Genomic DNA, 67,858 nt, shown 5'->3' on the forward strand with positions numbered 1-67,858 from the left:
ATTGATTGGTTCACCATTTTCGTAATCTGGAACCAAACCGCAACTTGTTCTAAACTGAACCAAACCACCCCAAAACTATCGTCTTGGTTCGATTCTAGGTTTGAATCGGACCAAGTTGCACCCCTAGTGTAAATCCCTATTAGTTAAATTTTATATAGGTTATACAAATAACTTTACATTGTATTAAATGACAACGCTCTACAAAATTAGTCCATATATTGAATTTTTTTAAAACAACCTCTTAAATTAGTTATTGTGAAGGTTCCAACTTTTTAGATTTATGTACAAAATTTCATAGATGTTCTTCATGGTCGTGCTTTCACTCAGATATTTAAAGATTTTGTTAAGACCATCGATTGGGTCTACTACCTCCACTCAGCCAAACCCATCTGAAAAAACAAGGTTTAGGACTTTGATTCTTTACAAAGATTAGTAAGGCTAAATTTTTTTCCAATATCTTAAATCAAGGCTGGGCTAGGAGCCTAGGACCTAAAAATGCGCAATTGGCTTTGACTTTATTTTATATATATACATATACATGAATATTAAGTAGATAAAAATTATATTTTCTTGAAAAAAAGGGGAAAGAAAGGGGGGAAGAGATGAAAGATAATAAAGTTGAAGGGATGAAGAGAGAAGACAATATAGTGGAGCCCACACAAAGGGATGGATAAAACGTTCATCCCCCATAATTGTAGTAAAGGTGGAGACAAGACAGACACTTATCAAAGTCAAGAATAGTGTTCAGATCGAGCCCCTTCAGAATAGAAAAAACCTGACCCCATCCCCACTTGAGGAGGGTCCTCAGTGAGCATAGCCAAAACCAAGCACATACGACCAAAATCTTCAGCACTATTCTGAAGAGAGACATGCCAAATGGGTAAAACGACCGTCCTTGAACCAAGGTAGACCAATGGAACGTGGATATCAATTCTTAGATCGGTATCTTCACAAGTTTGGTTTCAAGGTTTCAGACACAAGAGAAAAAACATTAAACTCGAGGGATATATGCTAGTAATTATCAAATCTAATTGAAAATTGACATCTTTAGACTCACCCACCCAAAACAGTGAAATCATATCAATTCAACATTTAATATGCTTAAATACTACTAATCAAATTCGAGGGAATACATTAATGAGGTGTAGGCACAACCCCCAATAAAAGTCAGTAACCACCGTCCAGCTTACATCTAATGCGACGTTTTACCTAGACCAGTTATGTGGTGACGCATGCCCATGAATTTCAGTTATAAAATCCCCTTTCGAGGATTGGGGGGTTCAGAACTTTGATTTTCTCTTTACAAAAAATATTATCTCATCTCTACAACTATATTGTTCATCATTTTCTCAAAATTTTCAATTCCATTCCCACCATTACTAATTTAAACTTTAGAGGATCTTTGACAGGCATCACACTGAGGTCTCATCCTTATCTCATTTGGCCCTTCAACCATTTCAGAATCAGGCACATTGCAGTGGTTTAAAAAACTATCGACATCTCAAGAGGAAATCAATTGGATAAGATCAAGCTTCCCACCTAAGAACATATAAATCTCGAGGAATGGAAAATAGAAAAAGTTCTCCATACATTCCATCATGTTGCTCCTACTTTCCTTCCCCCAAATTTCCCCATTCCACCTTCCCTTCCAATTTTTCTTCCCTCCCCTAATTTTGATGAATTTTTGCGATGTCCCTCGTGTTTTCAAAATGATGACATAACCTTCTTACTTCTTAGCCCATCTATTTTTTGGGGGTAATTTTGGCACTCCAATTTGGTGGATATTTGAAATACCCCTATTTTTTCAAACTTATGGTAATGCTCACTTTGACCTTACTCTTCTTTTTCTAGTGTAACGATACTAAATACTCTTTTTTCAAATTCTAACAAAAAAATACCCAACTTTTTTTCCTAAAACCGATTATATATCTTCAAGCTCAAGTAAATTAATGTTAATCTCATTTTCAATCCATGTTTTTGAATATTAGCTTAATCCCTTTTAGAGAATTCTCTAATTTTTACAAAAAAATCTTATCATCTTCTACTTCCAAAATCATTTATTTTTCTTTAGGTTTAAAGGTTAAAGTCGATTAATCTTAAAGTTGAAGACAAAGGTAAATTTTTTTACTTGAGTACGAAGATAATTGACGGTTTTGGAAAGAGAAATCAAAATCATTTTGATTTCAAGTGAAAGACGAGAGTAATGAGATCATTTTGCATTATTCTATTATAGAAGACCAATGTCAATGGTGCATTCTTAAGTTATGGTGAATATTTGAGAAACTCTATAATTTTAAATAGATGATCACAATGCTCATTTTACTTAGGTCTTCTCTCATAAATTAATGAGAAATGATTCAAATATCATGTTCTTATAATAAAAAATCGTTGACTTTTCTCCCATAAACAATGACCTTCAAGCTCTTCAACCTTACCGATTCATAAAGAATAATGCTAAAGTAACATTACGAGGAACATCGTGGGAGACATTAATGTGCACAGAACCATAGACATCTTCATTGAGATCTCACTCGTATTTCGAAGAAAAGCATCTATGATTCTAACACACATCCACATATACCGATATCTCCCACAATAATAAATCCCCCTCCAACTCCAAGAAAATTCTGGCTTCGCTTATGAGCAAGTCAAAATGGTTTGATATTCCTAACCCGAGCACAACTCATTTAATAATCGGGTCTGATGGGTTCATACAATTAAAATTTAGACAAGGTTGGACACAATCCAAACCCGCTAATTTTGTGTTGTTTTTGTTTTTGAGTCATTTTGTTGGATCGTGTTAAAAATTACCCCACTAAAGTTGAATTAGTTTCTTTAGAACTGGATCAGGCTCAACCAAACCCGGTCCAAACCCGTCCATTGACTGCCACTTCCCTAGATTTCACTCGTTGGGTTAACTGGGAAAGATGGGGCTGACGAGTTTTATGATCGTAGCACGTGTGTCTGTTGGGTGAATCTAAGCCCCTCATGTCTTTGTCTCGACACGTGCCTCTTATACTTAGACTATATCGCTAATAAGAAGGAAAAAAATACTATTGTGTACATCAGAGAACGTTTGTAATATATTACTTACAGCCTTATGTGTGCCACGTGGCATTTAAGGTCCCATTAAAAGTACGGTCCCATTAGAAGGAATGTGGAAATTGAAAAAGTCTTGAAAGGCCATAGAAATATTGGAAATAAATTTGTACTCTGGAAACCTAGAATCGAAATCGATCCCAATTCTAGTTCCATCACTTTGAGAATTTGAATTGAAATCAACGATGATCAAAATCAATAAAATCTAACGGATTCAATTCCCTTAAATATCCCTTTAATTACAATTTTGTGGTCTGACAAATATCACATTCACATCGACCTATATTACATTTTTTTTCTTATCTTTCTTCTTTATTATTTTCAATTTTATTATATCTTATCTTTAATTCATTTTGTTATTTTTCATTTTTTATCTCTTAATCTCAATTTTTTTTTAATAATATCATTTCAATTTTTTTTTTGTCTTTACTCTTTTTATGTTAAAAGAAGATGCCGATGTTGTGGGCACGAGTAAACTCTAATAATAATAATAATAATAATAAAATTTAGAGAATAAAATAAAAAAAATTTGGAAAAAAAAAAAATCAAGATTCAATTTAACTTTGATGGTTATGCATATTGAGCAGATCGATCCAATCTCTTCTCTAATATTACACCTATCAAAGAAGCTATGACAATGAGCATAACGTCTTCCTTGATTATAGACGATTATGATCATCATCTTTGAAAATCATAATATTGGTTATGTGTTCACACGATATTTCCAATCGACATTTTTCATGAGAGTAACGATAATTGAACACCCCCACATGGCATACTCAAAATACTATCTTGATGTGGCATGTGCCAGTACCATTGTTTTTCTTTCACTGGGATACACAAATACATGGATTTATGTAGATGTACAATTGTGTATCTCGAGGAATAAAGTCTATGGTTCTAACACATGCCACGTCAGGAGAGTATGTTGAGTATGCCACGTGGGAGAGTCAGGTTATCACGACTCAATCTCAATTCCAATATTTATAGCAATCACATGAGCGGGCCAATGGCCCAATGGAAAGCAATGTGTCATGCAATGAAACTTGGAGTCAGGTTACAATCCAACTACTTGGAGTAGAGAATCTTTATATTCTAACATAAAATACAGAGTCGAAATATTAAGTAAGAACTATTGACGAAAGAGAGGGAACCGTTCAAAGCTGTCTCCATAGAAAACAAAACAGAGACAGAGAGAGAGAGAGAGACAGACAGACAGAGAGAGAGAGAGAGAGGCCAACTTGTGAAGGACTAAGGAGATAAGCTGATAAAACTAAGAGAAAGAAGGGGTAGTTCAGATAAATCTCATTTTCTTTCTTTATTTCTCTTTAAATTCTTGTTTCTCCATCACTATTTTGTTAGATTTCATCGACTAGTATCTGCTATTCGAGCAAAGATTTTAGTTCTTTAATGTATGTGTCATTCATGTCTTTGGGTGTCTCTTTATTTATATATTTCTGCAACAATAAAAGAGGTTTATGCAAATCTTCCGTACCTTCTGATCAAAATTTCATTTTGAAGTTCTTTCTACTCTCCAATCAGTCAAACTAATTTAAAGAACCAATAAAGTATCAATCTTTTTTACTCCAGATGATGCTTTGGGTCTTACAGATCTCTAATTCATTATTTAAATATGATTTCCAATTAGGAGAATTAATACCCAGTTGTGTATTTGGATTTTGTTTTTTTACTTTCCCTTGATGAAGATTCATCAAAAACTGATTTTTTTTGTTTTTTTGGTCCAATTTAGGTTTTAGTTTGATTGGAAAAAATAGGTCATTTGGGTTAAATGTGGTGTTTTTTGTAGGATTGAAATTGGTGAGGTGATATAGTTCAAGATAGAGTTGACTAGAGAAATAGGATTCATGTTTCAGTACCCAATTTATGCAATAAGGTTTAGTTGATGGTGATGAAGTGGGTGTCAAGGGTTCTTAGATATCCAATCTTGTTAGACAGTTTGTTTAATGTGGTGTGGTACATGAGACAATGATGGGAATTTGGTGAATTGGAAATGGTCTTATCTTTATAGATTTTCCTTCTCATCATTCTAATCATCTCTTATATGAATTTCCTTTCCAAACTATAGCTACATTTTATGTCCATTCATGGCTTTCTTGGGTTGTTGGAAATCGTCTTCTTGTTGTTCTGGTTGACTTGTCCAAGAGGTTGTCGCGACATGAATGTTCCGAATTTTCAAGTATTAATATATTTCCTTTAATTAGCATTTTATAATGAAAATATAAAGTAATGATAGATCGGTATTCTGGAGATTCCAAGCATATTTGACTTAACGCAGTTTGTTATTGAATGGACATTACAGGTACAATTTAATGATAGCATCAATAGACTAGAAGTTGACTGCATATAATCTCTCGTGTTCTTAGTGTTGTGCTTGTTTGTATGGGTTGCTTTTACTCAAAGAAGGCAACACAAACTCCTGGGTACGAGGAGCCTACCGTTCTTGCTTCGGAAACACCTTGTGAGTATAGATCTCATCGCTCTGACTCATTTGCATGTTTGAGAGTTTATCTTTCACCTTCTCATTTCCAACCAGGAAGTCTTCTATTTCAATCATTTTGCAGTTTAATGTAATTGATTGGCATGATAACCATTTGAATTATATTGATAATAATAATATCAAGTGTTATGAGTTCAAACATCAAATTTGAAACTTTTTGAATTGATGGCTAATTGGTTTAGAACATCTGCAAGATCAACCACCGTTTAGGACTTTCCATTAGGTAACTCCTGACTAAAAGATCTTCTAGGACAAAAGTGACCACGCAATACAGAAAGGACACGGAGCATGGTTGGATATTTACACTTACAACTTTAAGCATCTGATATGGATATGGCTTCCATCTTGACCCATGTGGATACAATGGAACCCCCTCCCTCCTTTTTGATGAACTTGTCATACAATTCTTGACAATCGTTAAGAATGAGGTGGACGGGATGGATGGTTGGAATCATCCAATCTAATCGATTGTATGTTATGAAATATCTTAACTAGGACTTGTCAAGTGGTGGATCCTTCTGCATGTATTCCTTGTCTAGATGTCCTACGAAATGTTCATGGAACTTAACCTAAAATCATTTGTCCACAAATTCTAGAGAGCATATATCAGTAGATATGTATCATTTATGTAGATTGTAGATTTAATCAAATGTATTTACAGGTGAGGCTTATGCCTTGAGACATGCCTCAATGTGAAGCTCATTAAAAACACCCTGAGGCACAAGAAACAAATGTAAAAATAGTTGAGACCCATGCTTTAGAACAAGAGGCACTCTCAAGATGTATGCCTTAGTGGACTAAGACATGTGCCTTTTGTCTGAGGCATATTCTCACACTGTTTTCTCTATTATTTTAGTCTTTTTTTAAACTGCATTTTAAAGCATTTTCTTATTTCTTTGTAGTGCTACAAACATGATTGGACATTTAGAAATAAATTTGAAAAAGCAAGAGTATTATATGCAACACAAGTTCAATTGATTTGATTTATTAATTAATTTTTGCAGTATTTAGCATTGTGTAAAGAAGTTGAAAGAGCTATATATATATTTGCAATCAATATAAAATAGTTATTTATTGCAAAAACTTTTAATTATTACAATATATATAATTTATTTCTTGTTGAAACATAAAATAGTTTTTTTTTAATGTTATTAATATAGGGAAATAAAACTTGGAATTCAATTACGTGGATTTGAAACTGGAAATTTGGATTTATATGGTGGCTACCATTGTTTTTTTTTAATTTCATTTTTAATATTAATTATTTATATATGATATATTATTTATTTAAAATTTAGCGAAGAAGGGACTGGGGGGGAGGGAGGTGCCTCCCTCAACTGTTTTTGTAATTTAAATAACCCCTTAATCATTTAAGATACTTTGTGTTTTCAAGCTGACAAAATACCCCTTTGATCATGGTGCCTTGGTTTTTAAACTCGTCTGAGACCAAGACGTATCGTCCGAGTTAACTCGGTATCAGAGCTGAACGAGACCAACTCACAAAGTCATTTTTTGACCGAGATTTACGAGTCACGTTCAATTTTTTGATTTGTTTCACGAGACGTCTCAAATGTATTGGAAAAATAGTCCGAGATGACTCGGTATCGGAGCTGAACGAGACGAGATGAGATACTGAGTTTAAAAACCATGCATGGTGCCCCCCCTCCCTCCCTCCCCGTTAAATTATTTTGCCTCCCACCTACAATTTTTTGAGTGATTTAGAAATCCCTCCACCCTTTGATGAATATTTGAGATACCCCAATTATGTTTCTATATTGATGACATACCCACTATGACCTATTTGCCCCCTATCCCCCAAATTTTTTGGGTGATTAGATACTCTTGTATCAAATTGATAAATGTTTAAGAGATCTCTATGTTTCAAATTGATGACATGCCCCATTTGACCTTGTTTTTCTTTACTAGAATAACAAAAAATGACCTAAATCCCTTGTATCCAAAACATCCTCAACTTCTTTTCCTAAAATCAGTCATCGAGCTCTTCAACCTCTAAAGAAAATTAATTTTGATTTATTCATTTCATATTCAATCAATCGTTTTGAACATCACCTTAATCCCTTGTAGAAAATCTAAATTTCCTTTTAAAATATTCATAATCTTCTAATTCAAAAATCTTATCTTGTCCTTTAGATTTGAATGTTAAAGAAGATTAATCTTTAAGGTTGAAAATTAGGATATATTTTTTATCTAAGAGGTTGAAGATGACTTATTTTGGAAAGAGAAATCAAAGGTTTTTTGGTTTCAGGATGAAGACAAGGGTAATGAAGTAATTTTGCATTAGTCTATTGGAGAAGACCAAAGTCATTGGGGCATGTGGGCATTTTGGTGAATGCTTGACATACCTTATGTTTTTAAACTGATGACTTTACCCCCTTGACTTTGGTCTTCTCTCATATACTAATAAGGAATGACCTAAGTGCATTTTTCTTCGTCCTCTAGCCAAAAATGCTTGTTCTCCCCAAAACCAGTCTTCTTCAAGCTATTCTACTTTACCATTAACTTTAGTTTGCCTCCCTTGCCAGAAGATCCTGGCTCTGCCCCTGCATGCATGTGAGCCTTCCGACTTGAGGCATTGGCTAGCTGAGCACCTTGTCTCAAGCCCCAATGTTTGAAAACATTGGATTTAGTCACATTCTCTAATTCCCAACTACATGGAATGTAAATCAATTATACATCTTGAGTTCTCGAAATGGGAATCTGAAATACTTTTTTTTCCCCTTTGGCAGTTACAGTGAGTGAAGTACAGGCTTTATATGAGCTTTTTAAGAAACTAAGCAGTTCCATAATTGACGATGGGCTTATTCACAAGGTATTTCTTTGAGGTCTGCATTCTGAAGTTTATGATTTTTGCTGCACTGTAGGTTAGTTTCAACTATTTGGTTGATCTGCCTGACACATTCCATGCATAGAGTGCTAAATTTCTATTCCATCTCCCTTAACAGGAAGAACTCCAGCTGGCTCTCTTCAAGAACAGCAACAAGCAAAATCTCTTTGCTGATAGGGTGTGTATTATTAGTTCATTACTTTTCATGATAGTTTAGCTAATTTTTCGTGTATTTACTTCATAAGAGATTAGAGGTACTCCAAAAATACCATGAGCATCAATTGTGGTGATATGGTCATACTGGAACACCCACACGACAATGACTCTCTCATGCTTTGAAATTCTCGTAAATCTAAAAGATTGTGATTTGTGAGGTATTTTGAACACAATATTTTCTGTGTTCAATATTGTCCTTCATCATCTCTGGTACTTTTGCTATTTTTGTAACTGCAATTTGTTTGGGCATCTATTGTAGGTATTTGATTTGTTTGATGTCAAGCGCAATGGGGTTATCGAGTTCGGGGAATTTGTTAGATCATTGGGTGTCTTTCACCCAAATGCTCCCATAGCAGATAAAGTCATGTGTAAGAGACAGTTTCTTATAATCCACATTTCTTATGTATACTAAATGTGTTTATGTAGATGATTTCCCTTTTCCCTGCATTATATTGTACCCATTTAAAGCTACTAACTTAGGGAAAAATCTTGTTGCAGTTGCATTTAGATTGTATGATCTAAGGCAGACTGGCTATATTGAGCGTGAAGAGGTGAGTACTGCAACTTTTTTCCCATTGTTAAACATTACATTTATGTCGTTAATGGTTAATCCCATTAACTTGTGTGGTGAAGGAAACTTCTTTGTGCATACTTTATGTCAAAAACTTCAGTTAATAACATTTTCTCATACCGCGAGTATGAAATTGAGATTGTCTGCATCCCTTGGACTTTTAATAGTAGGTTACTTTGTAAAGGAATCTAGAGAAAAAAAATATTACGATGGCATAAATGTAGTATTTTCAGCACTGGCTTCTATTTTGAGATACATGCAATCTCTCACTCAGTCGATAGGATATAGAAAGGGGGACAACAAAGATTAATATCAAGTTATGTTCCCAACCATATGATTGTACTTCTTTTTTCTTAGTTGAACCCCAACCTGACCTTAATAAAAAAAATTATTTTACAACCTGGAGTATATACTGTAAACAGCTTGTACTAAAGAAGGATTTCATTACATTTGAGAAAAAAAAAAAGGAGGAAGAATTAAGAAAATTTCTAGAGAAAGAAAAGTAGAAATGTAGAAAAGAACAAGCGCGAAAGAACGGGAGAGATGCACATGCCAATTTGGTCAAACATTCCTCTCTCAACACAAATGTATACTACACCCCAAAACATTATTTCAAGAATGCCTCTAATAACTTAATAAAACCAACGTGAGAAGACTACCCTTAAACCAGTTATCTGATGACATAAAGCATGATTGCACTATAGTAACACCACCTCTGGTGTTGTCTTTATGATACGAGGGATGTCATTAGGAAATTTATCAGCTTATGTTGTACAGTGCTTTTAGTATTTTTGGTCTTGATATTCAATTTCAAATGGAGTATTTTTTAAGATAGTCTCCATTATTCAGCTATTTTTTTCTCTAGAAATTATTTTTCTTTTTCTCAAATGTAGTGCTCTTATTGCAACTATTTCAATGTGCATATATCTAATTTAGAAACATTTTGTATAATTACTTCTCAGTTGAAGGAGATGGTGGTTGCTCTTTTGAATGAATCAGATCTGATCCTTTCAGATGATGTCGTCGAAACAATTGTGGATAAGGTTTTGAATACACTCCTCTTGGTTAACAACATTAGGTTCATATTTTTTAATTTTGCTCTATCAATTCACATTGTTTTTCATTTACAGACGTTCATTGACGCAGATTCAAAAGGTGATGGGAAGATTGATCCAGAAGAATGGAAGGAATTTGTAGCACGGAATCCATCTTTGATAAAGAACATGACTCTTCCATACTTGAAGTGAGCCTGAATTGAGCTTACTCATTAATTCACTGCAAACAGAAAAGGAAAAAAAAAAAAAAAGGAAAAAAATGCCTATATTTTGTTTCTATGCAATTGTTCATCACAATGTCATGGATTTCTAATTACTTGCAACATTGGCTGCTATTGTTCAGGGACATAACCCTAGCATTTCCCAGCTTTGTGTTAAACTCCGAAATTGAAGATTCAGAAATGGCCTAAGTACAAGACGATATTCACAAACTAATGTAGCACTTTTAAGATAAAAAAGGCAATAAGTTTTCAAGACTACTGAAGCTGTGTTGGTGAACTGGATCAGATTTCACATGCAACATCTTTATACTACTATTTTCAAGTCCCGTGCACCAGTTTTGACGACTAGGGGAAGCTATGCCATAATTGTATATAAGGTTTGATTCTTTTTTAATTTCTTAGTCTGTTTACATAGTTTTGGAGCTTTAGGAAATTTTAAAGTGATGAAGACACTTAAGAGGCATGCATGTATGTAACCCTTTTCTGTTACTAGTGTTCCCACTATAAAACAATGAGATTTGGATAATTCTGTTCTTTCCTTCATTCTTAATCGATGCCGGGCACTACTCTCTTTGTGTTCACCTTGGTCCACTGCCCTGCATAAAAATCCAATTTGATTGAACAATCCTAACCATCTGATTAAGAGATGATAGTTGGTCAAGTCAAAGGATCGATATCTGGAAAGTGCATGTTTTTTGGACTGTTTGGGCCACTTATTCAGCATGAGAGGTGGCCATGGAATTTTTTATTTATGAAACATTGGATTATAGACTAGGCCTTGTTTTGCCCATATTCACTAAGGAGAGTTAAAATAGAAAAATATTCTTAAAATCCATAATGGAAGGTAAATGACTATTCTATCCTTACAACACGAAACCATTGTTCTGTATGCCCATGGTGGTAGTGTCGTTGAGAGGATCCAAGCATGTACTCCAATAATTAAGGGACGGGTGAAGAGGCAAATAGCACGTTAGGTGACAAATTTAGGCTGTGTTTGACGTTACTTTTATGACTTTTGTAAAGAGAAATTTTTTTTTGTAATTCTTTTCAACAACTTTACTTTTTTTTTTTTTTTTTTTTTTTGTATATCATTGGAATTTAGTTGAGATGGTAAGGGCAATTAGGTTTGTTCCCCAGGTTACACCTTCGAAACTCTATATGCCCTTCACTTAAATATTATCCATATTTAATTGTTGAATACATGTTAGAGTGGTTGGTATGTGCGGCCTGTCAAAGCTTTTAAAAAAAAAAAGGTTTGTTTTTTTATTGAACACGTAAGTGTTTGACTAAAAAATAGATATTTGGCAATGTCAATTAAATGCCATGTGTCAAAACCTTACGTGTTCGTTGATCATGATAAATTTGATACAGAGGTCTTAAATGCCAAGTGTCACAATCTTAGGTTTTCAAGACAAAATTGAAGAGAGAAGATTATGTTTCAACATTCAAGGGGACCTGAATTCTCCAGCAATCTCTCATATGAGCACCAGATACCAATTTCAAAAGAACCAATACACGTTAGAGGAATTTATTCTCACTTTGAACCATAGACTCTCATCACTCATCTTTGCTTACCCATTGATTGATCTTACAAAAGAGGGTTCTTAACGCCATCTATAGGACATTTACGGTGGATTCCCATGCCCTTTTTGGTCATATAAAGGTACCAAAAATATGTTCTTTTCATAACGACCTCATATCGCATGTCCTGTCCGGAAAGGTGACCATGAATTTATGTCTAATCGAAGTAAGAATTGATTAGTCTAAATTGGAGTTTATTTATTTCACTATCAAAATTGGAATTGGAATAAATCAGAATTAATCTATATAATCACGGGAGAATTACCATTTCATGAGCTGAAAATGAGTTATTTAAGATTCCAACTAATTACCAAAACATGAATGATCACATTTTCGTTAAAAAATAAATTCACAATGATAACGAATTCAATGGTTTTAAAGTAACTATTTCCAAGTAGTCACTTTAAACTTGTGAAATAGTCCCTTTAAAAACCTCTGAATTCGTTATCGTTCATATTTTGATAATTAAAATGAACAATTAGCTAAATTCGTCAAAAGTTGATCACTTTTTCGTAAATATCCTTTTAATTGTTGTGCAGAAACGTAATAAGAGAAAAGAAATAAAGATGAAACGAACACAAATTTACATGATTTCAAAATTGCTTATATCCACGGAGGAGAGGAAGAAAAACCCACTATCGATGATAAAGATTACACACTCTCCATTTTCTACAACTCACTCAGCTACAAAAAAAAAAAAAAAAAACATTAAAGTACACCTCGGGGGTGTTGCCTCCCAACCCTCACATAAGCCCAATCATGTAGTTAGGCTAAGCTCACTCCACTTTGTAAAAGGTCACCTTTAATACTGTTTGCCTCAAATTGGAGCCAGTTGTGGAATATTGTAAATTACATTGTTCAATTTTTTAATTACAGAAAGGCTGTTATGCCTTCTCATAAGCTCTGAACTTCATTTGCTCTTAGATTATATTTTCATTCAAAAATCAATCAAATACTCATCAAATTCAAGTAATTTTTTTCTAAAAATTAATGGGTTGTGTGTTGACAAAGAAGCGGCAACGTGGTTACGACGATCCATCTATTCTTGCAGCTCAAACATGTTGTAAGATCCATTTTCTTCTTGTTCATGTATTTATAATTTGATTTTTCAGGATTTATTATAAATTGGTTTATGTTGATTGCAGTTAGCGCGAAAGAAGTAGAAGCATTGTATGATTTGTTCAAGAAATTAAGCAGTTCTATAGTCGACGACGCGTTTATTAGCAAAGTAATTTCTTATTCTTTGTAGGAAGAGTTTTTAATCAGTTCTATAGTCTATTTGTTTATTGTGACGATGTTTGTTTGCTTTGTAGGAAGAGTTTCAGCTTGGCCTGTTCAGGGACAGTAAGAAGCAAAGTCTCTTTGCAGACAGGGTCAGAATTTTATTTTTTTCATAATTATTTTCTAATTTAACATTTATTCTTCAAAAAAAAAAAAAAATGTGATCTCAGTTACATTGAGATTCTGATTCTTTTAGTTTCTGTTCTAGGATAACAATATCCTGGTTAACTTCTGTTCTAACAGATGTTTGATTTGTTCGACTCCAATCGTGATGGCGTGATTGAATTCGAAGAGTTTGTTAAATCTCTAAGCATCTTTCACCCAAACGCACCCCAAGATGACAAAATTTTGTGTAGGAAATTCTACCAAATTCCCAATTTCAAATAAGCAGAAATGCGCAACTATACATGTTTATGTTTGTGTGTGTGTGTGTGTGTGTGTATGAAGTGTTAATGTCACCATGCATCGATGTATGTAGATTTCAATTTATTTTCTACTTTTTAATCTTACGTATGTATATATATCTTCCGTGTTATATGTCGCAGTTTCATTCCAACTATATGACATACGGCAAACGGGCTACATTGAGCACGAGGAGGTAAAGATTGAGCCTTCGATTCCTATAACATATAAGTTTGTTGTTCTTCATATTGCTCTTACTATAGTGAAAGTAGCTAATTCAGGGTTTGATTTTTCGTTCATAAAATTAAATCTCATTGGAAGTTATTAGCATCATTATTGTCTACACCTCACGGTGTTGAGTCTAAATTCTTTTTAACGTAGATTATTTTCTGGGTGAATTACTATTTTGTGAGCTGAAGATGAGTTATTCACGATTCTGGCCACTTTTTATTTTAATTATCGAAACGTGAACAATCATGTTTTCGTTAAAATTTTTTCGGAAATAAGTGAAAATTTCGCAGATTTAATATTAAATTGTCACTTCAAACTCGCGAAACAGTCACTGTAAAAACCTCCGAATTCGTTATTGTTCACGTTTTGATAATTAATATGAACAATGAGCCAGACTCCTAAATTCGTCAAAAGTTGATCACTTTTTCGTAAATATCTCTTATTTTTGTCCACACTCATGCTAAAACAAAGTTTTAACCTACTACAAAGAGAGGTAGGACTGTCAATGGGTAGATTTGGGCTGGGCTTGATTGATCCCTAACCCAGCCCTAAAGAATTGGGCTTTCCCTCAGATCAGTTATAAAACCTTATTGGGCTTAAATAAGCTAAGGACAAGCCCAACGCTAGCGAGCTCGGGTTAGCTCTAGATTGATTTTTGGATTTAGTTATTGAAAAAAAAAAAATTAAATTCATGCCTTCCAATATCATTTGGATCTCTTTGATATTGTTTTTTTTTTTTTTATATATCAAATATGGGTCCAATCTCTAACCTCATTTAAAAAAATGATAATGAGTTTTTGACACCCCCTCTGACATGGCATGTGCTAGAATCATAGATTCTTTTCTTCAGGATACACAATTGCACATATTTATGGGGATGTACCGTTGTGTATCTCGAGGGAAAAATTTTATGGTTCTAGCTCATTCCACATCAAGGGGAGTGTGTTAGAGGGGGTGTCAGAAAATCACGACTCCTTTAAAAAGATTATCAAATAATATACTTGTTATACCCATAAAAAAGAAGAAAAAAAAGAGAGAGAATATACTTGTTATTTTATGACATAATTTTTTTGGGCCGACCATGTTGGGTTAGTGAGCCCAATTGATACCACTATATGTTTAAAGGTGTGCACATAAGTAAAGCCACAATCCACTTTCTTTTTGCACACTTGGGGAATATAATCACGAGTCGCCATCCAAGTGGTGTTCCGTTACTATAACAACATATGGTGTTTACGTGGCATGTTTTGGTCGGAGATTATATGCATTGGGTTGCGTGCAATGTAGAAAACAACTTGGTTAAGAGTCTGATGTGTTTTAAGCCCCTACTAAAACGTGTCCTGTAAACATAGAACAGGACACCTTTCTTGATCTTGATTTTATAATTACACACAATGTGTCTCTCATCACATAGGTGTCATAAGACTTCAAGTAGGCACAACAACCAATTCTCGATTGGCTTGGAGGACACTTGTGATATTTACACTAGGAAATGAGAATATATTCTGAAGTACTCATCCTTTTGAACCAAAATATGTGAAAGGTGAAGGAAATGGTTAACTCGCTACTATATGAATCAAACTTGATCCTTACGGACGACATTGTTGAATCCATTATCGATAAGGTATGTTTTGTTTGTTATTTTGACACTTATATATATGTTTCATTACCCATAGCTCTTATTCTTTTCTCGTTTTCACTTACAAACTTGTGAAGACATTTGAGGAGGCAGATTTGAAAGGTGATGGAAAAATCGACATGGAAGAATGGAAAGGATTCGTTGCTCGCAATCCATCCTTACTGAGGATCATGACCATTCCTTATTTGAAGTAATTCTCTTACCCATTTCAATTTAAGAGCATATTTTAACTAATTCTCTCATTGATTTGATAAATAGTTTGTGAGCTATGCTTTCTTGAATGAGTTTTTGAAAAAAAAAAAAAAGGTTTTATTTCTTAACCGGATATTGGATCAAATAGAAATAACTAAAGCGAAATTCTACATTTTGCAGGGACATTACAAATGCATTTCCAAGCTTTGTGTCGAGATCAGAAGTAGAAGATGCCATTAATGACTTCCCTTGAGTAACTTAAACAAGCTTCTATTGAAAATTAAAACCAACTCACCTTATTTGAAGTGTAAAGCTATATAGTTCTGTTTTTAATGTAACCCATATAATTAACGCTGAAATTCATTTTTTACTCAATTCTATAACAAATGTCCCCCATGGATATATTGACATAATTAAAGACATGTATAAAAGGATTATGATTAGTGTGTGTTAAGGTGACCGAGTTACCTTAGCTGATTGATTCTCTTGGCATTAAAATATTCTTGAAATATACCAACCATCTATAGTTAATTATTACCATCTTTGTTAGTTTATTGAATAGACATATATTCTGTAATTGAGAGAAAATCTCTCTCAAATCAATCTCACAGTTGTACTATAAATCAATATCGAATCACCTCAAGAAATATATAGGATTTTATCCAATACTCTGTAAATTCTCATGGTATCAAAGCCATCAACTTAGCTCCTCTTTGGTCTTTTCCCTCTCAACTAATCTCATCTTTCTCTTTCAAATGATTACATCATCTTCTATGAATTCTCTTTGGGATTTCAAATCTCTCTCATGTAGTCATCAAACTAGACAAATCCAACTACATTTTTTTGAAAAGTAACCTTCTCCCAATTCTTTATGAAATAGATATGTTGTCAATGGTGGATGCCACATATTCACCTCCAAATGAGATCATCACTATGGACTCCAAAAGCATTCCCAATTCTGCATATCTGGAATGGAAAAAAGAAGGACCAAATCCTTCTTAGTTGGTTGCATGCCACATTGAAACCACTAGTCTTTGCCCAAGTCATAGGGTACAAATCTGATCATGAAACTTGGGTAACTCTTGATTGGGCGTACATGGCACAAACAAATGCTCGATATTATCAAATCAAGCATGAACTTGTCAATATACGCAAAGGCGCCCATTATCATTGAGTACATGGACAAAATCAAATGGCTTTCGGATGAGTTGCCGCTTATTTAACAACCCATATCTACTAAAGATATAGTGGGCTATGTTCTTGATGGTCTCAATTGCAACTTTGATGTAGTGGTCAACTCTGTCCAAATAATGAAGGATCCACCTTCTTTTGAAGATCTTTATAGCATGCTCTTTAAGTGTGAAAAACGATTAGAACTCTATCATCAACCTACAACCGATCGCTCCGATACGGCTTTCTTTGCTTCTCAAGGTCATAGTAATAGCCATGGTAGAAGTAATTGAGGTTTTGGATTTAGTCGTGGCAACAATTCTGACTATGGAACTGGTAGAGGAAATAACAATGGTCGTAGATTTAGTCGTGATAACAACTCTGGCTGAGGAGGCTCATGTAACAACAACAATACACAATCAGATCAATCATATATTGTCTATCAGATTTGTAATAAAATTGTCCATAATGCTCGCCAATGCCACCAATGACACAACTTCTCAAATCAACCCGATGATTTACCTATAACATTTTCTACCATGAATATGTCTATTGATCCATACGATTATACTTGGTATCCAAACACGGGAGCGACCAACCATATGACATCTGATGCCTCAACCATGACTAATCGACAAGATTATAATGGATCTGAACAAATTACAGTGGCCAATGATAATACCATATCTATTCACAGCACTGGCGACATGAAATTATTTACATTTTTTTCTACTTTCTTATTGAAGGATATTTTACATGTGCCTTAAATTAAAGCCAACCTATTATCAGTTTCCCGTTTTGTTAATGATTATTATTGTGTCTTTGTCTTTGATTATTTTGGTTTTTGCATAAAGGATCAACGCACAGGGAGATTCCTCCTTCAGACTCCGAATAGAGGTTCACTTTTTCCTCTCCATGCTCACACCAACCGTGGTTCCTCTTCTCTTCTTTTTGTTGGTATGGTGCGACAAACATCCACTCTTGCAACTTGGCACAAGGGTCCTGGGCATCCTAACCATCACATTCTTATCAAACTTGTTAGAAATAAGTGCCTACAAGTTGTTGACAACTAAAAAATTCCACAATATTTTACTTGTTCTTTGAATAAAAGTTGTCGTTTAAATTTCTCTCTGTCTACTTTAAGTTCTCCTGCACCTTTACATCTTATTCACTTAGACGTATGAAGTCCCACTCCTGAATTATCATGTGTGCTCTTTTTTAATAATATAGTATTCGTTTATGATATTTGAGAGGGAGTCAACACAATACTAGAAATATTGGCATCCAAGGACTTTAGAGTTTAGAATTAGTAGAAGACCAATATGTAAAGTGCAACCCTTCATTCACACACACACACACACACACACACACCAAAAATTCCAAGATAAGGAACATCCAGTGAAAATTGAAGATTTAAAAAATTACTTAAAGTGGCTTTAAAAAAAATCTAGCTTACCATACATGAGGAATGAGAGATTGAAGAAGATGTTGCCTATAAAGCTAAAACTGGATGATTAAAGTAGAGTTGTAGCTTTGGAGTATTATGTGATAGACACATACAAATCAAATTAAATACTTTTTTATAAGATGACAATAAGGTCAGTTATAGTTTGTGAGTTCAAATGTTGGGTGATTAAGAAACATCATAATAAATTTAGTGTAACAGAGATGAGAAAGTTTAGATGAATGAGCGGAAAAAATATAATAAAAAATATACACATTTAAGCAAATGAAGTTACTCTAATACTTGATGAACTAAGAGAAAATTGATTGAGATGATTTGGAGATGTTCAACGAATATTAATTACAACCAGGGGTGGAGCCAGGATTTTCTTGTAATAGGAGCAAACTATGATTAGTTGTATAGTTGAAGAACTTGAATGGAGGGAGGTGAGGGTGTGGGGGCAAAAATTGGAGGGAGATGAGGGTGTGGGGGCAAATGGGGAGAGAGGTGAGAGAGTGGGGACAAATGGGGCATGTAATTAGTTGAAAATATAGGGTGTCTCAAAGTTTTGTGGGGGCAATTACCCCCACCAGCTCTGCCCTGATTACAACCCTAATTATAATAAATAACAAAGTCAAAAGTTCCAAAAAAAATGAGAGGAAGACCCAAAAGATCCTAGATTGAGATAACAAAAGACGTGATTTTAACTCAAATTGAATAAAGGAACAAAATTCATTTAACCACCCCATATCTATTTGTTTTTTGACCATTCAAAATTTTGAGTGTTGCTACCGGTTAAGCACGTTTTAAATGAGACTCGATGATGAAGAAATTAAATTGAACTTAGGTCTATGATATCTTCAGCTATTATCTTTACCAAACCCAACAACTTTACACTTTACACTGCTTTTGCACCTAGTGATTTTCACATATCCTCACTTTGGGCTTGAGAAAAAAATATGTAAGAGCTGTCATTGTGTAACGGCCACATCATCTGTCACCTAGAGTTAGGTGTAAGCTCGCCCCGGAGCTACCCGGGAGCACCCATGTAATATCATGTAAGGCTTGTTATGAAGCCATGTCAGCCCCCGTACCAAGGCATATCTGTTAGCTTAGGGTACGTGTCAGCCCCGTGCCAGGGCACACTTGTTAGCTTAGTGGCATTTTCGTAATAAGGGAGTATGACCGGCCTCTACTTTTGATGTTTCCTTCTGAAAACCTAGTAAAGACTTAGCATACACTTTGTAGGAAGGGTGTCAGTGCTATCCCAATCCCCGACTTACACCCACGTTGTTGAAGCCCAGCTCCGTGGAAGTCCCGCGTGTCATAGGATCATCATTTGCTTGTAACGCATCTATTGCTTTTATATTGCGTTACCCCGTGTAATTACTATTATATCAACAAAGTTGCCTCCGGGCTTTGCCTCGTGTTGCCTCGTTTACTTGTTTGCTAGCTACGTGTGTGTGGTGTACGATCATTTTACAGGCTTGCAAGTGGATTTGACCCCCTTGCGCCGCACGACCCCGCTTCGAAAGAATAGGGCCGTGACAGTTGGTATCAGAGCAGCAGTTGTTTGAGCACAGTTGGTATTCCCCCGAGATTCCATTTAGTTCACGCGAACGATGGTAAGAGGAACTACTAGTACCGCGGATCTACCCGCTCCAAACACACCAGCACCACGTACAAACAAGGAACGCATCGAGGTATTGGAGGAAAAGATAGGTATGCTATCCGGTATTGTTGATGGTATTGCACGAATAGATGATCACCAGAGCACGCTGGATGACAGATCCGAGACATTCAGAGCTAGAGTGACAGCCCTCGAAGAAGATACTCGAGACAATCTAGCCGTCTTACAGGAACAGATTACAGAACTCACTACAAAAATAGGTTTCCTGGTCCGCGCCGTCGGTAACGAACGACCTACCAGTAGTGATGCTTCTCCCTCGCGTTTGCGAGTACCCGAGCCACGTACCTTCGATGGTGTTCGCGATGCGAAAGATCTCGAGAATTTCCTGTTCGACATGGAGCAGTACTTCCGTGTAGCTCGTCCGGATTCCGAAGAGGTAAAAGTAACAACTGCTTCTATGTATCTTGCAGGTGACGCCAAGCTATGGTGGCGGACAGAGTACACCGAGATGGAAAGTGGCCAATGTTCCATCGATACATGGGAGGACCTCAAGAAAGAATTGAAGTACCAGTTCTTACCAGAGAACGTGGAGTTCATTGCCCGCAGAAAGTTGAGGCAACTCCAACATATAGGTACAGTTCACGAGTACGTCAAGCAGTTTTCCGCCTTGATGCTTGATATCCGTGATATGTCAGAGAAAGACAAGCTGTTCTCGTTCCAAGAAGGACTCAAGCCTTGGGTTCAGACAGAACTCCAACGGCAACGTGTGGAAGATCTTGCGTCTGCAATTGCAGCAGCCGAGCGGTTGACTGATTATACTCCCGCGGGAGGGAGCCAACAGTATGTACATCCTCAATCTTACTACCAGCAACCTGAGTACACAAAGAAGTCTTCGAATGGCAAGAATGGAAGGCACAGAAAGAGTTCCAGTCCGGGATCATCACGGAACTCCTCTCCTTCACAGAGCAGAAGTACCTCGCCAATCAAGCGTCGTCACAAGCATGGATGTGTTTTGTGTGGTGGGCCTCACAAGACATTCAAGTGCCCACAGCGAGCCAAATTGACTGCACTATTAGCTTCCCAGAGTGACCCTAGTCACGAGAGTACGAGTGGGCGAGATTATGAAGATTCTCCTCACATAGGAGCCTTGCATCTTTTGAATGCAATGAAGCAGACATCTGAGACTCAGAATAGCCAGAAACGGAAGGGTCTTATGTATGTCGATATTGAAGTTGGTGGGAAGACCACCCAGGCAATGGTTGATACAGGAGCTACTCACAGTTTCATTACCCCTACAGAGGCGAAGCGTCTCAATATCCGGCTCGATAAGGGTTCAAGCCGTATGAAAGCTGTAAACTCCCAAGCCACTCCTATCCAAAGTTCGGCCAAGTCAGTGTCCGTCAAGATAGGTACATGGAAGGGTAAGCTTGATTTACTCGCAGTTCCACTCGATGAGTTCAGAGTTGTCATTGGGATGGATTTCATGCGACAGAACAGGGTTGTACCAATGCCATTTGCCAACACCTTGGGCATGCTAGGTGAATGTCCAAGCTTTGTTCCCGTCTCCACAGGCAAGGAAGAGGGAAAGTTGATTTCAGCCATTCAGGTGAAGAAAGGTAAGCAACTGTACATTGCTTCCTTGAGAGTTGAAGCCGAAGAAAATGACCATAGTTCAACTCCCACACAAGTTACACAGGTTTTAGCAGAAGATGATGACGAGATAGCGAATTTGCTTTCGAAGATTCTACAGCCACGTAGGTCGAATGATCATCAGAATGAATTGCTACCTGTTGCCACACCTCTTATAGAGAGGCCTTACAGGATGAATCATCCAAGACTAGCTGAGTTGAGCAAGCAACAGTATGGGTCTTTAAGACGTTGTATCGATTATCGAGCAGTGAAGAAGATCACCATCAAGAACAAGTATCCTATCCAGCAGAGTGCCGACTTGTTTGATAAGCTTGGGACAGCCAAGTGTTTTTCAGAGTTAGGTCAGAGATCAGGTTACTGTAAGATTCAAGTTGCAGAAGAAGCCCTCAACCACTTAGTCAGAGTGTCAGCAAGAATTGTGATGTACCTCAGAGTGTTGTCAGCGTCAGAGATTCAAGATTCACAGGGAAGTTATGGAACGGACCATGCAGACTACTTAGATTCCAGCTTGATTTTCCGAGCAGTGTACATCATCAATCAGTTTGGCCAACGGAGAGATTCAGTTCTGCGTTGGAGTATTTTAGGCATCTTGCCAATGCCGATCATCCGAATTGGGTGAATTTGTTCAATTCCACCACTCAGAAGAACTCTTCCTCCAACAAGAGTACTTTTGAACTTATATCAGGCCAACAGTGTTTAACTTCTCACACTATTGTTTCAGGTTACAGGAGACACAGTCCAAGGACGTACAGGTTTGCTAAACTCTGGTTATCGTACAGGTTACACAACATCTACTCTGTCATCTATGCAAGAAGTCTCAAGCCGTACCAAGCAGATCAAGGAGATCCCGCGCGCAGCATTCCAACACGTACCACTTCTCATTCAGCTTTTCAGCCAGAGCGTGTTGTCGACAAAGTTCTCGAAGACGTCATTTCAGCAGCAGTTTCATCCAGCAACAGCAGCAGCAGCACGTGGAGTACTTCGTCACACAGGACATGCCAGAATTTGAAGCCACACAGGAGAGTGCACAGAACCTACAACCTTTCAAGCAGTCGATTGAAGAGTTTGCCAGGTCAATGCGACGAGGACGTCTGCAGAATAGGTGGGGGAGACTGTAACGGCCACATCATCTGTCACCTAGAGTTAGGTGTAAGCTCGCCCCGGAGCTACCCGGGAGCACCCATGTAATATCATGTAAGGCTCGTTATGAAGCCATGTCAGCCCCCCGTACCAGGGCATATCTGTTAGCTTAGGGTACGTGTCAACCCCGTGCCAGGGCACACTTGTTAGCTTAGTGGCATTTTCGTAATAAGGGAGTATGACTGGCCTCTACTTTTGATGTTTCCTTCTGGAAACCTAGTAAAGACTTAGCATACACTTTGTAGGAAGGGTGTCAGTGCTATCCCAATCCCCGGCCTACACCCACGTTGTTGAAGCCCTTGAAGCCCAGGTCCGTGGAAGTCCCGCGTGTCATAGGATCATCATTTGCTTGTAACGCATCTATTGCTTTTATATTGCGTTACCCCGTGTAATTACTATTATATCAACAAAGTTGCCTCCGGGCTTTGCCTCGTGTTGCCTCGTTTACTTGTTTGCTAGCTACGTGTGTGTGGTATACGATCATTTTACAGGCTTGCAAGTGGATTTGACCCCCTTGCTCCGCACGACCCCGCTTCGAAAGAATAGGGCCGTGACACATTGGCACCCCAACTTTTACTTACTACACTCCAATTTCTTAAAAAGTCATTCTAAAGTATCATTGAAGTTGACATCATTTTACATGTTGGTGTGCACAGAACCATAGATACTTCTCCCTCGTATCTTGATGAAAAGCATCTACAATTTTGTACATACATCCACATCAGCAATGTGTGAAACGGTGTCAAATTCCCCTCTCCGAAAATTAAAGATTTAAACACACTCTTCAAACGTTACAAAGTAGAAATTAAAATGCCTGAATTCAAGCAAATGAAGTTAATCTTATTGTTAATGAGATCAGTGAGTGAGTGATGATAGAAGTTGAACTCAGGTCAATGGTATGATTACCCGTGTCTTTACCAACTAAGCCAAGAACTTGAATCCTGGTCGATGTAGAAGCTTTACCGAGTTGTCGTGTACTCTTTCACTCTCGCGGCTTCTGCTGCGTTCTCTCTCTCTCTCTCCCCAAAACCACACAGAATGAGACCTTTGAAACAAATGAGGATCCTCACATCCTTCAATCATAAAATCTCTCTCCCAACTTCTCTTCCTTTCTTCTTCTTCTCAAATTTCTCTACAAAACAACCACACCACCCTTCAATCTCAGAACCCATTCTAAACCCCACCCTTCAAACTCCATCTCTCAAAGAAAGTTTCCATCTTTCCCACCAAACCAACCTGAAAATCCCACCTTCAAAGACACATCTTTATGCCACCCTGTTCTGCACCTTAATACAGTCTTACTTGACTTGTGGAAGATTCTTAGAAGCATCAGAGGCATTTTTGTCCATGAGAAATCATGGGTTGATCCCAAATCTCCAATCTTGGAATCAACTTCTTTACAAATTCAACACCTCTGGTTTGATTTCTCAGGTATGGGTAGTTTATACAGAAATGCAATCTTGTCGGGTAGTTTCGAATGCTTTCACTTACAATGTTTTAATTCATTCATTATGCAAAGTGGGTAGGTTGGAAACCGCTTTAGATTTGCTTAGAACTGTCGAAATCGACTCTGTTAGTTATAACACAGTCATCTGGGGGTTTTGCAAAGAAGGAATGGTGGAACGGGGTGTCGGGCTTTTGTCGGAAATGATTAAGAAGTTTGTCGAAATCGATTCATTTACTTGTAATATTTTGGTTAAGGGGTTTTGCCGAATCGGGTTGTTAAGAAATGCAGAATTGCTGATGGATCAGTTGGTTAAAGGGGGGATTGAATTGGATGTTTTTGGTGTTAACACATTAATTGATGGGTATTGTAAAAGAGGAGAGATGAGCACTGCTCTCGAATTATTGGAGAGAACGAGGGGAGAGGGTGTTTGTCCTGACATTGTTAGTTATAATACTTTGATTAATGGGTTTTGTAGAATTGGGGAATTTGGTGAGGCCAAGCGTCTCATGGATGATATTTTGTGTAGTAAAAGGGATGCTTGTCAACATCAGGATGACAATGCAGTGCTGGATAATTTGATGGAAAGTTTAAATTTAGAGCCGAATCTTATAACCCACACCACGCTTATTAGTGGATTTTCCAAGTTGCAAGGGCTTGAGGAAGCCCTTGCTTTGTATGAGGAGATGGTTAATAGTGGCTTTTTACCTGATGTAGTTACTTATAGTTCCATTATAAATGGCCTTTGCAAGAGTGGAAGGCTTGCCGAAGGAAAAGTACTTTTTAGGGAGATGGAGAGGATGGGTGTGACCCCCAACCATGTATCATACTCCACTTTGATTGATTCCTTATTTAAAGCCGAGAATGCTATGGAAGCCTTTATCTATCAAAGCAAAATGGTGGTTTGTGGAATTCCCTTTGATTTGGTTGTGTACACCACTTTGATGGATGGTCTGTTTAAGGTTGGAAAGGTTGATGAAGCTGAGAACATGTTCCGGAAATTGTTGAAGCTTCGCCTCTTTCCAAGTCACGTCACCTATTCTGCTTTGATTGATGGACGTTGCAAAGTAGGAGACATGGGAGGTGTAGAATCTGCACTCCAAGAGATGGAGAAAAAACATGTGGCTCCAAATGTTATTACTTACTCTTCCATCATAAATGGCTACATTAAAAAGGGAATGCTTGATGAAGCTATTGATGTTATGAGGAAAATGGTGAGTCAAAACATCCCTCCAAATGTTTTTACTTACAGTACACTAATTGATGGCTTCTTCAAGGCTGGTAAACTTGAAATGGCTCAGGACCTCTATAATGAAATGGCATGGAGAGATTTAGCGGCAAACCATTTTGTACTTGATGCTTTTGTAAACAATTTAAGAAAAAATGGAAGGATAGAAGAAGCAGAAGGGTTATTTAAAGATATGAGGCAGAGGGGTTTGTTGCCTGATCGTGTTAATTACACTTCCCTAATGGATGGCTTCTTCAAAGCAGGGAAGGAGTCGTCGGCTCTCAAAATAGCAGAAGAAATGACACAAAAGAATCTTGGTTTTGATGCTGTTGCATACAATGTCTTCATTAATGGTCTCTTAAAGCTCAACAAATCTGCCGAAGCACAATCTATTTATATTGGAATGGGAGAGATGGGCTTAGCTCCTGATCGTGCTACATACAATACCATGATTCATGCCCATTGTAAGGAGGGAAACTTGGAGAATGCTGTCAAGCTTTGGAATGAGATGAAGAGTTATGGGTTATTGCCCAATTCAATCACTTGTAACACCCTAGTAGGAGGGCTTTGCAAGGCCGGTGAGACGAGTAAAGGAATGAGTTTGTTGAATGAAATGGTTGGTGCCGGGTTTCGCCCGAACTCAGTTACTCATAGAGTTGTGCTTAACGCATGTTCCAAGGCTAATCATCCGGATATTGTTTTCCAAGTGCATGAACAACTCTTATCAATGGGACTCATGGCAAATCGAACAGTTTATAACACACTCATCATTATTCTGTGTAGGCTTGGGATGACAAGAAAAGCTAGTTCTGTACTCGAAGATATGATGAGAAGGGGTATATCGGCGGATACTATCACTTATAACGCTTTTATACATGGATATTGCAAGAGCAGCCATTTGAAGAGGGCTTTTTCTTCGTATTCTCAGATGATTGCTGAAGGAGTTTCTTCAAATGTGGTGACTTACAATACCCTTTTAGGTGGGCTCTCGAATTCTGGTTTGATGAGAGAGGCTGATGAATTAGTTGTTGAGATGAAGAAAAGAGACCAAGTACCAAATGCTACCACTTACAACATTCTGGTTTCGGGTCATGGGAAGAAAGGAAATAAGAAGGAATCTATAAGGCTCTACTGTGAAATGATAACTAAAGGCTTTATTCCCAACACGGGTACCTACAATGTGCTTATTAGTGATTTTGCTAAGGTGGGGAAGATGGATCAAGCTAGAGAACTTATGAATGAGATGCAAATAAGAGGGGTATCACCTAATTCTTCAACTTACGACATACTAATTTGCGGTTGGTGTAAATTATCCAATCAGGGTGAGCTTGAAAGGCCGTTAAAATTATCATGCGGTGCTGAGGCAAAAAGATTGTTCAAAGAGATGAATGAAAAAGGGTTTGTTCCGTGTGAAGGTACTGTTATTTGTATCAGTGATGCCCTTGCAAGACCAGGAAAGAAGGGAAAGGCACGGAGGTTGCTGAAAACACTGTACAAAAGAAAGGAAGGAGAAAAGAAAGAACCCTTTTTCAATAAAAGTGAGAATGTGAGGAGTTAGATTGAGAAAAGTCCAAAAGAAGAAGAATCTAATCATCCGAATTACAACTTCAAGCATATGCGAATCCTTATCTAACGTATTGAGGCCAATAGTATTTATGGTATGCCTTCTCCTTCTGTGACAATAGTATTTTTTGTTTTCTCGATCTTTGATTTTTTTCTTGGTTGTAGCTGGTATTAATCATCAAATTATGTGGACTGAAAACTAATTAGTTTCTTGAGGATGTAAAGCTTGGCTCACTACCAAATATGGCGATTTTCGTATTTTTACCGTCAGCAAGAGCATTCCATAAGTGAACTACCAGTTGGCAACTTTTTATGGGTTTGTATTTATTTTCAATTTTTTCATTAGATTTTAATATCCTTGTTCTTCGTATAAAACTCCTTGGCTGAGAATTTTATAGACAATTAGACATTAATACCAACTGTCTTCCTGTGTTTCTTTTCCATAATTTTTGTATTTGTTACATATTCATGAATTGCTATCAATAACTTGATGAAGAACTTTTGGACAGGTGCCAGGAAATGTAATTGTAAAGAAGATGTATATCCTTCATATTTCATCATTAAGGATCTCAAACTAAAAAAAAAAGGAGTCTGGACAGGGTGAACTTTGGCTGTTCTAAATTTCTATCCTTGTTCTTCTTCTGTTACGTTTCTAGATGAGCAGAAGTCCCTTTTGCATCGGCAGATACTAGGTAATGTCATTTTATTAGCTTATTATCATTGGTGCTGAAACAGGATGTGTATTTTTTTTTTCTTCTGTAAAACTAGTCTTGCTTACTTCTTTCCTAATTTATTTCTTTATTTCTCTAGGTTATTCATTTATAGAAAATTTGTATACTTTTTTTCTATAGTGTTAAGGACTTTTTTTTATTAAAAAGTTAAGAGTTATGCCTCAGTTCATGGATGCAAAAAGCCTTATATATGCCTCCAGCTTCTTAAAACATTGGGTCCATGTTCATACCATTCATCGTTGTATCACCTAGACCAACGAAGTCCTATCGTTTGGGCTTCCCTTTTATTTTGTCCATCATGATACATAGGGAAGAAATGTCTATTTTTAGAAAAAATGCTGGTCAGCATAGCGGTGAATTGTGTCCATACTTTGAATAGCCATCCAGATCTTAAATTTAGTCCAATTGCAAGGTTTAGAGTGGTTTCCTAAGGTTGTCCTAGTTGATACTTGAGGAGACCTTTGTACATCACAATGCCTCTCTATGTTGGTCAACTCAAAATGTTTAATTCATCAGTGAAGCTAGGACACTATTCCTAACTCTATAGATTGAAATCAAAGTGTTCTCAAGCTGGTGAACACGTTCTTCCTTTTCAGCTCTAGGATGCATTGCATTATCACATTACCCTGTATGAAAAGCAAAACAACATGAGTATTGCATCTTACAATTAAAAGCAAAGTGTCGGACACAAGCGCAACTTCATTTTTGGGTGTTTTGGTAACATAGAACATCAACCTTTTGGTAACCTGATATTGGATTTGTGTCTATACTAGGGTGCAAGTCCAATTGATTGGGTGCTAACTAATTCCATCCCAAGAACTTTCAACCAATTAAATCAGAGAAATTCAAATAGAAGAAGAAGAAGAAGAAGAAGATGAGAAAAGAGAGAGGGTTAGAGACTTAATAATTAGCCCCTTCTCTCAAGTCTTTATTTATAGCCTACCTAAGCATAAGATATAAGTAGTGGGCCATATGTCTCCGACATACATATGTCTACACATGATATAGGTAGTGGTGTCTCCCACATACACATGTGAGACATGTGGGTTGGACACACGTCTTCCATACAATGAAAAGAACTCTAACACTCCCCCTCAAGTTGGAGCATACATATCAAAGATGCTCAGCTTGGAACATAGCGAAGATAAGGATGCACGAGATAAGGGTTTAGTAAGGCAGTCTGCCAACTGATTCACCAAATATTACATAAGGTGTGACAATTTGTTTGCGCATAATTAAGTATCGATCAAAGTGATAGACAACCTCGATATGCTTTGTACGGTCATGAAAATAGGATTGCTAGCAATGAAAATGGTCGCCTGATTATCACAATACATCTTCATAGGTAATGAGACATCAACACCCATGTCTCGACGAAGAGAGTGAACCCACAACATTTTCAAAGCATTGTGTGTCATCGCACGATACTCAATTTCAACACTAGAACGAGCCAATACATTTTGTTTCTTACTACACAAGTAACAAGATTACCACCAATTTTGTTTCTTGATACCATGTTAACCAACCAACTGCTCCAAAAGACCAAATTGTCAGTACGACTACCTGAATCCTTTAATCCACTTTAGCGCATCGTACGATAAGAACTGCCTTTGCCAAATTTTGCTTCTAAGATAAGAAATGCCTTTGACAAATTTGTGTTGTCAATGAAAGCCTATGAGATCATTGGAGAATTGTTGTTATCAAATGTGTCTTCGATGAAATAATAGGTAACCCACATGCTAGTACATGTAGAAGATGAGCAAAATAACTCAACTCAAATAGACCTTCATTGAACCATGATCGGTTTAGGCTTAGACCGAAACCTATCGGAATTTGATCCGATATTAAGATTGGACCACTATGGGTCAAGATGAGCTTGATCATAATAGATTCAAAGGCTCAAAAATACACAAAACATGATATTGGGCCATAAGAAGCTTGGTCATTAGGATTTAGAGGCTTTTGGCGAATAATGCCGAAATGAACTTGATCAATAAAGATTCAGAGGTTCTTTGGTCAATGATGCTTTGGGCCATGTAACACCCACATACTAGATTCAAAGGTTCTTTGGTCAATGATGCTTTGGGTCAAGATTTAGGATTGCAACTTGGCTTTGTGAATTTTCATCAAGGTCATTGGAAATTGGGATATTGGAAAGTGGAACCGAGAATTATCATCACCTTTTTTTTTTGTACTGGCTGAATTCTTAGAAAGTGGGCTTGGTTAAAGGTTGGACTAAAAGGATTGGGACATATTTGATGGGTCAAAATTAACAAATGAGCTAAAATTAGAGAAACACAATTACTCAATTGTTGGTGTGGGTGAGATACACCAAATCCACTTACTTCAATATAAGTCCTTCTAAATTGAGAAATAACTCCCTTATCTTTTCCCAATGGGCTATGTTAGAGTTCTTTTCATTGTATGGAAGACATATGGGTCTCACATGTGTAGGTGAGAGACATCACTACCGATATCATGTATAGACATATGTATGTGGAAGACAACCTATATCATGTGTAGACATATTTATGTGAGAGACATGTGGACCTAGCCCACTTCTTATATCTTACGTTTAGGTGGGCTATAAATAAAGACTTAAGGGAAGGGACTGATTATTAACTCCCTGACCCTCTCTCTTTTCTCATCTTCTTATTTTTCTATTTTATATGAATTTATCTGATTTAACTTGGTATCAAAGAACCTATTTCTCCTTCTTCAATTTACCTTAATCTCGATAGTTTTGTGGTGAAAAGGGTTTCAATCCCTTGTTGTGATGTAATTGAAACCCTAGATGTGAATCTAGAGCTCTTGATTATGGTTGTGAGTTGTTGTGGATGTTGTTTTGGGGCTACGTGATCAAGTTGAAGGAATTACGATGAGTCTCGATTGTGTTTTGTGGTTTCAGGTCGTTTTCGGCCTATTTTTTTATTTTTTCTCTCAAAAATAAAAAATAAGATTTGTCCCCTACACTTGCTGCTCCAATTCATATGTTCTTTTTACATATAATGTTCCTTTTTTACTTGCTTGGTTGGTCTCCAATGTGCTATGTTTTTTTCCCCGCCTAAATCAATGGCTACACTAAGAGATGAACGGATTCCCATGAGTGATGATCAAACTAAGCAAATCACCTTCATTAAATTAAATGGGAATAACTACCATTCTTGGTCCCATGCCATCAAGGTGGTCCTATGTGCCAAGCATAAAATGAAGTATCTCTTCGAGGATCCTCTTGATGAAGAATCGAAGAATTGTGAAGATTGGTGGAGTGAAAACTCCTTGGTTATGACCTGGCTTTTATTGAGTATGGAACCGACAATGGCTTCTAATGTATAACTTTTAGATACAACAAAGAAGATTTGGAGTTTCCTTGTTGAGATGTTAATGCGAAATGCAACTGATGAGAATTACTACAATTTTATTTCATTAATGGCAAAATCTTCCCAGTCAAGGAGAATTGATGGGGATATCAAATATTGAAGAGTAGATTTTAATTTTTATTTAGTTTTCTATTTTAGGGTTTTAATTTTATGTTTTTTGGGCTTATTTTGATGTTTTATTAGCCTCTGATGTTATTATAGGTGTTAGGGAGGCAATTTGGTAATTTTATATTGATTTTTTAAGGTGTTTTCATAGGCTGAAAATTCAAGGGAAATAAAATTATGGGATTGGGACATAGATGGTATATTTGCTTTTATTTTATTTAAGTTATTTTAAGTTTTATTTACAACTATTGAATCTCTTTATTTTAGTTGGATGGTTGAGATTAGATTTAGTATTTAGAGAACATTATAAATACTTGCTTCTTTCTATAATTTTCTTCAATGATGAATAAAATTGAGATTGAAGCTTTGATATTCCTATTAATGGTGTGGTGTGAAGCCATTTTGGAGTGAGTCCAAGTTAACATTTGTTTTCTCTATCGATTTCTCAATCGAGGTGGGCATTTTTTTTTCTTAACATCTTTTTTCTCACTTTCTCTGTTAAATTTCTGTTTTGAACCTCTTAAACATCCATAAACCCTACCCAATCCATTCTATAAACCAAAACCCCATCGATATTCTCTTCTCCATTGAAACCTAACCCTAATACCCATAAAAACCCGACCTAATCCTTCTCTACTCGAATCACACCATTCCTTACCACCCAAAACCCTAATCACCTTCGTTTTTTTTAGCCTACAATTTCTCTAAATGTTGTTAATTTGCTGCCCCCATAAATCAGCACTACTTATTTAACTATTTTTGCATTAAAATAGAGCCTAGAAATCTGTTTTGAACATCTAATTGAAACTTTAAGGTAGAGGAAGACTTGTCTTCCATTGGAACCTATTGTTAATACGTGAATAACTATTATTGTGGGATTATGACGAACCTTAGGGCTGTTTTGATTATCGCTTGGATTCTCTTACATATCCATGAATGTATGAGCTAATGATTTATATTTGCATTGCTTATGTTAATTCAGTCTGATCTTAAATTTATCATCCTAGAGTAACATTCACGGTTCTGCATCAGATGTACTCTCAAGATAATGTTACTCGGATCTTCAAGTTATTTGAGCGGATGTTCAATACCAAACAGGGAGATACATCTCTCAATGAACACTATAGTAACTTGAAAGGTATGTGGGAAGAACTTCTACTGTATTAGCCTCTTAGTACTGATTTAGAAGTTTAGCGTCATCAGCATGAAGAATTTCAAGTTTTTCTCTTTTCTAGCCTCAATTCTGAGTATAGTGTCTTTAAGGATTAGATTTTGGCCAGTGAACGACTCCCTACAGTGGCAAATGCTTACTCTCGTCTCCAACGGGCTTTTTTAACACACATGGCCTGGCCACTCCTTTCATAAAGAGTCTTCTGCTTTGATCTCTAGTGATGGCAGTCGTAGTGGTACACGTGGTGGTAGTGGCACCTGTGGTGGTCGTGGTAGCACAACATTTTTATTATATCATCTCATGGTTTAAAAATTCTTTACGAAACGAATTTTTAAACTATGCTCATGGTGATGCTTGAAACATTTCTCCTCTTCTTCTTTTCTCATATATCCTTAGTAAAAGAAACAAATTTTAGAATGTGAACATCTATTCAATCGTTACTTGTTGGCGATACTCTTATTTTCTAGCCAAGGTATTAAATTTTGGTGTCTATTGTAGTAAGTTTAGAAATGACAATATTTCAACTAGTGGAAATCAATATCATTTTAAAGGAAATGACAGAAATATTATGAAATGATGAGAATGTTGAGGATAAAACACACTCGTAAATCGAAACTAAATTAAACAGTCCTATGAATTGTGGAAATGAAGATGGTAGCATTTCGCTACACATTAGCTTAAGTATCTGAGAGTGACTGCTAAAGCAACTATTCTTCATGAAAATGAGAACAATAATGGCACAATAAATATAAATACTTTAATATGTAAAACACTTTCTTAAATGAATAAATTGTTAATTTCTTTGTTCTCATATTATGATGTAAATTTTTTATTTTTTAAATATGTATGAGTAAGTTTTTAATGTATCTAACAATTAGAATATGGACGATTGTATGTACTTACCAATATCAATGTATTAATGTGCTTAGATTTTTTATTTGATAGATGGAAATTTTATTAAAGGAAAAGGAAGGCAATAAACTTACTACAAAGGGAAATAAAAAACAGAAAAACAACCGAACAACAAAACAAACCACAACATCTACCCTATAAAATCTCTGAATAAATGTGATCCCACCGAGTTATAAGGTCATCAAAGAGTCTTTTTAATTCCTTAAAAGGCTTTACACACACGAAAGGGCATCCCATGGCGTTAATAATAACTTTAGGGAGCGAACTCTCTTTCCCTTAAAAAACTTGACTGTTCATTTCCCTCTAAATGGCTCAACATACTGCAAAAGGAGTTAAGCTCCATAGGATCCTTCTCTCGATTATAATGTGTTGGATTTCCATAATTGAAATAACGATGATATGGATAAAAATACTATATTTTAATATGCTTCGAATATGGATGAATGCTATTTCATATGAATAAATTAGTAACATATCTGAGTAATTAGATCATTAACAATAGTATATGTAAAGCCTATATGAACGTGCTAATATTATTACAATACATCAAAATAAGATGATTATTCATTTCTACTAATGAATGAAGTGCAACTTAAAATTCATTTCTACCAAAAATCATATTTATTTTATTTTTGTAAATTTAAATATTTTTTTTATAAAAGATTTTGGTCAACCAACTATTTAACAAAATATTTCCACCCAAAATCTTGCGTTTTAGTGTCAAAATTTACCATTCACCAAAATATTTCTTGAACTGAATAGTTATTTTGACCGAAACATATACAAACAGAAACTGTCGATTAAATTCATGACAGGCCTTGTGGAAATGGAAATATTTTTCTATGTTTCATGGAAACTTTAATATTACGTCTCTTAACATTATATAAAGTTTGAATAATTCTTTTATTTTTATTTTTGTTTCTACCCAAAGCTTTTAGTCTTATAAGAACAAAAATCTTATTTGGAGATATTTGCATCTTCTAGTAGTGAATTTCTTACGAAGTTGTTAAGTACAGTGGCAACTTGGATTTCTGATTGTACTCTCAACTAGAGGACCTTAGATTTAGAACCCATCAATCTTCAGCTTATTCAAAAATCTAAAGACAGTAAATTCAAAGGATATTCTTTTGGTGTGGTGCCCAAGCAAAAGATTAAATAGCTTTTCCGATTCGAGGTACGAAAGAGATTTGGAAACTCAGGACATTACTTGAAATTTATTAGAAAAGTAGTAGGAGATAGAGGCAGAGAATTCCCAATTCATGAAACTTACACTTAGCTGATAGTAGCTTTATACACCACCTTGGAGCAGAACTTTGTCCTGCATTTATGTTATTAGATCCATCTGAAGTCTTCTTTAGATCTGGGAGGTTCTTGTTCGAAACAATCTCATGAATGGTAAATCCCTTTACTAATGAGGTCTGGGCTTGATATGAAGAACAAATCCACGAGAACACTCAAAATAATTTTGCAATATTAATTTAGAGTAAACTGATTTCTCAACCATTCAATTTTTCAGTGTTTATGTGACAGATTTAATGTCATCATCCTCCCAAAGATTTGGGATCAGCTCAAATTTAGAAACCCTAAAACTTGAATTGCAGATTGAAATCCAATTTTGGTTTTGTAGATCTTAAGTTAGCTGATTCAGTTTGCCCTTTCTAGTCAGATCTCTCCAATGACTTAGTTTACATGTCTTGTGCCCTATATAAACTATGTTGATTTTGTGCACCCTTGCCCAAGACAATATTTACAATTGAAGGAGGTGGTCCTGGGTGTATGTTGTTTGTAGAAGATATATATATCTATATAATAAAACACAACTGTAGGCATGGTTTAAAAATTCGTTTCGTCACGATGTTTCGGTTTTTTCAAAAACCGAACATTCAAAACACTAATAATTGAAAAAAAAAACTAAGTCTTCCCCAAGAGACTGTGGTCAAGAGCCATATCATCAGTTTTAAACTCGGGTTATCAAATATTTATCAAAACACGAGGGCGTTGGTCTAAATGATTAATCAATACAAGCGGGCTCATGTGATTAGTGGATCCGAGATTTCTGTGAGCGAAAAAAAAAAATTCAATGGCTAAGGGAAGTTAACAGTTGATGCAGGACTCTTGGATATGACTAATAGGAGTTAATGGGCTCCTATTAGCAACCTACCATAGCAAGTCCTCTATAAAAATATAAGGGGCGAAGCTAATATTTCAAATAGTATATAATCCATTGAAGTTTATATTTCAAATATATGTAATTTGTAATTTTTTAAATTTCTTTTACAGCTTCTACCATTGGTCTAAATGACCTAGTATTCCATAGGAGACCAAGGTCAAGGGCATTTAATATTGGAGATGAAGAGGCAGTCCAGTTTCGTTTCAGACTCAAGAGACGAAGAAGATGAAAAGTCAAGAAGAGAAGAAGAGAGGAGAGCCAACAGATCAGCTACCCGGGTACCCCATTTCTCTCTCTCTCCTACTCCAACTCTGTCTCTTTCGCTCTTGTAGATCTCTCTTCTCCCTCAGATTTCTCTAGCACTCTCTCAGATCTCTCTTTCTCTTCAAAATCTCTCTTGTATATCCATGGATCTGGAAAAATCAGAGGGAAAATGGTTGAAACTTTGAAAATTTCAGTTTCAAGAAGGTTTCGTTTCGATAAGCTGAAAATCCGAAACGTTTCGTATAAAACATTACGAAACGAAGCGATTCGTTAAACCATTACTGTAGGTCCCACTCCAGTTACATTTATGGGACATAAACATCCCCTCCGACTATAGTTTGGAGTGGGGTCCACACTACCTACCCCATTTCTCTTAACCCCTTTCAACTTTATTGTCCTTTCTCTACTCCTCCCCCCTCCTTTTCAATAATATCCCTCCAATTTTACTATCTTTCCTCTTTTACACACTTTTTAAAATTTTATTATTTTTTTGTTTTTCCCTTTCAACTTTATTGTCTTTCCTCTCCTCCCCCCTCCAATTTTACTATTTTTCATCTTTACCCCATTAACCTCAAATACCCCTCCAGCTTTATTATTTTTCCGCTTTTACCCCCTTAACCTCAAATACTCCTCTAATTTTATTATTTTTTTGCTTTTACCACCTTAACCCAAAGGCACAGGCGAACTCTAGTTTATATAATAAAACACAATGGTGGGTCCCACTATTGCTATAGATAAGGGTATAAACGTATTTTCCAACTACAGTTAGACAAAGGAGTGGGCACCACACTACCTTGTCTTCCCTTTTCATCCCCTTTAACTTTATTGGTTTTCCTCTCCTCCCCCTGATTCAATGATATCCCTCCAATTTTACTATCTTGCATTTTTTTGCCCCTTTATCAATAATACCCGTCTAACTTAACTATTTTTCCTCTTTTACCCCTTTAACCCCAAAGAGTACGTCACACACAAACTCTAGTTAGTTGACAAGACTAGAGTGTTAAATGCAAAACTAGAACGATGGAGGGATGCCTTGGGGGGTCTAAGGGTTTAAATAAATCAGGTCAGAAGAGAGTTTATGGATTGCAACTTTAGATACCTCAATGTGACCTTTTTTATAACATGATTATTCACAAGGAGGGAGAAAGCAAGGAAGATATTATTCATTGAGTGAGAGTCGGTTGAATGAAGTGGAGAGATATGCTTCTGGAGTGCTATATGTGACTGACAGACACAAGCTAGAGTTGTCAGATAGTTTTTATCTTTTTTTGTTTTTTTGTCTTTTTTGTGTCTGTGTGTGTGTGTGTGTTGGGGTGGGGGGATAGATATATAAGCTTGCAAGTTGAGAATAATATTAGCTATGCTTTTGAGGCAGAATAATGGCAAATCAAGTAAAAACCATTTGATAGAATGTGTATTGCCAAGATAAGAGCCCTGTGTTGCACCAATGAAAGACAACATTAGAAATGAAGCTCAATAACCCAGACCGTAGCAGAATAGCACTGTATGCAAATTGAGTTTGCTTTGAAGACAAGGGGAGGATACAAAAAGACATGGATTGAAGTGGTGGTCATGGTTGAACAAGAAGTATGGCTCCTAGATTAAGTGTATTTTTGTACCATGATTTTAATAGCTAACTCCAAATAGTTGGAATAATGTGTTATTTATAATGATTAATCTTACTTAGGGACCACAAGAACGACCCGCATTATGTATCAGCTATGGCTCTTTGACTTTTTAGAAGTCAACCTTCGGGATTGTGACTCAAGGTGCGGAGTTCAAGGGACCTCTGAAGTGCATTTGATTTTAAGATTTGGGGGGGGGGGGGGGCTTTATGTTACTTTTTCGGTTTATGTGTGGTTGAAAACAGAGGCTAATAGTTTCTTATAAAATCAAGAAAAAGCAGGATATTAGGAGCATCAGAAAGCGTTTGATCCCATAGAAGATATGTTAACACATTTTTTTTTTCTCTTAGTTGTTAATTGAAGAGAGAAACCTACTTGTTTAAGATCATTCACATTGCATAATGTATAGCCAAAACAAAGACGCCATCAACTTTTATAGTTTTTTTTTAAGGAAACAAGCGCTACAGAATGCTACTATCCGTTTTTTTCAATAATATTAGGAAGTTTCCAATTTTATTAAGGAAACTATAAGGGGACTGTTCTCCTGTGTACATGTTAGAACTACCAATGTCTTGTATTCGTTGCAATTAAACCAAGTCATCAAGCTTCTAGACTCATCTAATCGATGCCTTTTTTTAGCTGACAGGGATTAGCGGATCATACTGTTGAGGTGAATGTGCTTCAAGATGTGCTTGATGGGATGCTCACTTTCTATGATTCTACAATAGCCAAGCTTAACATATATCAGGTATTGATCTTATGGATACCACCATATTGTCGTGATCGCCTTGTTATTTTCTTCTTTCCACATGCAATAAAAAAATGGTTCAGTTAGGTACCCTGTATCCTTATGGTGGGGTGACTTTAATCTAATATGAGAGGCGGATGGAGGGAGGGAAGAACCCGTTGTCTTGTTTAGACTAAAAAAATCATTTTGCAGAATTTTGTGTAAATTTAGATCAATATCAAAATTTATCTAAATTATTAAATTTGAAATTATGGCACCAACATATGAAATAAAATGTGCACATCTTTATCAATTTTGTTAGATTCTTGCATCGTAGTTTTTAAATTGTATTTCCAATGATGCTTGCAACTAAATGACTTTCTAGTAAAAATAGATTTACAATTTGTTGTTGGTTGCTGCTATTGGAGTAATGTTTTATGAAGAATATATTGTTTTCTAATGAACCTTGTGATATCATAACATATCTTGTAATTACTTAAAGTTGGAAGATGGCTCTATATTTGAGAGAAAAGGTTTTAGATCGAATAGTGTTCTTTGGAGTTATAATTTTCCAATTAAGGTAGTATAGCTGGGCCTCTTAACATATTATGAATTTTCCAATCCTTTCAAATTTTCACCTTTTTGGGTTTCTAGATTATTTGAAATACAACGATCCCAACAAACAATTCCCTTAGAGAAGTCTTTTATCTCATATATCCAAAGAAAAATTGTAGCAACACAAGCTCTCAAGCCTTGTAAAGCTGAAAGGATATATAGATATACATTTGTGTCGGCTTCCACATCTACGGACCAGTGATGGTTCACCAAGTAATAGAATGATTGCGAGTGACCCATCTAGTGAACAAATGGATCTTGACCATGACCCGGTTTCTATGGATCTTAAACCCTTAATTTGGTTTCTTGTTGGTCAGAATATTTAGTAATTGAATGTCATTTCATGATTTGGTATTGACATTATATACTTTTTGCATAGGTTTGTGGTCCTGATAATCGAGGACGTGTGCATGGCATGTGTCTTGGTGTTTCAAGTCCCTACATGTAATCCTTAGAATTGGAAGCATCATCGCATAGAACCCTTCACACACTCAAATGGATCAGTCGAGGGAAGAGTGGAGAGTAGTCTTGCATCTCTTTCTACAACTGAGACATATAGATGCGGTCTTCCACCGATCTCAATAATCCTTCTCAGGTAAAATGTTTACTTCATATTAGTTAAAAGATACCTAAACTAAATTAAATGTTCAAATTTATAAAATACTCACATTTTGTTTTCCTAACAAGGTGTTTACGTAAAGCATGATTTAAATCGTCAGGAGAGGCACAAGTCGGATCCATCAACCACACACAAGAATTGAGTCATTGCAAGTTTGTTATGCATATATGGCAGAGGTCCACTTGTGTTGCCTTAGGAATGAGTGGTGGGTGTGGCGACCGAGGATCCATCTTGTAATGTGATCGTCGTAGATGAGATCTTTGGAGGGAATGCAGACTTCGTTGGTGGAGAAGGAACCTTTTGGCAAGTAATAACCAAGTTCGGATTTGGCAAGTATTCGAGATGGGGGTTCAATTCGGTAATTTGGATAAAATTCAAGAAAGTTTCGTAAAAAAATTGGAAATTTTTTGGGGACTATACAACTATGCATGGGTCTTGGGCTGATAATTTTGTAACTTGGGTGGCCTTAGAATGTGATGTTGGGGTCCTTGTGAGCAATTTTTTTTTCGTTTTCTTTTTCCAATGAAAGTATTATTCTCCGGTAGTCAACTTTGAAACGGCCATGCTTCCAAATTTCGAAGGGATCCCCCTTTTTAGGTGACAAATGTTCTTCTACATTTATTTGAGATTACACAATAATTTTCAAATTTGATGATTTGTCCCTTGACTTTGTTCTTTTATAAATCAATGGAACAATAATTTCAATGCCCTCATTATCACCACCATCATTAACATCACTAATGTCATCATCACCGTCACTATCATATTAATGAATTTTTTATTTTTGAAAATATGAAATGAGATGTATAATACATGTATGAAGCATATATTACATATTTTCTATTTATAAAATCGAATAGAACTTGAATTTTTCATGTATCAAAAGTTTGCCGTATTCCGAATTACTAACTAGGGTTGGGCTTGAGTCAAGTTTGGGCCTCATCTTTATTATATTGTATATAGTTCTAAAATATAACTCATGTTATAACAATGTGTTCTAACCTTTAATCCAAAGAAGAAAAAAAAAAAAATCTTGCATTCCAGCTCTATCTATCTAGATTTGTAATTCGAATAAGATCATGACACGTGGCATTATAGATATGTAGAGACAAGGGGACCATGGTCCCCACAAAAATTTTTATTTTTTATTTTTATAAAACTCATATTACAAACTAGGACTGAAATACACGTGGATGGTGTGTGGCCCCACAAAATATTTTTATATATATGAAATAAAACTTGGGAAAATAAAATTCCCCCCCCCCCCCCCCCCCACAATATTTTTATATAGAAAATCTTGGAAAGAGTTCCGAAAGAAAAAGTTTTTCATAGTTTGAGTAAGGCTAACCTTACTAACTTAGTAAGATATAATATCTTACTAAGGTTTGTGTGCTCACCTTGTGGCATCTAAAAACAGGATCCGACGACACATTGATGTAGAAAACAAAATTCTATAAATTTTCAAATGATTGTTTTATTTTAAAAACTAAAAAGGAATTTAAGATCAAATTTGGGAGTTTGGTAGGAGTTGAGCAGATATCCATTTTCAAAACATTTGATCCAGTTAAAAAAAAAAAAAAAAATTTAAATTATTTTCTTGGTTATGAGTTTTTCCATGAAATCTAGAGGGCTTTGGTGTTGGATTTGCCATTTTGGTAATTATTTGAGTTCAATGACCCTTACGCTATGTTTGGATTGAGGGAAGGGAAGGGAAGAGAAACTCATGAAGGGAAGGGAAGGGAAAGGAAGACTAGTTTCTTTTCACCTGTTTGGATTGAAAGAGAAGAGAAGAGAAAAAGTCAAGTTTCTCCTATTTAGTTAGGATTCATAAGAGAAGAGAAGAGAAATCATTATTGTCAAATGACTATTATACTCTTCATAATCTAAAAAATAAAATTCTATTTTGTTTTGAAAATTTTACAAAAGAATGAGGACAATTTTGAAATATAAAATATGGTCTCTTCCCTTCCCTCCTCGTCTCTCCATTTATAGGGGAACAAAATTTTTAAGTTTTCCCTTCTCTTCCCTCCTCACTTAACAATCCAAACAGGAGAAAGGAAGAGAAAATAGCATATTTTCCCTTCCCTTCCCTTCCCTCCCTTTCCCTCAATCCAAACACAGTGTTAGAAAGACAGGAATTCCTTCACAGTCTCACTAACTTGTTATAATTGCTTCAACGAGTAGTATTTTAAAACTCACTGAGTCGAGCCGACATTACTCGATAATTTTGGATTTTTTTATTTATTTTAATAATGGGTATTTGATTTTTATTATTATTATTATTTTATATAACTTGGGGGTCTCTTTGAGCACACAAATTTCAGATATAATTTTATCTTCATGCCATTAGTTCGCCCGGCAAGTGAAATTCTCTGGGCCGGCTTCCTAAATCTTGGGATACATGTCTATATTCTCATTGAGATCTGTATTAGATAAATCTTAACATCGAGATTATAATAATTAGTACTATATGACCAGTACAGATGAGGGTGATATTTTATCCCAGCCAGCATTTGACATTTTCTTATCCATAGTTTGATTGTAGAATTAGATGTCATGTTTGGTTCAGATTCTCTCATAATTAGAATAAAAAATTAGTTAAAATCAAGATCGAATCGAGACTTGTTTTAGTATGATTTTAGAATTTATTTTGTACCTTTTCTGAGCTAAATTGCAATTTTACGCTTGAGTACATTCAATTTCATAACACAATTGAAGGAACATAGTTGGCAAAAGGAGATTATGATTTTAGATTCTGAAGTCAATTTTCCAAAATAGAGTCGCCAAACATATATAAATCTAGATTGTGAAAATTAATCTTTCAAAATCCAATTGTAACAATCCAAAATCAGAATCGCGGACCAGAATTTCAACAACACGAGGGAGAAAGAAGTCTTTACTGCAAGTCCCTACTCTAAAAGGATTAGAGAATAACATTCATAATGGGGAACATCATCTTTTTGGACAGGAAAATGAATTCTATGGAAAATATGTAATCATACACTTAAAAAATCACATTTTTATTATTATTATAAAAATATCGTTTTCTTGCTCATTTGTTGACAATCATTTACCCGATCTAATGGAGAAGGCACAACTACGAATATAAGACGGTTAAACTGGGGCATGATACATGAGTACGTGATACTTAGGAGCAAGGGCAAATAACCCAACACTCAACACTCCCCGTCACCAATAAGGATGGAAAGTTTTCTTGAGGAGATTTGAACTCGTGACCTAGTGCTTTGATACCATGTTTGACAACCATTTACCCAAAAAAAAAACCCTGATTTAATGAGAAAGGCGCAACTATAAATATAAGAGGGTCATGATTCGAAACAAGGCACGAAACATGAGTACGTGATACTTGGGAACGGAGACGGATAACACAACACTCAACTCCAGTTTCATGAACAATCGTATAAACTCCAATAATAAAATTCCATCTGCGATTACCAGTGCAATATTCATGACAGAGGAGCATGACATCACAACCCTTACTTTTAGGCCAATCTATCCTATAATCCTAGCAAACTCATCAAACCAAATCCCAAATGGTTTGAGCAGCTTAGGTTGGGCTTGAATTGTCCAAATGGGGTCTGTGCCTGGTTAGGGTTTTGGATTGACCCAACCTACCCAATTTATGTAAAGATAGTATCCCACTTGGGTTTTGTGGATAATAGGGTATGGTGTCGTGGGTACTAGGGAATGGTGTCCTTGGATTTTCTTCTTGTGGATAATAGGGGATTTGCTTCTTGTGGATAATAGGGTATGGGGTGCCATTGGGGTAGAAGTGGACAAAGCATCAAGCACATATTTGTTCCCATTCTCTCTTTTCTTTGGAGTCACCCCCTTTCATCATGATAGTGCAAGTCCTTTTCATTCTCAAAGACAACCCATTGGCACTAACTAGATTACAAATTAAGCTAACTACATTATTCAAAGGATAATGCTCATTCAATATTTTACAAAATGTGTCCAAATTCATGTCATACTCATAACTCATGTCAATTTATATATGTCGTTGTATTCATAAAAAAAATTATATACATATATTATCAGAAGATACGGTGTGTCTCCTGCACGAGATTATTTCTAATAACAAATTCTCGGGGGAAAAAAAATCGAGATTTGAAATACAAATCCTCCTTAAAGCGTTGATAGACTAATGGTGCAATTGAAGCAGCAAATAAAAACATCAAGCATGTGTTCTTGTCATCAAAAGCGATTTATCAATGAATGGTACTGATTGATTGTATTCAATGGACCCACCATACACACAATGAAATTTGTCCTGATGAAACAACATGGATGGTGGTAGCATGTTATATCTCTTTATTTATTTCCCTAAAGGCCACCGACAGTGCACATGGGATCAAGTCTCCTTCACTAACACTTCCAAAGGAACAAGAATAAGACCAAATTACAAAAGCACCCTTATATTATTCTAAAAGTAAATTTTCAAAGGCCTTTAGGGAAATAACTGATATATATATATATATATATGTTATACAATTACCAAAGTTTTGACTTTCTAGTCTATTAGTAGAAGGGAAGGGCATCCATGGGAACAATTATTATTCCTTTTACAAAATAATAAAAATAAAAATAAAATTCTGTACTTTTAGAGAAATACCAGATATGAATGTAGTTATCCCCTACATTATTGTGTAACTTAAACTGATAGTCCCGCCACGAACGCCACCCCTGTCGATGGTAGCCACGACGATCCGTATATAAATTGTGCTACCGTGAACTTACTCGCTTCCACCGTTGATGTGATGACCCGATATCCAGGCCATTTGACCCGTTGACCGACCGCCCCACCTGGCCCAGAATTCATGTACTCCCCATAGTACAGTGTATCAAGTGCAAATGTTGAACTCCATTCTAACCATCCATTTGGGTGAATGTGGTCACCCATGTACGTTAACAAGTACACTACTCTAGAGTATAATTTCCATGGACGACCAAGATACGTCGAGAAGGAGCCCTTGGATGCCTCGAGATCCGATGCTGCTAGTAAACGACAATTGTGGATCGAAATGCCTGTGTTCTGATTTGGGTCCTTTCGGTTTTGGGCTGTTATCGTGTTTTTTTGTTGGGCCATAGGCTTTCGAGCCCAAATATTGCAATTTTGAATTACAACAGCGGCGTTTCCGAAAATGAAATCTACGGTGCCAGATATATCACATTCTCGAAAGAATTGACGTTGTGAGTGTACGTATAGTGTATCTTGGTATCCGGTGATGCTGCATCGGTAGACCACGGAATGATCGGCCCCCACACGTAGGGCCACGGCCTGATGCTTGGATGGGCCGGCCCAATTCTCGAATGACATGTCCCGGGCTATGAACCCAGCCCCAGTAGCAGCTGTAGGTAAGATCAAGTAGAATGTTGGTATGTTAGTACAATTTACAGTGAAAAAGATTTGTCTTTTTTGATGATGGATATTGTGTGGGTCCAACTACTACAATTGAATTATATGTCAGAGAATTGGACCCACATAAATCAATCAATCGTCTACTTAAAAATTCGCGCTACTAAGTAAAAGACGGAGTTTGACGTTTATGATTTTTGTCCAAAATTACCCATTTGTCCAAAACAGCTATCTATTTTTATCAAAATTAATGAATCATTATACTTAAAAATATATATATTTATGAAAATGATCATATACTTATTACCAAAATTATTATTTGATGTGTGGGCCACTTGATGAATTTGCCTATATAATGTTGGCTTTAAAAATAAAAAAGACAAATAAGTAAAATATTAAATGTGACAAATACATAAAATAATTATTTTAATAAAAATAAAATAATTATAATAATAATAAGAGTAAGGTTAGTGGAACAAATCTTACTAAGGGTTGTAGGGATCCAAATAACCCGACGGCCCTCTAGAGTTTACAACCTAAATTGAATTTAGTAAAAGAAAAATGAGTTTTTAGGTTTGATCCAAAATTAAGAAAGGATGACCACTGAACTTTTAAATTTAAAATTAAATATAATAGTGATAAATAATTTTTTAATATATATTTTAATTCTTAAAATTTGGATATCTACATCATTTTGCATCTGATCATTTCTTGAAAAATAATGATTTTCTGACTCTCCCTTGACATATTCTCCTATACTCTCCCGACGTGATAGTTTTTAGAATCATAATTTTTTTTTCTTGGGATATACAACTACATAATTATGGGGATATGTAATTGTGTATCTCGATGAAATCTATGGTTCTTGTACATGCCTCGTTAGAAGATTATGAGGGAGTCAGAAAATCACGACTCTTTTTTAAATGTCACAAGAAGGCGATTAGGAAAGTGATTTAAAAACTATAATTATGAAAAAGGACGTATAATCAAATTTATAAATATTGGAAAAAAATATGATTAGATCAATCATTTTTACAGCATATCCTATTATTTTTGTAAAAAAAAACCATTTTATAATACAGGTAACTTTTATCTCTGAAGTTTACTATGTCATCAAGATACTTTATTAAAATCATTAAAAATACTTGCTAAGCTTTTTAACAATTATTAAATTGTTCTAACATATTCAAATAACTTTCTAGTTAAAAAAATTATAAATTTACAACGCAGAGCATTTACCAAACGAAGCTGTGTGGAATGTCGTAAGTCCATCAGCCACGCTTTTTCCACCTGAAATTATCGTTTTACCCTTCCCATCTCCTACAAACATCAAATTCCTCTTTTTTCTTCCAACCTTCAATATTTTCTCTTCGTACCTGAAAATTTTCAAAAACCCAAAAAAAATACCATTAATTACTACAAATCCCCTACGTATCCCTTAATAGGGATATTTTGGTCATTTTACTTAAATGATGGGACATAAAATTACCTTCCTGCCTTCACGTAAATAATAAATCGGCGATCACTTAGTTGAGGAGCCGCTTTAATCGCCTCTGTGATCGTTTTATACGTCCCGCTACCGTCTTTCGCCACAATAATATCGGCTTGAATTGCCGATATTGGAGTATCCAATAGTCTCCTGTCTCTCCTCTTCATCCACGCCGGAAAACCACTATCATCCACCGGAAAACCACTAAATTCCATCAATCTCCGTCGGTTTTGAATCGGAATACCAGAGAAATCGTCGTCTCCACTCGAAACCGCGAAGATAGACAAACAATTACTCACCAATTCGGACAGATCCTTCAATTGCTCCGCCATTTGATCCTTCACGTATCCGCTCGCATCCTCAAATCCCTCCGTACACGTGTCTTGATTCGTCAACGAAGCACTCAGCCACGTCAGCACATCCGCAGTGGACCCTACCTTCCCATCCGTTGACGTAGCGACTGAAGCCAGAGACTGTGAGAGCTGATCTACGGAATCTTCCAACATCTCGAGGCAATCCTCGTACGCCGACCGTACACGTGTCTCCATTGCCAGATTATTAATCCCCGATACCCCGTTCAGAGCCTTTCCAACTCGTTGGAGGGTCATGTTGACGGAGATGTGGACAAGATCGCGTTCGCCGGCGGATAGAGCCCCAGGGAAGTCGACGAGCGAGTCGACACAGAGACTCGGGAACCGAGTCTTGCTGCAGGTTTTGGAGATGGCTTGGGTTGGTTTTCTCCGAACCATAGATTCGGATCCATTGGAGTCTTTGGTTCGGAAGTGAACCAGAAGTGCCGCTGAGATAGCGCAGGCAACGAGAAGGACAAGTGATAGGAGTGAGAGGAGAATGAGCTTGCGTTTTCTCCTCGTTTTGGTTGCGTTTTCATTCGGTATTGGTTCGGATATCGAACCCATAGACTCGGGTCGTCCTAGCCTACCGTAGCCCATTTTCAGCTAGGCTAGAGAGAGAGAGAGAGAGGAGAGAAAAAATTGAGATTTGAGAGAAGAAATATTGAGAGAGGAGTGGGGACTAGGATGGGGTTTTTATATGGTGTGGGATGGGAGTAATAGTAGTTGGTGTGAAGTCGATGTCTTGAGCATTAGCTGTCCCCTACTTGCATCTCTAGAGAGTGAGAGTGGTGTTGTATTGTCTTTTTAATTTGTATAAAAGACTACAAAACAAGGAAATAATAAGAAAGCCCTTAATATTTTGAGAAATAATCTCAATTGCCCCCTTCTTTTAAAATTTTATGCTCACATCATCTCAATAATATACTTTATCTATTAGAAGTATCATACATTTTCTGTTCATCATCATTTATGTTACGCCTAATTTATTAACATGATATTTCTTAATCACCCCATAGTCATTGCTAGAAAGTATAATTGATAATTGCTTATATAAATCTATCACACATAACACTTCACTTTTAATCATTTAGCTTTAGTTTTGAGTACAATATATTCCTCAATCTCTCCAAAGTTGATTGAGTAAAATTACAATCTAAAGCCTAAATGATCGGCATCCTTAGTGTTAATTGTCTTGATTTCATGTAATTATGAAAGCTTATGTAATCCCTGAAGCACAATAATCAGATAATATCCCAAGTTTCTTGACATCTTTAATTGGTATTATATTATATCCTTTGATGCCCCATCAATTTTTATTTTGTTTTATTTTTTATTCAAATAATTATTATTTAGAACAAAATCTTCTAAAATATTTCAGTTTATTTAATGGAAGATTTATCATGTTTTTAGAGAAGAAAACCCTATAGCTGATGCTTTGGCAATCTATGCTTCAAAATCAACTTCTTCAGTCATTTTTTATTCTTCTATATATCTTCCAATTCTAATCAAGAAAGCTCTTAGTATGACCTAATGAGTCTCCCATCTTTGAGAATTTTGTAACCTTGTCCATCCATTTTTAATTAATATTATACCTTACTTGCTTATATATATATAGGATAACGTTCAGCTGCCAAAATCGTAGTTAAAGTATTTTTTCCTATATAAGTTAAAAATTTTAGAATGGACTGATTTTTTTGTAAGAATGATCTCCTCTCCATAGAGATTATCATCACAAAAAAAAAAAAAAAAAAATCAAATCATTCCAAAACTTTTAATGTATATAAGATAGAACTTTGGTTGTTGAACCAGGAAAAGGTTGCAAGGACCGAGGGACTATATAGAGCAAGGACAAAGGTCGAGATTTGGGCCACATAGACTATCCCATTAGTCCAAATGACAACTCAACCTCTAGTTTGTGGTCTAGATTAGGCTTGAAAAAAATTTCCCCCCAAAAAGTATTTTGTGATGTTAGATCTTAAGTTTAAAAATGGATTATTATTGAATTCCTATATTAAAATTTAAATCAATTGTAAAAAAATGTCTTTTTTTCAATTCTAATTTTTTTAGAGTTCATAAAATTGTATGCTCTACATACTTGCAATACCCAATGGTGTATTTGAGCATCATGTTGACACGTGATTCATAGAGATAGATGGTCTTTTAGTCCATATAACCCCATATCACTCTATATATATTCCTCCACTCATAGGTGTGTCATACTCATACCCCAGTTAAGTCTCATGACCCTTGTAGTGATCGAATTCTCAAGATGGAATCGATTTTCACATAATATGTTAACTTAACGACTAGTGACGACTCCGTATCACTTCCCATTCTGATAATAAAAAATTGATCTTCGACTCGTACAAGTGTACTCCATTTCATACCCTACATGTCACATTCTTAATAAATAATTCCATCCATGTGATTCATGGACCACAACTTTGATGGACTATAGCTGGACATTAATCCTAAGTCATGAGTAGTAAAAAAAAAAAAAAAGTCAAAATATTTGAATAATTTAGTCAAACTAATACATAGCATTCAGGATTATTGACTATGTGATTCACACCACATAACTTACGGACTTCTAAATAAAAGGGTATTTTAGTAATATACAATTATATGTATGTAACTTAACTATTTTACTACAAAACCATTATATTACTCTTACTAATTATTGAAGTTAACGACGACGTAATAAATAGTTAAAGTTGTACGGAACTGAAATAGTTCAAAAGGAGTAACTTACGAATTATGATGAAAAAAAGAACAAAACCCTCAATTTAGTTGTTTTAAGATTAATGTCGTAAGGGACAAATTTTAATTAAATACCAAAATTACCCCTGATAATTTAGTTAACCGTTCGGGGGAGGGACAAATAGTTATTTAACACGTACGCGTGAGGAATCCACCGACAGGCTTCTACTGCATACCGTTAAACTGGCACTGTGACGTCGTTGAGAAGTTTTGTTATTATACGTTGCGTCGGTCGTATCAAATTTATCACGTTCAAGCATGTCCAATAGTTTATTAAATTCTAAAATTTACATAACCCCCCACCAAGAAAATTTAATGTTGAGTTTTTTTTTATTTTTATTATTATATAAATTTAAAATTACAGAGACTACAAGGGTTTGGTTAATTTCAACCATGAAATCTACATTATTAAAACTCGAAATTCAACGGGAGGGATTTATCCAGGTGATATATGATCTTTTCTGGCATATATATTTCATCTCAACCTATGCATTTTGTGTTTTCGCACGAGTCATTCGATCTGGACCCTTCTTATACTGTACAATTTTTTAAATTAAATTTTAAATTAGAGTATAAAGATTCTTTTGTCATCGTTATCTAATCCTTGTTACAAAGATTTGAAGTTCGCTAAATGATTTTTATTAGTTCATCTAATTCTCTTGAGAATCAGGGGTGAATTTACAGTGGGGGGACTTGCCCCACAAGAATTTTCAAACTCTTTAGATTCATGGGTTCTTGCGACGAATAAAAAAATCCACCAATATTAACCCCCACAAAAAAAAAAAAATCACTTTTACTTGCACCCACAAAAATATTCCCCCCAATCAGGAAAATCCTAGCTCCGCCCTTGTTGAGAATCATGTCTTATGCTCTTAAAAGTATGACAGGTTTTCTGTCAATAAAGTAAATTAACTAGAACATTCTTTAATTCGACACCTAGAATTTCTTTATGTATATATATGATACGATGAATCATGAAAATTTTAACTATTAAAGCATGAGATCCAATGTTCAAGATAAAATGTGTATACATAGGACAAATCTCAATCACTAAAATATATGTTTTAATGGTTGGTATTTCATGTTCTTATGAATCAATGGATCTCACCCTTTTATATATACTAAAAATTAAAAAATATATTTTTAATTGGATAAATTACCATTTCGTGAGCCGAATTTAACTAATTTACGATTCTAACTAACTGGTCACTTTAATTGCCAAAATGTGAACGTGCGCAATCACAAGTTTTTCAAGTGATGAGATTGCAGGTTTAAAAAGTGAGAAATTGTCAATTTAAAACCCTCGATACGTTATCATTCACAGTTTGATAATTAAAATGAATAGTGAGCTGAAATTGTAATTTTGTCAAAAGTTGGTGAAATTTTCAAAAATATCTCTTTTTAATATTGTACGTAGAGTGGCGTAGACAAAATCTAGAAAAAATAATAATCATATTCTAAAAATGAGGAAATTTGATCATTCTTTTAATTTAATAAAGGAAATTCCATCATTTCAAAATTATCCATTACAGAATGCATTTGGATATCGCTTTCATGTTGAAAAAGGCTTTTCAAGTTCAAATTATTGCTTGCTAATTGGCCCCATTTCCTTCTGCAAGTGTTTATGAGAATCTGACAAAACTTAAAAATTATATAATAAAAATATTTTTGTTTATTTAATTAACGACTCAAACATCACTTCTGAATGCTTCTAAAATATTAACTAATAGAGTTTCTATTAACATGCCAACTTTTACCTATAACACACCGATCTATATGTAGACAAGAAGTCAAGATATATTGGTGTGATATAAGTAAAATTTTCTGTACCAATAGAATTTCTCTTAATTAATAATTAAAAAAATCAAAATTTTAATCTAATTGGAAAAAACACCTTTCACCAAAGAGTCGTGATATTCTAACTCAAAAATTTTCACTTGATCTGTACTCATCGATATGGCAAGTGCATAGAACCATCAAGGGCGGAGCTAGTAAGGAGACATTAGGGGCAATTGCCCCCGCTCCTCTTTTTTGGGCATTTTAGACATCCTTGAATTTATACTTAAATTTGAGATACCCCTACATTTTGAACTACTGACATGACATGTCCCGTTTGACCCTGTTGCCTTCACTCCCTCGTCTCCCTCCAATTTTTGCCCCTTCATCCTCCAATGAATTATAAGTTTGCCCCACTAAAAGAAAATCCTGGCTTCACCCCTGAGAACCATAGATCTTTTTCTTCGGCACTTGCCACATCTACCGAGTGAAAATTTGTAACCACTACCTTATTATTCCATGGTCCACACTTGAAATGTATTGTTTCATTGGTAATGAGAATAGAAAATAAAATAGACTTTTCCAAAGGCAAGATATGAAAGCATTTACACCGGAGAAAGTATTCGACTTCTCATCAAATTCTTTGATGTGTACTCTCCTCCTAACGTACCATTGTACCTTAGAGTTAGGTCATAGTTTGTCAGGTTGAAGTACCAGCCCAGCATCATTAGTTAGCCCATTGGTCCTTAGCCGACCAAAAGAAAGAAACATTCAATATGGGAAGGTGAATCAAAAGATTGGTCATTTAACATGGGTGCAGTGTAATAAAGTTCAAGTTGGTATATCAGATCACGTTTTTGGTGATGTTCATCAGGAGAAGAAAACACTTGATAGAATTTTATACTTTAGAAGTTAATAGTTAAAAAATCTATTTTTAATGAGATCAATAACTTAGTGAGGACGGGAATTAAGTATAGATCTCTGATATTATCATTCATAATTTTCAATAATTAACATAATGTGAAAAAAAAACCCATACTTGATGATTCAAGACCGTCGAATTTCATAAAATTTAACAGACCAAAACATCAAAATTTTCATTTTCGATTTGTTTTTCAACAGATCGAAACCATCAAAATAATTAATGGTGGATGAGAGAAATTTATGGAGGAAAATTAATAATTTCAACAGCCTTGGCCTGTCAAATTTTCTTGTTTTCACATGGTGTAAGGTATATCGTACCTTCATTCTTCTTTTGACTTATTGACTCGTGAATATTTTAATTCATTTTTTGGTGGATCTACCTATTAAAATTAATATGACTAATAATTTCCAAAAACTCAATCTGAGTAATGTAAAATTATTTGACTTAACTTGCAAAAATAGAGATCAATGTTTTAAAAATCAGGTTGAATCAGTGACCAGATCAATTTGGTTGGATTTTTAATAAAATTGGGTCTAGGGTCTATAAAAGGATCATCAGTTTTTGTTAAATTTATTTTTCTGTAAAAATAACTAAAGTAAGTTTAAGAAATAAGTGTAATAGTCCCACCAATTTGATAATTTTTGGTTCGGTCTTAAAAACATTGGTGGGGCCCCTGTGGGGCTAATGCCCACACTCCACTCACTTGTCTGGCTTTTGTTGGAAAATTAAAACAGCAATTTTATCTCCATTTTTTTTTTTCCTTTGCAAATGTTTTCTTTTATAAGTGGGAGTTCATATATTCCTATATAATCTTTGGGTGAAAATATGAAGTGTCGATAAAAATACTTGTTCTATGTTTCTATCAAATATTCCCACGGTTGCAATCTTTCCGACCGAGTGACTCAAAATGGCTCGCACCCCCCCCCCCCCCCACCCCCCCCAAATAAAATAAAAAAAATTTCCTCATAATGGTGATTTGGAGATATTGTTTTTGAGTAATTTTCATGAAATTGCTTCTAGTCCTTTTTTTTTTTTTTTGTTAAATGATATTTACATTTGATGATGAAAAATGCTCAAATTAAATAGTTAAAGATCAATAATCAAGCTGTTTTTGTGTGTATGTGTGTGAAAGATGGCTGGACCAAAGCAATTGTTCATGGAGTCGATGAACCAAAAGAGCTATGTTATCTGGTAATATTTATTGGTAATACCGATGTGAAAGAGGCATTTGTAACAAGCTTGTTGGTCTCGACTTCCTTTTAAAATGAAAAAGAAAGCCATTAATTGGTGACTTTTATATATATATATAGGGTCGGGTTCCGTAGACTCACATTACGACACACCGTTTTGTCTTATATGGGCAAAAATGTTTGGAATAGGCTGATTTTTTGTGAGGATGATCTCTATGATGAGGAGATCATCCTTGCCAAAAATCAGCTCATTATGAAACTTCTAGTCCCATGTTTACAAGTTGAAAAATTTTAGACCGTCCAATTTTTGTAAATCAAATTTGATGGGGTTAGAAGTTTTGGAATGTGATGATTTTTTGCCAGGATGATCCCCTCATCACAGAGATCATCCTCACAAAAAATCAGCCAATTCCAAACATTTTTTCCCATATAAGACAAACGGTGTGTCGCAATGTGAGTCGTAATAGGGGTCGTAAGAACGCTATCCATATATATATATAGGGTGGCGTTCAAGGGCTAACTTTTTAGCAAACTTTTTGGCAAAACATTTTTCAAAACATAGGTTAGAGGTTTTGGAATGGGTTGATTTTTGGTGAGGACGATCTCTACGGTGAGGAGATCATCCTCACCAAAAATCAGCCCATTCCAAAACTTCTAACCCATGTTTACAAGTTGAAAAATCATGGACCGTCCATTTTTTATAAACTGTTTTTGATGGGGTTAGAAGTTTTGGAATGGGCTGATTTTTGGTGATGATGATCTCCTCACCGTAGAGATCATCCTCACAAAAAATCAGCCCATTCCAAAACTTCTAACCCATGTTTTGAAAAATGTTTTGCCAAAAACTTTGCTAAAAAGTTGGCCCTTGAACGCCCCCCATATATATATATATAGGGAAATGTTCAGCACCCTAAGTTTTACCACACACTTTAACAAACGTTTTTTGTCCTACATGGGTTAGAAGTTTTGGAATGGACTGATTTTTGGTGAGGATGATCTCTATGATTAGAAGATCATCCTCCCCAAAAATCAGCCCATTCCGAAATGTTTAGCCCCATGTTTACAAGTTGAAAAATCGTGGACCGTCCATTTTTTATAAATCATTTTTGATGGGGTTAGAAGTTTTGGAATGAGCTGATTTTTAGTGAGGATGATCTCCTCACCATAGAGATCATCCTCACTAAAAATCAGCCCATTCCGAAACTTCTAACCCATGTAGGACAAAACGCATTTGTTAAAGTGTGTGGTAAAACTTAGGGTGCCGAACGGGACCCATATATATATATATATATATAGGGTCCCTTTCAGCAACAAACATTTTGACAAATATTTTGGCAAAACATTTTTCAAAACATGGGTTAGAGGTTTTGGAATGGGCTGATTTTTGGTGAGGATGATCTCTACGGTGAGGAGATCATCCTCATCAAAAATCAGCCCATTCCAAAACTTCTAGCCCCATGTTAACAGGTTGAAAAATTGTGAACCGTCCATTTTTTGTAAACCATTTTTGATGGGGTTAGAAGTTTTGGAATGGGCTGATTTTTGGTGATGATGATCTATTCCCTGTAGAGATCATCCTCACCAAAAATCAGCCCATTCCAAAACCTATAACCCATATTTTCAAAAATGTTTTGCCAAAATGTTTGTCAAAATGTTTGTTGCTGAACATTTCCCTATATATATATATATATATATATAATTGGGTCCGACGACAAGGAATAAGCCTCTCTTTATTATTATTATTATTATTTTGCTTATCGCGGGTGAGACTAATCCCATGGTCACACACACTGCCCTCTTGAAAAGTCCCACGTGCAAATGCCTAAGCAAGTTTAGGTTCTGGCCTCACGTACCCAATAAATAGGGTTGGTCCATAAATGGTCCCCGAATCCATTAAGTTAGTATATAGTTATGAACTCCAAACCCAAGGAGATGGGGGTAGGATCCACCAAAAATCTCTACAATCATTTATTAGATTGAAATAAAATACATTTTGACCAATTGATACATCTTGGTAAGTGGCATAATTAGAAAGTTAACCACACTTTAAGTAAGACTATAAATAATAAAAACTAAGACCCTTTTCTAGAGAGAAAGAATTGTTCTTATATGATCAAGAATGAAGTCTAGAGAGAAGATAAACCACATCAAACTTTCTTAGAATATCAAGCACGCAAGTCGTTCTCTAGAGATAAATGATCGTTTAGACCAAATTAATGCAAAGTTCAGAGAGAAGAAAAAGAAAACACATGTCGGAGTGATCCTCGTCTTCTTATCTGACAATTTTGAGTGAGAGTAGCTAAGATCGATGTCATCATTTTTTTACAAAAATCACTCTCAACATATTTTGTGTATATGCCAATGAGAATGCAATGCAAATGATTATCAAATAACTATTATTTCTTCAAGTAACCATTTCCATTAAGGAGTTATTTATGTGCTCCAATGTTTTTGAAAAGAGTCATGATTTTTTTATGCCCCCTCTAATAACATACGCCCCCTGATGGGGCATGTATTAGAACCATAGATATTTTTCCTATGGATACACAATTTCACATCCCCGTAAATATATGCAGTTGTGTAATCTGAAGAAAAAGATCTATGATTCTAACACATGCCATGTCAGGGGACGTATGGGAGTGTATGTCAGAGGGGGCGTCAGAAAATCATTAATCTTTTGAAAAATATATTTTGGATTTCATTAATAATTTTTTTAATTTTTTTTCACAAATATAATTTGAAACTAATACTTATTTTGGGAATAAAATGGCAACATAAGATGGATATTCAAGGTAAGCAATTTATTAAGATGACCTGAAAATGGCAACATAAGATGGATATTCAAGGTAAGCAATTTATTAAGATGACCTGAAATTGTATGGGAGCCCATCACATGGTCCCATTACCTTTTAAAAGCCATGCAATATGTAAAAAATGGTGGGCCTCAAATGGGTTTTCCTTTGTTACAGGGGATACCAGATGGATATCTATATATTTTATTATCATCTAAAAAGGTTATAATGTTTTTCTTTTTCGAAAAAGAAAAAAGTGTAGCTAAGCTGATTCTATTGTAATTGTTCTCACTTTTCTTGGCTTCTTTTTCTCCTTTACCTTGTCTTTGTTTTATTGAGATTTTTTTTTTCTTTTTCTTTAGAGCTTTTGGCAGTTTATATGTTCTTTGGGCTAAGGTTACGTGTTCTTGAAACTAATGCAAAATCCTTTTTTCCTTCTCTCCAAAGCAAGCAAAGAGATAAATTTAAAAAGACCAAAATAAGAAAAAAAAGCTAGAAAAGGTTAGGACTCTTAACATATATATTTTTTTAAAATAAATTAAGGTAGCTCACATGAAAAAATATATTCTTTAACACTTGTTATTACATTATAATAATTGTTCTATTATTTTATTTTATTTTTTGAAAAAATAATGATAATATTCAAAAAATTTTGTTTAACTTTGTTAAAAATATATGCTTTGTGGACTGTCCAAAAGGTGGGCAATATATATGTTTTATGATTGAGAAATATAGATACTCAATTAGATTTCAAATTATAAAAGATTAAATTTGAAATTTTATTTGGTGCACGCACCTGACACATGCTGAGGTAGAAGCACATAACTTATTAAAAAAAAAAAAAAAGTTTATCTCTTTTGCCCATTCTCTACCCACACATTTATCTTTTTAGATTTCAAATCTTAAAAAGGATCGTTGGGCCCACATTGATTATCACATTGGCAATCCTACAACACAACCATCTAGATTTCATGAAAATATTCCTATTCAAAAAATAAAAATAAAATTTAAAAATAATTGTTTTCCGAGCTTGAGCCAGGGTGTTTAAAACGGACGGTTATCGAGCACCTAAATTTAAAAATAAAATTCAATGGTGAAAATAATTGTGTTTTTTTTTAAAATTATTTATTATTAATTTAAAATTCATATAATCTTATCCTCTACAACCCCATTTCATCGGATCTTGATTTTGAATGTCACAAGGTGATTAGATCTAAAAACTTCTTTTTTTCACCATGGGCAAGAGAGAGAGACTCTTTTTTTTTTCTTTTAAATAAGTTATGTGTCAAGTGCATTCGTCAAAAGTACGTCAAATTATCAGCACTCCTTATTATATGGTATCAAGTATTTTTATTTGAAAATATATCATACAATTTTATTTAATATCCTTAAAAAGGGTATCTTATTTTAGTATTAACACTAAAAAAAACAAGGTAATTTTCAAAGAAATTTTCTTTTTCACATCACTATTACATAGAATGTCCAAAAAATTAAAGAATAATTTTTACTAATTACCTTCCAAAATAAAAAAGAAAAACGTACTCGTTAGCTTCATATATCTTCATTCAATTCTATGTCTATTTAATTTATTACCATAGAAATTGATTGGGTTGTTGTTGATTAATAAGAATCATAAGTTTGTCACCTCAAGATACGATTGGTTTATCGTGGTGGAGATCATATATGATTGGTAGAGTCAAAACCTTTCAAGCCTGACTCAAGACTCTTGACTCTACAAAATTGGGGTGATTAATGCTTATATTAGGAGACAATTTGAATATAAAGTAGGTGGGAAGACCTCATAGGGAGATGACCGAATTAAAAGCCTAATAGAAATCCAACCCAAGTGAAGCAAACATGACCCTAACGAGTTAGGAATTAGATGGAATGGGTGATGTAATCTCATATGCATCGAAATATTAGTAGCAAGGAAGAATATGGCCACCAATCTATCTTCTTTATTATGTCATAAAAGAATTCAGTATAAGAGTCAAAAGCAAGCAAAATTCTTCATAATTAAATCTGTATATGTATGTTTATGAATTGACTTGATCGTGAGAGTATATAGAACTATATGTCATTATAACTAAAAGAGTGAGAAGTCTTAACTTAACCCCAAGGGGGTGGCTCGATGGTAATTTCTGATCAAATAAGCCATAGGAGTCTATAGGTTCTGAGTTCGATACCCAATAAGAGCAATATTTCCTCGGAGTCACTCGCAAGAACGCATCTTCACTTATCTGGTGCGTGTGATGTACGGGTGTTGCACGTGCTCGGAGGAGGGATCCATATACCTTGGCTCCAACCTTATCTCTTTCAATCCCCCTAGTACATGTTCGGAGGAGGGATCCATATACCTTGGCTCCAACCTTGTCTCTTTCGATCCCCCTAGTCGTTCGTAAGTTCGAACACTGTCGTTATTAAAATAAAAAAAAAAAAGAGAGAGAAAAAAAGTCATAACTTAATTGCTAAATGCCACATATTCGAGCTACGAGGATTGAAAAATCTACCCACAATAATAATAATAATAATAATAATTTTTAAAATTAGTATTTACAATATTTTTTGTAGTCAAGGTATCTTAATCTTTTATATTGTGTTTAGATTGAGAGAAATGGAGAGAAGAGAAAAGAAAATAAATGAGTCTCTCTATATATACTATTTGGAATGTTAAGTGGGGAGAGAAGTAAAAATAATTGGAGAGAAAAAAAAAAGACGAGTTTTCTTTCTCTCAAAAAGTGAAGAAAAAAAAAAGGAGATAATCCCTTTTAAATTATTTTATAATGTCAACTATACCCCTAGATCTATTTTAAGATGTTTTAAAATTTCAAAATTATCCCAAATTCTCTCTTGTCAATCCATACATAGTGAAAATAAATTGAATTTCTCTTTTCTCAATCCAAGCACAATCTTGTAGCACTCGACTTGAACACTCGCAGTCTTTTTCCATGGCTAGTACAAGTAATTTATATGATAAATCCCTGAGAATAACTCCTAAGGGGCAATTCCAACTCAAAAGCTCCGTTTTTTGAGACATGGTCGGATCATCTCATCAACCCTTTCGGGATTATTATTTTAAGTTTTATTAATAAAAATATTATATTTTGTGAAAATGGTAAATAATGGAATTATAACGTTTGTGAATGGTGACTATAATTAGTAAAGTTGAATAGTAGGGTGAATCCTAAAAAGTTTCCATCATGTTTCCAATAGATTTGCTTATCAACTTTTACTTTTACCTTAATTCAAATTCAAATTCAAATTCTTTACTACAAAGGCATCTGTCTGCCTAATATTCAGCCACGTGGCTAGTAAGATAGTTAGTCAAATGGGCGGCTGCGATTCCATGATGAGGTCACTCAGCAAAAGCCACGGGAAAGTAACTGAAAAGTAGTGGACTTAATTTTATTTCTAGTATTTAATAGATTTTGAATTTCCTATTTTACCCTTTAGAAATGACGAATTATACAAAACTACTGCCATATAAATATTTACAAATAAATAAATAAAGACTAACAAAAGTAAAAGAAAAGGGTTAAAACATTGCATGTGCTCACATGATGTAATGCTTCCTGTAGCAATGGTTGTCCTATTTATAATTTCTTTTATTTATTCTTTTGAACACCAATTTTTTATTTATTTATAAAGAACGATGATCTATATATAAGGTGGTGTTAGGAGACTCTAAAGAGAGCCAAACATCGTGTCAAATATTTTTTCAATATATAAGTTTGAGATTTTGGAATGGGCTGATTTTTTGTGTGGATGATCTCTATGATCAGGAGATCATTCTCACTAAAAATCAGTCAATTCCAAAATTTCTAATCCCATCAAAGGTTATTTATAAAAAATCGGACGATCCACGATTCTTCAACTTGTGTTTAAGGTTAGAAGTTTTGAAATTAGCTGAATTTAGTGAGGATGATCTCTTTACCGTAGAGATCAGCCGCACAAAAAATCAGCCCAATCCAAAATTTCTAACTCCTATTTTAAAAAATGTTTGGCATAATGTTGGACTCTCTTTAGGGTCTCCGAACGTTTTCTATTTATATATATAGAGCAATTTGATTAGGGTGGGGTTGGATTCTAAGAATTGAATTGGCCCCTTGTCAAATAAGATTTTTTTTTATTGGATCTCAATAAAGGAATTGAAACCATTAAATTTTGACAAATGATATATATATATATTTTTTTTACTAAAAAATTTTCACTCGATTGATGTGGCAAGTGCATAGAATCGAAGATCTTTTACCTTCTGTATCCCGAAGAAAAAGATCTATGATTCTGTGCCCTTGCCATGTTGATAAAGTCAAAGCTCTTAAATTTTATTTGTTTCAATTCTAATTCTAGTTCCTATTCTCAAATTAATTTCTAATAGTGGATTTATTAGCATTAATTATTGAAAGATGGATCAAAAGTCAAAGAAATTCTAGTTAATGTGTACACGACGTTGCATGAAAGATTTTATCGATTTCTCCTATAAATATATAGTAGTCCTACCTCATGTCCAATGGTTATATATATAGTCTCTTGATCAAATGTATACAATTAGTCAATCATCATGTCGTCGATGGGGGGACCCCATGGTCAAATAGTCTAACTTAGTCACATGGTTTGCTTTCTATCAATAATTATTATAAATGAATCCATTTTCTTCTAAGTTGAAAACGATTTTTATTAATATTCCAATCGAATCCATGTCCTTCTAAATTGAAACTAATAATCAAGGTCAAATGATTGTGCTGGTGAGTAGCCAAAGAAATTAATCAGACCTGGAATCCAAGGATTTGGGTTTCGATAAGACTTCGATCAAATAAAGATCCATATCACATCACTTATTGATCAATCATATCTCGATCCAATAAAATGTGAAAAACTATGTAAATTAGATTATATATTTTGTTTAAATATATGGAATTTATTTATAGTTTGTATATAAAAATAGGATTTGATTCGTGGATCCAATCTGATTGTTATCATATCTGATCCTAATATTGAGATTGGGCATTTAATGTCCGACGGATTTTTTTGAATCCTGATAATACATATCCCATTGATTCTTATGCAACGGATAGATTTTGACATCTTGACTTGGTTATGCTTCCTCTCTTTTTTCAATAATACCAAGTCGAGTTCTTCTCCTACCCGCATTGACTAAAACATGCCGAGCAAAATCTTTTTCATGTAAAACCTACTCGATTTAGACCGGAAAAATCGTACAAATTTAACCTTCAATTCATATGTGTATATATACAGATGTCAAGTAGCATAATTGGCAAAGTCTATTAGTGAGATGATACCATAGACTTAGGTTTGACTCTCGCCGCTACCGAGATACTGATCTCATTAAAAATAGAATTTAAGATAAAATACAAGATCCAATAATGTAAGCATGATATACAACAGTCAAGATTTATATAATATATATTCCATTGATACTTTTCTCGAGGATAAGTTCACGACTGTTGGACTAAATTGAAACAAAGATACTGAACTTTATAACTTATTTGTTAGCCGAGTGGAGGCAAGACATTTATATCATGGCTAGTATTGTTCAATCGGCACGGACGATTAGATATTACAGGTCAAAAAATCGCTAATCAATCGAAAAGTTGATATTGATGAGCATGTTTACCAAATTGACAAGAACCGAACTCACCAAAAGGACAATAATTTATGCAATCTACTTAAATTATCGGTTCACCAAACTTAGATTTCCATAACTTTATGTGTATATGTGATCGTTTGAAAGCTAAAGCTCAAGTTATTTTCAAGGATTCACGCGTTTTTAATAGCTTTGCATTTAATTTGATGGGTCTCTTTAGTTGAGTTGGTCAAAGCCAAAAGTAGAGTGTAAGAGGGGAGAAGATGAGTGGTTTTGTCCCTTTTTCCACACATATTAGTATAATACATGTAATTATATTCTATCCTTCTAAAAAGAAGAAAGAACAATCACTATATAAAGGTTATTACAGGATATAGAGTTTAACTATAAAGACTAAGGCGGTGATTGGTATCGATTCTAGAATTTGATATTATCTCATAATTGGATTCTAGAATCTGATGCATCATTTGGTTCATATTGTCAGCTTGATATTTTCATAAACATAAACCAAAAATGTGGAGAATCAAAAATACTTCTCCGAATGTTTTTCCTGATTCTCACACACTATTCACTTAAGACGATCTTTAAATATATCTTAAATTCAATAATATTAATATAATTTGAATTAGAATCAATAATATAAATAATAATTTTTTTTACATAAAAATACAAAACTATTATAATTCTCTGGGTAAACTTAACATGCTCCTTAAACATATAATTCATTTTAAAATTAATAGAAAATAGTATAATTGCCTTTTTTTTCAATGTCTTTTAAAAATCTTTGATTTTTTTATTTTAAAAAAATCCATTGTCTTGGATCTTTCAGACAAATAGTGCAATTGAGTAAATTTTTTTTTCCATAAGATCAATTTTCAGAAACAATGTTAATCAAACAAGATTTTGGATTCTATAAATCATTTTCTATAATTTGATTTTGATAATCCATAATTAGAATTAAGAATCATGTTTTACAATCTGAACCTAACACTCCTTAAATAGTAGGATGCTTGCATTAAGTGATGGTAGAGAAAAATAAAATCAGAAGATTAAACGAAGTTTTTTTTTTTTTCTTTTTATTTTTAAAGAAAATTTATATTATAAAATGTAGAATTTTTTACTTAAAAATCAGTGAGATAAATGATATGCTACACTAAAATAGTGTTCAAAACAAAAAAAAAAGTATAAAATATGTGTTTTTTAAATCCGGATCCATGACAAGGAGGATCAACCCAATAATAAAATACATAGTTATCTCAATTTCTACTACATAGTTATTATAAGTTGGGTAGAGTATATAAGATAATTAGATTAATTTGAATTTTAGAGAATTTTGGTAATTAGCATAAGTATCATCTTAATGGATGAATGATTATAGGGGAAATTATCCAAAAAAAACCTATAAAAAAAATTTGTGAAAAGATAACAATTTTGTGAATATTAGCAAAACGAACCTATTTTAGTCCTTTTTAAGGGCTGGATTTTTTTTATTAAAAAATAAAAAATTCAGTCCTTAAAGTGCTGAACTTTTTGTATTATTATAAAATTATAATTTTCGACCCTTTAAGGACTGAAATATTTTTTATTAATATTTTATATAAAAAAAAGAGTCAAGAATTGTGACTGTGTGGTCGGAATCCGGTGGACGACCCTGATGGATTCAACCACATTGATCAGAAGTCGTTTCTAGCACCTCCCTCCTCACAAAGGCGTGATACCTGTAGAAATCACTTCGACGCTCAAGTTAGAGAAGCCTATGAATCTTCTAAGTAACTGATTAGACTTTAATATTTCCAAAAGATCCCTCTCAATTGTGTTTCCTGTGATATTTATCCCCCTTAACTGTCCATCAGGATTTTCCCTTCTATAGGCTATAATCATGAGATATCTACTGACTTTGCAGAGTTGTTTACCTAATCGAGATCTTTTGAATTGATCGTACTAAACTGCAGAGATCTCCTTCGGGATCTTTAGGATTGACGTGTGCGTATCAGTCTTACGGTTATTCTACGAACCTAGTTTGCCCGGCTTGGCTGACTTGGATTTGCTTAATGCTGTGCTGCTCTACCAGCCAGGCTAGGGAGGTCTCTACTTTGACCTGCCTTGCTTGTAGGACAGCACCCATATGCTAATCTGTGCCTGATACCATTTAACTGGTTTAGACATGTGTACGACTTGGATTAATACGCAATTATTTCTTTCTACAATGGTTGTTACATTTTTTTTTAAAAAAAATTCTGACATATTTAGGAATGGTTTAAAATCGTTACTAATTCTCCAAAATATTTTTGTTTTAATTTTTGTAAAATATTTTTTTTTATTAGATTTTTTTTTTTAAATTTTATGATTTCCCCTTTGTTTAATCACGCATTTGACCCCACACGTAGACGACAAAATGGAAGGATAAAATTTACATTTCAACCATTGATCTCTGTTACAAAACAGGGAATGGATCGTTGGATTAGATTGCGTGATTGAATTTTGATCGGATGTTTGCATGGTCCATCTTTATTGAGACTTATTCCTTGTTTTGTAGTCGAGATCAATGGTTGAAATGTAAATTTTATCCTGTCATTTTGTCGTCTACATGTGGGGTCAAACGCGTGGTTAAACAAAGGGGAAATCATAAAATAAATTAAAAACCTAATAAAAAAATATTTTACAAAAATTAAAATATATTCTAGAGCATTAGGAACGGTTTTTGACGGTTCTTATATATATATATATATATATATATATAAGGACCGCAATTGTTGGCTTCTTTTTTATAAAAAATTAATAAAAAAATATTTCGGCCCTTAAAGGGTCGAAATAGGTTCATTTTGTTAATTTTCACAAATTTGTTATCTTTTCGGGAATTAATTTTTTTTAAAGTTTTTTTATTTTATAATTTTCCCATGCTTATAATACTCAAATGAACATGGATTGAGATAGTGAAACTACATATTAACGTTAACTCTCTCTTTTGTTTCCCGATGATGATAATAAAGGAGGAATATCTGATGACTTTAATCTCATTTCAAAAACATTTAATGGCACTTCATGGGTTGGTAGAAGGTTATTATTGACATTGAGAATTGAATATCTTGTTGGACATTCTGGTAGAGTAGAATTTATTTATTTATTTATTGGTAGAGAAGATACTTTTGATGTAAATTGATGAAGTCTGCACTATCTCGTGCACTTGATAACGGCATGAAATTAAGATATTTTTAGCTTGATGGGAATGTGACTTTATGAACAAATGATGCATATGATGAAAATTTTGAAATTTAGTAAGTGGGGGTAACATTTTGAGAAAAGAAACAATAGTTGGTAGAGTTACAAATCAAACCAAAAAGACAAATAAGGAAAGGTTTGTAGGCTTAAGATCTACGAAAGTCCATATAAATGGAGACATTTTGGGAACTTGTAGGTATATATTCTTATTTAACATCATATGTGTTGGAAGTTAGGGGGTTGAATTTGAAAATTCTTTAATATTCAATATGTTTAAACCATAAGGTAAACTAATATTTAAACCATAGAGTAAATCAATCTCAAATTTACTTTATGCTTTATGTCTTTTTATTTTATTGTTTTAAGTTTTAGTTAATAGTTTTATTTTTGTCTTGAGTAATTTTAGTCTCACATCGACTAGGAAAAAAATTGATTTGCAATTCTTAAATAGTTGTACTTCTAAGAATTTTAAAGTTAATAGAAATAGTGGGTGGGCTCACACACGCATAAGGGGGCCTAAGAGAAAAATCTAAAGTTCCAGTTGGGATTTGGATCCATCGGTCTGAAAATTTTAATGCGTGTGTGCACGTATGACGTGCGCGTAGGAGGGTAGTGCAAAATCTCAAATTTATACCTCATGTGGGTGCGCACAAAAACCCGTTTTTTGCTTTAATTATTAATGCCCATTTTATTTAAAATTCTAGTTGATTTGTTTTGTTCTGAACCAATATAATATGAAGAGGTTTTGTGTCTGCTTTGAACTATCACCAACACAATTCGAAGAGGTTTGTAACTATTCTAAATAGTCACTTTCTCTTCTATTTATATCATCTTGTTTAAATAATTTAAAACACTAACTCTTTGATCTTTTATTTTTTAAGATTTTCAATAATCAGTATACTTTTATTCTTCGTTGTGAGAGCACACAACATCGTCGAATTCGAAGGTACGTTCCAATTAAAATTTCCTTTTGGAAATATGGGTTGTTATATCTTGGAGAACGAACGCCTACAGACTGTAGTACCGTAGTAAGGGCGAATTTCATTTTATGATAGTACTTTATACATGCCTCAACCATTTATTTTAGATAATATTTTTCTGTTACATTCAATTTGTAAATCAGGAATTATTTCAAACTTCTCTCTCTTTCTATAAGAAATCAGTACTCAAGAGAATAACAATGTACACTTGTGGGATTATTAATACATACTTTAATGGTCGCGTAGAGATGTAGATAAATTTCTTGCTTGGGCATATGTGATATTGTTTCATTAATTTTAAGTCCCAAAAATTAAAAAAAATACATACGTTCGATAGACAAAATTGTATATCACATTCTAGAAATTATTAGATCACATGGGCTGATTTTTTTACAAGAATGATCTCCATGGTGAGGAGATTATGCCAATAAAAAATCACAGGTCAAAAAAAAAAATCTAATTATTTAGAAAATTCTTCCAAAATGAAAGGGATTAAATAGGAAAAAAGAAGGATCCATCGAAAAATAGCCGTTCCCCTCCCTATGAATGGAAGAATAGGAAAATTCAAAAATCAAATCGACGAATATCCTGACCAAATTGACAAGAGCCTAAAGTTACTGCAAAATACAATAATTTGTATAATCTACTAAAGTTATAGGTTCATTAAGTGTAATTTTACATGATTCTACAAAGCTATAAGCTTAAGTTATTTTTAAGGATACATGCGTTTTTGGTCATTTGTTCATGAGTGAGATATGTTGCATCTGGAGGATTTTTCTACCTTTATGATATTTTGAGACATAGAACACTGCCACCGTCCTTTTTAAGGTATGTATAGAGACTTCCGATATCTCAATTAAATTCTCAGTATGTTTTTAATCAAAATTGCCTGATAAATAAAATCAAACAATAGCTTACCATATATAAGTATACTTACTATCATTTAGAATTTCTTTTTGATTTCAATTACTGAAACATTCGTATCTCCTTCCTTGATTTCAGGTGATCATGATAAACAATGCCTCGTAATCACTTACACGTGTAAATGTGACATTCCCAATTTTTAAACTTTATATATCAATCCATTCTCTCGTGATGTGAGCCTCATCGATGGCAACTACCTTTATGTCTCCTAACTCCCGAGAAATATGAACCCATCATTTTAATGTAGGTGGATGGCTAATATAAAATTTAGGGTAATTTATGAAAACGTGCATCAAAAATTGAAAAATCATCAAAACAGTGCATTATTCATCTTAAATATAATTTAAAAAAATGATAATTTACCGTTTTCGAAAATAAGTTATTTTATCAAAACAGTAAAATTTGAAATAAACATTATTTTGACAGCAATTTTTTTATAAAACAATATACATGTCCTTTTAGGTTAAATATACATGTCCTTTTAGTACATTAATGTTTCCTTTTAAGATTTTATTTATTTCAACACTCCACGGCATAACACGTTGAAACTATTGGCATAATTAATGATGTGACTTAGATGATTGAAAGTATAAGCTTTTAAAGGGTATTATTGAAGGGGGTACTATTGAAGTAGATGGAAGTTGTATATGAGCTTTTTTCCATCTCATCCAGCTTTCCATCAACCAAGTAATTTAAATATCGATTATGTTCTCTAATCTTTCATAAATTATATGTGGGTCATCACCACATACATCATACTTGTCACGAAGCGGATTGTTATAATGTCTGTGTCATTCATAGCACATCATCATCATCATCATTATCATCACCATAACATTATCTAATTATGCTCATCAAATGGGTGGTCATCCTTTACATTTCAACATCAAATAATTAAACCATCCTATGAGGAAAATGCGAGCAGCTTTTTGATCCATCACGCAATAATTTCATTTTAATGATAGATCAATTATTGGTGATCACGTAAGCTATCGAATTCAATTCAATGGATATGACCCACATGAA

The 67,858-nt window shown here is 34.6% G+C and overlaps 4 protein-coding genes across 18 annotated transcripts; 3 read left to right on the forward strand and 1 right to left on the reverse strand.

Annotated features, from left to right (window-relative positions):
• Positions 1–4,249: 4,249 nt before the first annotated feature.
• LOC147390930 (calcineurin B-like protein 4) lies at positions 4,250–11,059 on the forward strand. Of its 5 annotated transcripts, none has more exons than XM_086458592.1 (9): positions 4,250–4,388; positions 5,420–5,578; positions 8,365–8,447; positions 8,581–8,640; positions 8,938–9,046; positions 9,177–9,229; positions 10,212–10,292; positions 10,396–10,492; positions 10,648–11,059. In XM_086458592.1, exons 2-8 carry the CDS (start codon positions 5,500–5,502, stop codon positions 10,444–10,446), a joined length of 516 nt encoding a protein of 171 aa, XP_086314718.1. In that variant the 5' UTR covers positions 4,250–4,388; positions 5,420–5,499; the 3' UTR covers positions 10,447–10,492; positions 10,648–11,059. The 5 variants fall into 5 exon arrangements, with proteins under 5 accessions (XP_086314718.1, XP_086314714.1, XP_086314717.1 ...); XM_086458588.1 differs by having other exon boundaries at positions 4,250–4,386; positions 5,419–5,578; positions 10,380–10,492; XM_086458589.1 differs by having other exon boundaries at positions 4,379–4,511; positions 10,380–10,492.
• Positions 11,060–12,833: 1,774 nt separating this feature from the next.
• On the forward strand, positions 12,834–16,260 carry LOC147390931 (calcineurin B-like protein 4). 2 transcript variants are annotated; one of them, XM_086458593.1, is made up of 8 exons: positions 12,839–13,169; positions 13,252–13,334; positions 13,420–13,479; positions 13,631–13,739; positions 13,933–13,985; positions 15,564–15,644; positions 15,737–15,849; positions 16,032–16,260. In XM_086458593.1, the coding sequence occupies exons 1-8, from the start codon at positions 13,097–13,099 to the stop codon at positions 16,102–16,104; spliced, it is 645 nt and encodes a 214-aa protein (XP_086314719.1). In that variant the 5' UTR covers positions 12,839–13,096; the 3' UTR covers positions 16,105–16,260. The 2 variants fall into 2 exon arrangements, with proteins under 2 accessions (XP_086314720.1, XP_086314719.1); XM_086458594.1 differs by lacking the exon at positions 16,032–16,260 and having other exon boundaries at positions 12,834–13,169; positions 15,737–15,853.
• A 7,447-nt stretch (positions 16,261–23,707) lies between these two features.
• On the forward strand, positions 23,708–40,134 carry LOC147390932 (PPR repeat protein). 10 transcript variants are annotated; one of them, XM_086457664.1, is made up of 7 exons: positions 23,708–27,215; positions 27,286–27,436; positions 27,630–27,812; positions 32,369–32,474; positions 38,125–38,226; positions 39,200–39,415; positions 39,508–40,134. In XM_086457664.1, the coding sequence occupies exon 1, from the start codon at positions 23,924–23,926 to the stop codon at positions 27,113–27,115; it is 3,192 nt and encodes a 1,063-aa protein (XP_086313790.1). In that variant the 5' UTR covers positions 23,708–23,923; the 3' UTR covers positions 27,116–27,215; positions 27,286–27,436; positions 27,630–27,812; positions 32,369–32,474; positions 38,125–38,226; positions 39,200–39,415; positions 39,508–40,134. The 10 variants fall into 10 exon arrangements, with proteins under 10 accessions (XP_086313790.1, XP_086313794.1, XP_086313798.1 ...); XM_086457668.1 differs by having other exon boundaries at positions 27,346–27,436; positions 39,508–40,133; XM_086457662.1 differs by having other exon boundaries at positions 23,709–27,215; positions 27,328–27,436; positions 32,344–32,474; positions 39,508–40,133.
• Positions 40,135–43,909: 3,775 nt separating this feature from the next.
• On the reverse strand, positions 43,910–47,321 carry LOC147390933 (putative pectinesterase/pectinesterase inhibitor 61). Its single transcript, XM_086458363.1, has 3 exons — positions 46,309–47,321; positions 46,059–46,195; positions 43,910–44,812 (listed from the first exon to the last, which is right to left on the reverse strand). The coding sequence occupies exons 1-3, from the start codon at positions 47,256–47,258 to the stop codon at positions 44,115–44,117; spliced, it is 1,785 nt and encodes a 594-aa protein (XP_086314489.1). The 5' UTR covers positions 47,259–47,321; the 3' UTR covers positions 43,910–44,114.
• Between the last annotated feature and the right edge of the window lie 20,537 nt (positions 47,322–67,858).

This window comes from Akebia trifoliata, chromosome 11 (assembly GCF_017979445.1).
Source record: "Akebia trifoliata isolate Shusen 1 chromosome 11, ASM1797944v1, whole genome shotgun sequence".
NCBI classification, from domain to species: Eukaryota; Viridiplantae; Streptophyta; class Magnoliopsida; order Ranunculales; family Lardizabalaceae; genus Akebia; species Akebia trifoliata.

Bases quoted from the DNA above. Each gene is read 5' to 3' on its own strand.
- LOC147390933 (XM_086458363.1), bottom strand. From the start codon at position 47,258: ATGGGCTACGGTAGGCTAGGACGACCCGAGTCTATGGGTTCGATATCC. The intron at 46,196-46,308 runs GTAATTTTATGT...GAAAATTTTCAG, and splicing joins ATTTACGTGAAGGCAGGAAG to GTACGAAGAGAAAATATTGA. The intron at 44,813-46,058 runs GTAAATGCTCTG...TCTTACCTACAG, and splicing joins ATTCCACACAGCTTCGTTTG to CTGCTACTGGGGCTGGGTTC.
- LOC147390932 (XM_086457664.1), top strand. From the start codon at position 23,924: ATGAGACCTTTGAAACAAATGAGGATCCTCACATCCTTCAATCATAAA.
- LOC147390930 (XM_086458588.1), top strand. From the start codon at position 5,500: ATGGGTTGCTTTTACTCAAAGAAGGCAACACAAACTCCTGGGTACGAG. The intron at 8,641-8,937 runs GTGTGTATTATT...CATCTATTGTAG, and splicing joins AAAATCTCTTTGCTGATAGG to GTATTTGATTTGTTTGATGT. The intron at 10,293-10,379 runs GTTTTGAATACA...TTTCATTTACAG, and splicing joins TCGAAACAATTGTGGATAAG to ACGTTCATTGACGCAGATTC.
- LOC147390931 (XM_086458593.1), top strand. From the start codon at position 13,097: ATGGGTTGTGTGTTGACAAAGAAGCGGCAACGTGGTTACGACGATCCA. The intron at 13,170-13,251 runs GTAAGATCCATT...TGTTGATTGCAG, and splicing joins TCTTGCAGCTCAAACATGTT to TTAGCGCGAAAGAAGTAGAA. The intron at 13,480-13,630 runs GTCAGAATTTTA...CTGTTCTAACAG, and splicing joins AAAGTCTCTTTGCAGACAGG to ATGTTTGATTTGTTCGACTC.